At 40.4% G+C, this 63,305-nt stretch overlaps 2 protein-coding genes across 8 annotated transcripts in view; one reads left to right on the top strand and one right to left on the bottom strand.

Annotated features, from left to right (window-relative positions):
* Positions 1–2,962: 2,962 nt before the first annotated feature.
* Positions 2,963–36,733, bottom strand: LOC124116638 (CCR4-NOT transcription complex subunit 2-like). 7 transcript variants are annotated; one of them, XM_048380667.1, is made up of 19 exons: positions 36,614–36,733; positions 33,702–33,839; positions 33,025–33,060; positions 24,993–25,095; positions 24,393–24,470; positions 23,360–23,420; positions 22,132–22,261; positions 20,928–21,029; positions 20,112–20,170; positions 18,660–18,761; positions 17,589–17,672; positions 14,094–14,170; positions 12,528–12,621; positions 11,543–11,699; positions 10,492–10,500; positions 7,013–7,074; positions 5,291–5,340; positions 4,053–4,153; positions 2,963–3,442 (listed from the first exon to the last, which is right to left on the bottom strand). In XM_048380667.1, the coding sequence occupies exons 2-19, from the start codon at positions 33,803–33,805 to the stop codon at positions 3,205–3,207; spliced, it is 1,647 nt and encodes a 548-aa protein (XP_048236624.1). In that variant the 5' UTR covers positions 33,806–33,839; positions 36,614–36,733; the 3' UTR covers positions 2,963–3,204. The 7 variants fall into 7 exon arrangements, with proteins under 7 accessions (XP_048236624.1, XP_048236623.1, XP_048236625.1 ...); XM_048380666.1 differs by lacking the exon at positions 36,614–36,733 and adding an exon at positions 36,421–36,515; XM_048380668.1 differs by lacking the exon at positions 36,614–36,733 and adding an exon at positions 36,421–36,511 and having other exon boundaries at positions 24,399–24,470.
* Positions 36,734–56,708: 19,975 nt separating this feature from the next.
* LOC124126220 (putative uncharacterized protein DDB_G0291608) overlaps positions 56,709–63,305 on the top strand; it is a 7,250-nt gene continuing 653 nt past the window's right edge. Inside the window, exons 1-5 of the mRNA XM_048380647.1 lie at positions 56,709–57,080; positions 57,407–57,530; positions 57,973–58,238; positions 59,035–59,256; positions 61,254–61,317. Coding sequence (XP_048236604.1) covers positions 56,709–57,080; positions 57,407–57,530; positions 57,973–58,238; positions 59,035–59,256; positions 61,254–61,317 — 1,048 coding nt within the window. The remainder of the gene's footprint in view (positions 57,081–57,406; positions 57,531–57,972; positions 58,239–59,034; positions 59,257–61,253; positions 61,318–63,305) is intronic.

The raw sequence follows: 63,305 nt of genomic DNA, 5'->3' as shown, positions 1-63,305 counted from the left end.
ATGGGCAATAGCTGAAGTTCCAACCAGTCTATGAACACATCACCACCTATAATTTCCTGATTAAAATCACCAGTTTTCTTTTTTCGCCTTGTATACTAGCACCTATCTATCAATAAGGCCCGGATCACGGGTTGCGGCGTACAAAACAATGACACGATTACCTTTACCTGATGGTACCATGGGTGCATTTTGTCCATCTGCCGATAGCCACATGTGGTCAGTGGAATGATTCATTCATCAAAGTAAATTATCTGGAAGCCCTGATTGAGATGAATGGTTCGGAGATAATGTGACCTCATCGACAGGATGGAATATTTTCCCCCGAAAACTGCTTGGTCATCGCCACACGCAGTATATCGAAATCGGCAAAATTAAGTGTAGTCAGGGAAACATTAATAATATCTTAATTTCCTTCCGAATTTTACAAGTCGGGGATACCTTCTGCTCTTAAAACTTGCACATTATATCCTTTTACGTTCTGTTTTCGTTTTTGAGACCACCCTTAAATCTTCTTGTTGTTATTTGTCAGTCTGTAGACTTGATGGTATGAATTGAAAACCCTATAACTTGGGCAGTTCGCTAATTCTATCTAAACTAATAAATGGTTTCCCTCTCTTAAGTGTAAAACACTTTCCTTATACAGACTCAATGTCGTGTACCATAGCTATGTCTATGCAAACGTCAAGTAACATGCATCATGGGAGCCGTGTTGACAAAACAAACGCAGTATCTTTATTTTTTTTAGAAGATGCACATCTCGAATTTTCTCCATATGATTTCTTTTGTGTGCATTAGTTGTTTTATGAAGGCTACATTAGTATCATTATAACGGAGTCATGTGCGCATATTTCTATAGTCTGTTTTAGACTGCCATCACTGGACTTAGAATAAATGTGAACTTAATGTTTTCGTTCGAATTTTTCTCCTGTAAACTTGTCGAGAGGACTCCTTGAGACTGAACTACTTCCAACTACAGGTACGTCGATCGGTAGTTACTCGATATTACAATAGCAACAGTCTGTGAATTTTTTAATCCATTTTAAATGGGTAAAATGCATTTTTCTAGCTTTTCCGACAGTACTTTAGACTGATCTGTATGGCAAGTTTCATCGCGAACTATTCAACAGAAATGGAACACGGATAGATGAGACAAATATGCTGATTGCTATATGGCCCCGTTTTTAAAACAGGGGGATAACAAAAAGAAGTAATTTGAAATTATGACTTAATATCAAAAGAAGAAAATATGAAGAAATATCGAGCGGCTTACGAGTCATGCTACAGCAACAAACCCTACCCAATTTGTTCCAGTTCTGCCAAATTTTACAAAGAAACATTCCCGAATGAAATCTGATGGGTCAGATGGATGGGTCTCCTCGCCATATCTCTCATCATCAATCTAATCCTGTTGACATAATTCAAATTGATGAGTATTAGTGAAGTGGGTTGAAATTGGGTTTAACGTTGCATCCAAGATTATTGCACTTATTATAGTGTGTGTGTGTGTGTGTGCGTGTGTGTGTGTGTGTGTGTGTGCATGCGTGCGTGTTTGTGTGTGTTTTGTTTGTAGTAGTCAGGACTGGTGCCGATTTTTAGTGTTAGCTCACACTAAGATACCATGCCGCAGTTTAACATGAATACCCCACTCAGACACAGTATACTAACTCCAAGCCAACCAGTCCTTGTTTTAGTCCCTTAATGCCCAGCGCAAGACAGGGAAACAACAAGTACCATCTTTTAACGTCTTTTGGTATAAAGTGGCTGGGGATCAAACTCCGTGCGGATGCTCTACCACTAGACCATGGAAGTGGTCTATACTTGTAAATGATGGCATCGGGAAAGGTGAAATAGTTACTGTACCTGCTTTGATGGTGGTGTGAGGTGAAATGGGGTTTAACGTTGTATCCAAGATTATTGCACTTATATAGCGACGTGCGTGTGTGTGTGTGTGTGCGTGTGCGTGTGCGTGTGCGCGTGCACTAGATCGGACTCATGCCGATTTATAGTGCTAGCTCACTGGGATACCATGCCGCAGTTTAACAAGAATACCCCACTCAGACACAGTATACTGACTCCGAGCCGACCAGTCCTTGTGTGCCTTAATGCGGAGCACCTGACAGGCTAACAACAAGTACCATCTTTTAATGTCTTTTGGTATGACGCGGCCGGGGATTGAACTACGGACCTTCCGCTCTCCGGGCGGACGCACTACCACTAGACCACAGAGGCGGTCTGCTTTGATGGTATCACACTATAATGACATGAATTCATTTTACAATCATGTGTGAATTTCAAAGATTGTATCTGTGAAGATGAAGTTTGTTCTAAGCAGTGTTTTTTTTGCTGAAATAAGATTGCCATGCGTAGAGGTCGGGTTTCCTTCCACACCATCAGTCAGTAGCGTAGGTAATGGTAATATGGTTGTAGTAAATGTATGTTTGTAACAATTTTGTATAGAGTTACTAATCTATTGTGGCCTTTTGGAATTATCAATTTTATACTAGAATCATGTCTCTCTCAGTCTCTGGCTATCCCTGTATTGAAAGTTGAAAGTTGAAAATCTGTCTATCTATGTGTGCCCTTGTCACTGTTAGATGATATTCCCAAATCCAATTGTTTTGGCTCATAACATGTCTCCTTTCTCACGTTTCTTCAGCAAGAAAATAAAGTTCTGACCTGAGAAACATCTTTCATTCATGAATAAAGAGATTACCATTTTCCATAAGTCTGAGAACCAACCGTCCCAGCCCAAACTCATCAGCAAGACAAAACCACAAGAGTGAGTATGGTTGTATGCCACTTTTAGCAATATTCCATCAGTATCACGGCAGGGGCACCAGAAATGGGCTTCACACATTCTACCCATGTGGGGAATCGAACCTGGGTCTTCGGCATGAGGGGTGACCGCTTTAACCACTCGATTACCCCATCGCCCATCCAAAACACAAGAAAGACATGGATATACTAGATGACAGATGTTGTATTTACAATGAAATCAACACATTGTCTGGCGACCTGTCTCCCCAGGAGAATAGAAACAACACCGGTGGGTGTTCCAATTTACATAATTACAATAAAACAAATATTGATCCGTCTGCTGCATCAGGGCAAGGGGGGACAACTCTGGTGCAGAGTTGCATGTCTGACAGTTCACTGAGAGTGGCACAGCTGCTTCCCTGGTCACAACAGTCTGTTCACCCACTGCTAGTGAGCAACAATCGGCTGATTCGGGTTGTGATGGAGCGTGGGAGGTAAGCTGGGGCGCTCCTCCAACTTGTCATACTCCAGGTGAAACTCTTTCGCCACTTTCCGCCAGTTCTGTGCATCGAAGAAGTAGTATGTTCCCCTCTCATACGTGTTGGTTTTGACGATGGGATCCATACCCGGTGCCCGCGTCATCCACACCCTCTCCTCCTTGTGATACCTCCACTCTCGACTGTGACTGAAAACATTGCACGCAGGACGTAATAAATAACCGTTATAAACTTATCTAAACATGTTATGTTGTTTGTTTAAAGCCACTTTCAGCAACATTCAAGCTATATGATGGCAGCCTGTAAATAATTGCGTCGACCAGGTTACTGGGGACCAATTCTAACTCAGAATACCCACACACATCATAGAATGGTCTGTAGTTATGCTAGAGATCAGACCTCATATAACCCTTAAGGGTTAGGCAAAGAAGTGTTTCCTAGCATACGTGTATATATTAGCAACTCAAAGCTGAAACAATAACGCAACAAAATGTCATCCTTAGTTGATGCTGTCCAGATCATAATGCTGTGTCTTCAGAACAAGAGACTTCAGAGAGGAACTGCAACCTACAGCAGTTCTGCATCAACAGCTGGGCCAGATCCACGATAATGTGATCCCACATAAGCCATTCTCAGACATTTCAGTGACAGATGCTAGATGTATTAATTGGATGAATGTTAACATAATTCAGAAAACATAACATACCTATTTTCAGAACCGACTAATAACTGATTTCTATTTGGGAAATGTTCCAAAACAAATCTATTAGATAAGATTGGAGTTAGGATGTGACTCACAGTTCCGCTGCTGCCGCCAACTGCAACACGTCCCCACCGTTCATGTAGAACAAGAAGAACAGCAAGTCCTCCCCGTACCGGTTCAGCTTGATTGGAGCCAGCTGCACAACAACAACTCAGTTGTATCACAGGCACTTACAAGTCCCACGCTCATTAATCCCACCACTTGCCCAACCTTCCACATTCACGCTATTCCCAGACTACTAACTTGTGCTGAGGATATGCAAAAATCACTGATGGTAGTCCTCATTGACTAGTTGCAGTTGAGGGCTATAACTTGAACCAGCTCTCAATGATTCAAGTTTGCTACAAATTGGAACTGAATAAAACGGACCGAAAATACAAACAGGAAACATGACCACTTTCTAAATGGCATTGTGTATTCATAGCTTTCGGCCATGGGAGCCGTGCCAATTTACACTTGTCAGAGGAGTACTCAAAGTACGTGATCTAGACTACCAGTTGTCGGACTTTCATTTTTGTGGAAGCCTCGGTGGCTGAGTGGGTTAGATCGCCGACTTTGTGTGCTGGCGATTAGGTGCCTCACTCTGGCAAGTGTGGGTTGGAATCCCGGACGGGACTCAACTCAAAAAAGTATGAGAATCTGTACTTTACTAAGAAAGTGTTATCCCAAATATAACATTTGTTACAGGAAACATGACTACCGGTAGTAACTAAATCTGAGGACTGGTGAAATAAAGTTGACACTAGGATTATGATTAATTGAATCTGTAAGGCTGGCTCCCCATTATATTGTTATCATTGTACATTTATCATACCCTGTGTAAATATATCAACTCAATACTAACTCAGTATTCATCTGGTGAAGGGGCAAGAAAAAACCTTGAAACATCACTACAAACAATAATGAAGTTGTTACAATAAAACTTTCATGTTGTAATAGATAACTCCTTTCACAAAACTGTCACCATGGCAGGACTTCTGATCAGTATATTGTCAAGGACATGACTGATAGTCCAGAAAATGTCATAAATTGCTTATTCAAATTTGGTAATATGGAACAATGTCCCATCAAAAGATGATAAAAACCAAGAAAACGTCCTGTCATTTGCCTTAAGCATAATCTCTGCCATGGTTACAACACATTCTTGCAAACCTATTCCAAGTTAATGACAGTTCTTGTTCTTGGTCAGGCTGCCACTTCCCAGCAGTTCTTTGCTGTAGTGTACTGTTAACTGGAGGCTGTTTCAAATGCTAGGTAAAATCAGCCAACTCACCTTTTCCCTGATGAAAATGTTTGTGAGATATTCTGCAGGCACATGGAAGTCTGAAAGTAAACATCAAGTCCATGGATAACATCTGATGCTGTTTAGTCTGACATCTGGACAAATACTTTCCGCAAACTAACTCAAAATACAGAGGCCTCATTTAAATCCTATTTCACCTGACTTTGAACCTAATCTTCACAGCCAACTGTGCAACACGATTCTTGCTCAGTGTCTGAAATAGTATTTCTCCGAACAAGCCAGGCGGGCTGGTGAATTAAATGCAACTAAACCATCTTGATAATTATAGCATAATTATGCTATAGTAATCTTAATCGTAATCATTGTTCTCAGATTTTCTTTACTCTAAAATTGCAAGTGATCTCAAGGCATTTGATTGGCAAACCAAGAAATAATTTTTGCATTTGCATTATGTTTCCATAAAACAAGACAAAAGAGTAGCCCATGCCCACTGACCGACTAGAATTTATAGAATAGATCAATCAATAGCAAGTCAGGCAATTTTATGATATGCAGATCTACACAGTGTGCACACCAGTTTTCTACTTTCATACCTCCATGAACACAAAAGCAAAAAATGTATTAAGTCAATTCTTAAATGATTACAAATCTAACTCTTGCTCTCAAGTAAGTCCTTCACATAATCAATGTCTGATTCAAAATTGTCAGTGTATAAATTGACAGGAAGGAACAAACTTCACCTATCCCGACAAACTTTACCAACCACAGGTTAGCTGGCAGGCACGTACTTCGGACAATGTTCTTGCTTGTCCACTGACCCACACAAATTGTCGCCCTTCTTGGTTTTGTGACCAGGGCCTCATTTCACAAAGAGATACCAGAGCCAGGACTGTCGTTAGTCACTCTTTGAAGTACGGGACTCAGAAGTAGAGCTACGAACGCTTTGTGAAACAAACGGGGCCCAGAGTAACACAAACATGAGACTGTGAACATACTTGGTGTTCAGTGTTATCTCAAGGGTCAGGGTTCTGGATATCAGACACAGACTGGGGAGATTCTCATATCAATTATCCACCTCACCTGAGACAAGTGGTTTGTTTTGGAATACCTCAGTGCGACTCATATTGCGTTCATCTTACTGGCGTCTAATGCACCTTGTTTCAACTTTGTACAACAACTCATGGATATCTTATGTCTTGGGGATATCTTGTGCAACTCATGGATATCTTGAGGAAATTACGGCTATCTTGTCCAACTCACACATATCTCATGTAGCTTATGGATACCTTGTGTAACTTACAGATATACTGTGTAAATTACGGACATATTGTGAAACTTATGGATATTTTGTGAAACTCCTGAAAATAAAATTGAAACAAAACAAGAACTGAGTGAGTGAGTGAGGTCGGTTTAATGCCGCTTTTAACAGTATTCCTGTTATATCACAGCGTGTCAGCTTTCTGTGGGAGGAAAGCCCGAAGTGATGCAGGTCTTAGACGTTTACCACTTCGGTTCAGCTCACAAGCACGGGTATGGTGTTGACAAACCTAGAAACATAATCAGGGCGAACCGGGATTCAAACCCACAATCAGAGGTTTCTGGCTTGTCCAAGGGACACAACTCTGCACAGAAAATTGCGGCGCCATAGATGACTGGGCCACCCGTGCCCCCAAACAAGAACTGAAGCTCTGACATAGATGTGGTAGAAAGGAGATATAAACACTGGATTATTGAGGGATCCGTACAACTTACCGATATCTTGTGGCCGACAGGGTGCATCTGCCCAGGGGGACTGAAACGTACTGTAGAGGTTTCTGGAACAAAATCAGCGAAAGCTGTCACAGACAATTGATGACACGTTACAGCAACTTAGGGCCATTTTACTCAACACATCCACATTGAACACATATGACAGACATTGGTAAAAGTTTGAAGGCTTAATGGCTGAAGTTAATAAATCGTGCTCTTCAAGGGAATTTACACAAAAGTTATGCTTATATATAAATATACACAGTGAGTTGAAGCTGTTCCTGGAGTATATATCCCATGTAGTCATACAATATACTCATGCACATTACACCAACCACGTCCATCCATATGAAGGTTAACAAATATCCAACATGTCAAACAATGTAAACATAGGCAACTTGGTCATACAATGTTATCATTGCCAACATGGTTGTGCAATGTTATCATTGCCAACATGTTATCATTGCCAACATGGTCATACAATGTTATCATTGCCAACAGAGTCATATAATGTTATGATTGCCAACATGGTCATACAATGTTATAATTGCCAACATGGTCATATAATGTTATCATTGCCAACATAGTCATACAATGTTGTCATTGCCAATGCAGTATAAACTTGACAATATGTCCAGCAATGATAAAAAATAATGTCAAACAACCAACATGCGAAACATTGTCAAATAATGGTAACCGCTCTAGAAAATGTCAAATAATGTCAACAGTGTCAAATAAGGCCAACCATTCTGGACAATGCCAAACAATACCAACAATGTCAAACAAGGGCAACAATTCTAGACAATGCCAAACAAAACCAACAATGTCAAATAAGGGCAACCATTCTAGACAATGTCAAACAATGCCAACAATGTCAAACAAGGGCAACCATTCTGGACATTGCAAACAATGTCAAACAATGCCAACAATGTCAAACAATGCAAACAATGTCAAACAATGCCAAACAAGGGCAACCATTCTGGACATTGCAAACAATGTCAAACAATGCCAAAAAAGGGCAACCATTCTAGACAATGCCAAACAACATCACACAATGCTTGACAATGCCAACATTGTCAAATAACACCAACAATGAACATGTATGCAAATATAACAACCATCACAGTCAGTTTAGTAAGCTAATGGCCAGTGCTGCAGTACAGAATTTTGTTTTTCAAAAATATGATACCAATCAGCAGTTTCACATGGAATATTTATGTACGGTGACAGTGAGATGAAAACAACAAACATCCACAACACACATCAGAAAGTATTTGGGTAAATGTACACCTTCCACACACATACACACACACTCACTCACACATATACAAACACACTGACAAAGAGGACTAGCTACATAGATTAGGCACAACCAACACTGAAAAACAGACACTTCTCAAAACTCAAATGGATGATACCTGCAAAAGATGAATTTTCTATTCCATTCAAACCATTGAAGGGATCAGTCCTCATGCAAGGGAAGATGTTATTTCCCAAATGATAAGGAACAAACTACATATGCCTAATCCACAGATCTCCCCAAACCAGAAGGGGAACAACTCTTGACATCTAGTACATGTATTTTCATTGGTTGGGATATTCCGTGAGAAATGTTGGAGTAGATGAACACCTTTATAAAAGTGAACCAGTACATTAAGGAGGTCAGAGGATGATGATGATGATGATGATGATGATCCACCTGGCTCTCCGGGATTGACAGGACAAGAGGTGAAGGTCTATACCCAGATCCCACAATGTCATATGAGTCAGAGGTCACAGATCTCCGCTACCTCAATGAACACCACAAGCACTTCACTGAGATTATTGACAATTGAATATTTCACCAAGCATCTTAATCAGTTCACCAAGCATCCTGAATACTTCAGTGAGAGACATGAGTATTGAATACTCCACCAAACACCTTGAGTGCATCCCAAATAATGACCAAGTATTTCACTACACATCATGTGTTAACGGCCAACTAAAAATAACACTAATCCCATCCATGAAGACATGAGAGGTTTATGGATAACAACATCTTTAGTGTTTGTAACCACTTCTTGCCCTTCGTCATTCACCTGATGATGAAGGAACAAGAATCAGCCAAAAAACCTGAAATGTTTTACCGTATTCGACGTAATAAACGCCCAGGGCGCTCTCAAAATTAGAAATAGGGGGCTCTTATTAGAATATAAATTTGGTGAGATTAAAAACGAGGTTGAAAGATTGTAAATTTTGTGGTTTATGCTGACAGCCTGAAATGAAATAAAAGAAGAATCTGTGTGTATTATACACGATAGATATATTTTCGAGAATTTATTTGCCCATAATCAAGGGTGCATATAACAAACGAGTGCGTATTATACACGAATAAATAAGTCTTTTGTACGTTGATCAATCGGAAAGGGTGCTAACTGGGATTGTTCCCTAGCCAATATATTAGCAAATAACGCCGTGGGCGCTTATTAGAGCGGGGCGCTTATTACGTCGAATACGGTACTTAACAATAAAGAAATTGTTATCCACATGTGTTTCATGTCTTCATGGTCTTTCAACATTTAAATGCCCATCAAAGACATTTTCCACATTAGCACCTGAACATAAACACCACCAAACCTGACTAGGAACAATCTGTGATGATCTAGTCATACACTAAACACCAAGTACAAACATGAAGTTACACATGAATACTGCATCGACCAAAGTAACTTACACAACTGTGGAAGGAAAATCCCGGAAACAACATGGTCTATAGCTTCTGTTCCTGGCCTGCTCTACAGCCTGACTACATTAAGGGCTGCAGCAGGAAGCACAACAGAGACCTTACACTCTACTGTCGTCACCAGGTGGAATGGACAAGGATCTATGGCTTACGTCTACCCCGAAACCTGGCCTAACTTACTGTAGATAGTGTTAAATGTCATCACCAGATTTAACGGACACTGTTGCTTACAACTACCCACAAACCCATTGAGGTTGACTGCAGACAGTGTTAATGGCGTAAGATGTTAGTGCACGATAGAAAGATGGAGGAGAGGAGGACAACAGATGCGTAGAAATTAAATAAGCAAATTTACGGAACACTTGAGACAGCAAGATACCAAATTTCCAAAGGATTCAAGTTTATTTTTCTGATACACTCAGTAGAAAGTTACAAAGCACTTAGGGTCAGATATGGGAAATTTAGAAGTAGTTAATCCGTTTGTCAGTGTTATAACCTGGAGCTGCACACATTCCCTTCCACAGTGCTTACTGTTCCCAGCGGAGTCAATTAAGGGTCTGGTTGTATTTCATCCAGTAAATGTACTACGACAGACTGTGCTTTACTACTGGTGTTTTGCAAGGGGAATGGCACTGTGTTGTTGTTAAGCAGACAAGAAGAACAATTTGTTGTAGAGATGTTTCAGGAGACTGTAGTGAGCATTCCGGCAGAAACAACGGGTAAATGAAGAAGTTAGTTTGAGAATAATGGTCAGGCCTACCTCTTAGAGCTGCACAGAGAAAGAAGCATTGATCAGAACATGATTATCTTAATTATCTGAATCATCGACACATGGAACGTTTAACATTGCAGGGATCCTACTACCACTTCCCCGGACAGCCATGTTAACAGCAGTGAAGGGTGTGCTAGATCCGGCTCCATTGGAGTCCAGTATTTCATTGACAGACAGATGTGTTGTGTTACAAACAAGATAGTCATTGTGAGCGAAAACAGTCTCGCGGCTGCAGGATTTCATTCATGACCATGACATAGGAAAAACGTTGGTGAGATAGAAAATTATAGAAAATTATCATAACATGATGTAATGTTTACAAGAAAATAAGGAAATTGAAACAAAACGAGAACTGAAGCACTGGCCAATCAGCTTAAGTAAATGCATGATGACTGCAAACACGGACATGGAGCCAACCATGTGCACAACACATGCAGCCCCACCATACCAGCAAAACAAGACACCACCCCAGCCATACCTTCAAAGGGACCAACATTGGTACTCTACACACACTGTCAGCTACCCTTACAATAACTACTCAAACAATACAACCAAATCATGGACTGGTTCTAGTCACAGTCAAAATACCTTACTCATAAGTTAAGATTTGTCTTATCCCCTGTGATATATAATAGTGAATACAGTTCCTATTAACAAATCCTAACAATATGCCTAACCGATTTATAAAAGCTATATTTTGAACTGTTTGATTGGTATTCGAAGGTGAGTGTATATTTTTGGGTGAGCAATAATTTTGTTTTAGTTTCACACATTTTACGATCAATACAACAAAAATGTTGAAAAACAAGTATCGTGTTCTGAGTTATAACCATGTCAATAAAAAGGACTGTCTCATGTCTTTCTCGATTGAACATAGAATTAGTGACAACCTGTGACACAGCGGTTATTCGTAACATAATGACACCTCCAACAGGTGCCCCAATGCGAGTCAACAAGGAGATGCTGGCACAGCACACAGTTGCTTAAATTGAAAGGCCAGGGCAAGCTAGAGAGAGGTAGATGCTGGAAAGACACTTACTCAGGTGAGTTGAGATTGAGGCCCAATGTGGTGAGATCAATCCCAGGTGCTAATGCAACCAAGTTGGGGTCGTTCTCGGACGCTCTTATAAACGTGAGGAGACCCACAATGCCGAACTGATCTGTGACCATGCCCGGCGGGATGTTCGAGACTGTGCCTGCATTGGAGGAAGCACAAACAAAAATACATGGGTGTATTAAACATGAACACGACAACAGCTGCAAAATAAATATCTTTCAATTTGTTGGATAGACAGACCAGGGGCCCGTTTCACAAAGTGATCGTTTGGTTTTTTTTGTTTTTGTTTTTTTGTTTAACGCCGCACTCAGCATTATTCCAACTATATGATGGCGGTCTGTAAATAACTGAGTCCAGACAATCCGGTGATTGATATCATGAGCATCGATCCACGCAATTGGGATCGATGACATGTATCAACCAAGTCAGCGAGCCTGACCAGCCGATCCCGTTAGTCGCCTTTTACGACAAGCATAGTCGCCTTTTACGGCAAGTATGGGTTGCTGAAGGCCTATTCTACCCCGGAATCTTCACGGGTCTCACACAGCGATCGTAGGGCTACGACTGCCGTAAGTCCTATACTTTAACATAGACTTAGGACAGTCTTAGCGCTACGATCTCTTTGTGAAACGGGCCCCAGTAAGTCACTTTGTGCATAATATGCAGGATATATACTGCTCAAACAATTAATTAAGGACTGCCCGATTCACTTGTCCTCAGCGTTTGTAGCTTGTCCTGCTTGAACAAGAGAAAAACGTTTACTATGTTTACGTTTTACTGTCAGTAAATTTCAGTTCTAATCTGAAGCAAAACTGAAACATTGAGAACTGGTTAAAAATTATAGCCCTCACATTCTACTAGTCTGTGAGGACTCTAACTTGTCCTTAGCATAATTTAGTAGTTGCTGACTGGACTGAATTTCGAAGGCTACCCCACCCTCCCTACTATGAGTGAGTGAGTGACTCACCATCTGGGTGCGTCTGTATGCCTCTCTTTGGTTGTGATGATTTGTCGGAGGGTTTGTCCTTGCTGTTCACCGACTCGAAAGTTCCCGGTGCAGGCTGCAAGAATACACACACATGTAAGTGATGCCACCCTGAACAGGCCTATCACTAGTTCACAGTCACTAATACTTCAAGGTGAGGTGAGGCGAGCCTGACCTTCCAGTTAGTCGCCTGCACTTATATAGCGACGTGCATGCACATGTGTGTGTGGTTGCTTGAACTAGTCCCGACTGATGACGATTTATAGTGCAAGCTCACTGAGATACCATGCCGCAGTTTAACATGAATACCCCACCCAGACACAGAATACTGACTTCAACCCGACCAGCCCTTATTTTAGCCCCTTAATGCCGAGCGCCAGATAGCGTAACAACATTTACCATCTTTTAACGTCTTTTGGTATGACGCGGCTGGGGATCGAACCCCGGACCTTCCGCTCTCTGGGCGGATGTTCTACCACTAGACCACGGAGGCGGTCCTAATACTTATGGTTCAAGGCATATGCTGGGCCTGGCAACAGAAATATTTGGGGACCAAATGGATGATCATTTATATTTTCCTGCAATCACTCATGTTATTTGACAAGGAGGGACATTATCGCCTCTGTATTAAAATAAAGCCTGTTCCCTTAATTGGTCACCTTGGCAAAGCTACAACTGTATAAAAATTCAGAAACTTAAATTACAATTTGAGAATGTTGACCAACTTGTAAGACTGTCGTGGAGCTGAATATTTGCCTCTAAGTACACCTAAACCAATGCCTTTTACATACAAGCACTGGTAATGATAAATCGTAGATATCAGTTCCGTAACATCCAATCTGAAGCTGACCTCACTCTTGTTCCCTCATCTTCCACTGACAACTTAACGACAGCCACAGAATCACGAGTAAGTATGGTTTTACTTTTATCAATATTCCAGCAATATCACGGCGGGGTACACAGGAAAATGGGCTTCACACGTTGTACCCATGTGGAAAAATGTCTTCTTAACATACATACTTCTGTATGTGTTTCTAAGGTTCGAGTTTCTTTTGGCAGTGAGCATATATTTACAACGCAAGATTGTATATTTACCATGTCATATCTTTACCCATGCAAGTTTGTATATGTATCATTGTACATTTAAATACAAGTTTGTATATTTACCATTGTATATTTAAATGCAAGTTTATATATTTACCATGTCATATCTTTACCCATGCAAGTTTGTATATTCACCATGTCATATCTTTACCCATGCAAGTTTGTATATGTATCATTGTACATTTAAATACAAGTTTGTATATTTACCATTGTATATTTAAATGCAAGTTTGTATATTTACCATGTCATATTTTTACCCACGCAAGTTTGTATATTTATCATTGTATATTTAAATGCAACATTATATATTTACCATGTCATATCTTTACCCATGCAAGTTGGTATATTTACCATGTCATATTTTTACCCATGCAGGATTGTATATTTATCATTGTATATTTAAATGCAAGTTTGTATGTTTACCATGCAAGTTTGTATATTTACCATGTAAGGATTTGGAGGACCAAATAGAGCACTAACAGTTTTCCTTGTTGAGTCGTTTGCCGACGACGCTGGGGGATCTGGAATAAAACAACAATGTTGCTACAGTGAGGGAGTAAATGTAACTTCAATGCAGTGAGCAATATTTCAGCTGTATCTAACAATGTTTTCAAACAATTTTGGATACACCCAATCTTCAGACCTTAGGGTCATGTTTTAAGTATTGCATTCTTGCATTACTATCAAAGTATTGTCCAGCGCTGTAGCATTGTATATAACCTACATGTTTTGTTTGCATTTTAACGCCATACAAAGAAATATTCCAGTTACAAGATGGCGGACTGAAAATATTCAAATCCGGACCAGACAATCCAGTGTTTGATATTATGAGCAATGCCAAACACCGTCGGGTATGAGACATGCAACCCACCAGGTCACCGAGCCTGACCACCCTGTCCAAGAAATCACCTCTTATGACCAGCACAGGTTGAAGCGGACATTCTCAGCAGGAAGCTCCACATGGTCGTGTAGCACTGTGTATTTACTTGAAGAACAATCATGTAGCACAGTTTACTTACTTGAACAATCATGTAGCACAGTGTACTTACTTGAAGAACAATCATGTAGCACAGTGTACTTACTTGAAGAACAATCAAGTAGCACAGTGTACTTACTTGAACAATCATGTAGCACAGTGTACTTACTTGAACAATCATGTAGCACAGTGTACTTACTTGAAGAACAATCATGTAGCACAGTGTACTTCCTTGAAGAACAATCATGTAGCACAGTGTACTTACTTGAACAATCATGTAGCACAGTGTACTTACTTGAATGATCGTGTAGTACAGTGTATTTACTTGAAGAACAATCATGTAGCACAGTGTGCTTACTTGAAGAACAATCATGTAGCACAGTGTACTTACTTGAAGAACAATCATGTAAGCCAGTGTACTTACTTGAAGAACAATCATGTGCACAGTGTACTTACTTGAACAATCATGTAGCACAGTGTACTTACTTGAAGAACAATCATTTAGCACAGTGTACTTACTTGAAGAACAATCATGTAGCACAGTGTACTCACTTGAACAATCATGTAGCACAGTGTACTTACTTTAAGAACAATCATTTAGCACAGTGTACTTACTTGAACAATCATGTAGCACAGTGTACTTACTTGAACAATCATGTAGCACAGTGTACTTACTTGAAGAACAATCATGTAGCACAATGTACTTACTTTAAGAACAATCATGTAGCACAGTGTACTCACTTGAACAATCATGTAGCACAGTGTACTTACTTGAACAATCATGTAGCACAGTGTACTTACTTTAAGAACAATCATTTAGCACAGTGTACTTACTTGAAGAACAATCATGTAGCACAGTGTACTTACTTGAACAATCATGTAGCACAGTGTACTTACTTGAAGAACAATCATGTAGCACAGTGTACTTACTTGAAGAACAATCATGTAGCACAGTGTACTTACTTGAAGAACAATCATGTAGCACAGTGTACTTACTTGAACAATCATGTAGCACAGTGTACTTACTTGAACAATCAGGTAGCACAGTGTACTTACTTGAAGAACAATCATGTAGCACAGTGTACTTACTTGAACAATCAGGTAGCACAGTGTACTTACTTGAAGAACAATCATGTAGCACAGTGTACTTACTTGAAGAACAATCATGTAGCACAGTGTACTTACTTGAACAATCATGTAGCACAGTGTACTTACTTGAACAATCATGTAGCACAGTGTACTTACTTTAAGAACAATCATTTAGCACAGTGTACTTACTTTAAGAACAATCATGTAGCACAGTGTACTTACTTGAAGAACAATCATGTAAGCCAGTGTACTTACTTGAAGAACAATCATGTGCACAGTGTACTTACTTGAACAATCATGTAGCACAGTGTACTTACTTGAAGAACAATCATTTAGCACAGTGTACTTACTTTAAGAACAATCATGTAGCACAGTGTACTCACTTGAACAATCATGTAGCACAGTGTACTTACTTTAAGAACAATCATTTAGCACAGTGTACTTACTTGAACAATCATGTAGCACAGTGTACTTACTTTAAGAACAATCATTTAGCACAGTGTACTTACTTGAACAATCATGTAGCACAGTGTACTTACTTGAACAATCATGTAGCACAGTGTACTTACTTGAAGAACAATCATGTAGCACAGTGTACTTACTTTAAGAACAATCATGTAGCACAGTGTACTCACTTGAACAATCATGTAGCACAGTGTACTTACTTGAACAATCATGTAGCACAGTGTACTTACTTTAAGAACAATCATTTAGCACAGTGTACTTACTTGAAGAACAATCATGTAGCACAGTGTACTTACTTGAACAATCATGTAGCACAGTGTACTTACTTGAAGAACAATCATGTAGCACAGTGTACTTACTTGAAGAACAATCATGTAGCACAGTGTACTTACTTGAAGAACAATCATGTAGCACAGTGTACTTACTTGAACAATCATGTAGCACAGTGTACTTACTTGAACAATCAGGTAGCACAGTGTACTTACTTGAAGAACAATCATGTAGCACAGTGTACTTACTTGAACAATCAGGTAGCACAGTGTACTTACTTGAAGAACAATCATGTAGCACAGTGTACTTACTTGAAGAACAATCATGTAGCACAGTGTACTTACTTGAACAATCATGTAGCACAGTGTACTTACTTGAACAATCATGTAGCACAGTGTACTTACTTTAAGAACAATCATTTAGCACAGTGTACTTACTTTAAGAACAATCATGTAGCACAGTGTACTCACTTGAACAATCATGTAGCACAGTGTACTTACTTGAAGAACAATCATGTAGCACAGTGTACTTACTTGAACAATCATGTAGCACAGTGTACTTACTTGAATGATCGTGTAGTACAGTGTATTTACTTGAAGAACAATCATGTAGCACAGTGTGCTTACTTGAAGAACAATCATGTAGCACAGTGTACTTACTTGAAGAACAATCATGTAAGCCAGTGTACTTACTTGAACAATCATGTAGCACAGTGTACTTACTTGAAGAACAATCATGTAGCACAGTGTACTTACTTGAACAATCATGTAGCACAGTGTACTTACTTGAAGAACAATCATGTGGCACAGTTTACTTACTTGAAGAACAATCATGTAGCACAGTGTACTTACTTGAAGAACAATCATGTAGCACAGTGTACTTACTTGAACAATCATGTAGCACAGTGTACTTACTTGAACAATCAGGTAGCACAGTGTACTTACTTGAAGAACAATCATGTAGCACAGTGTACTTACTTGAACAATCGTGTAGCACAGTGTACTTACTTGAAGAACAATCATGTAGCACAGCGTGCTTACTTGAAGAACAATCATGTAGCACAGTGTACTAACTTGAAGAACAGTCATGTAGCACAGTGTACTTACTTGAAGAACAATCATGTAGCACAGTGTACTTACTTGAAGAACCTGGCAGCGCAGGGAACTCCTCCTGGGTGATATTGAACTCGGGGGTGGGGTCCGGAACAGCTTTGCTGACCATACCTACTGTAGGCAAACAAATACCCTCTTTAGTCACCGCGGGCTTTTTTATACACACTGGAGACTGACACCATTAACATTTGCATCATGCAAACTTAATTGACTACAGAACACTGATCAGATGATTGCATAGAAAAGCTACAAGAAAATATTACTGATAGTTATCAATACTTGTTATTTCAAAATTGATGTGTCATTATTAACTTTGTATCATACAAGGGTAATCTATGTTTTGTTAAGTGTACATTACAATCAGAATATAGAACAATTACAAACAATTAATCAGAAATATGTAATTAATTCCATATGTTAAATTCAAACAAAAAGTGTAATAAACACAGCATTTGAGAAGTGTTTATTATGGCTGAAGAAAGATGAACATTGTGACAGCAGTGACCCATCACCATTTCACTCCTGAATAGACAGTGAAAAAGTCTTTAGCCAATGACGAGGCAGTTAATTTATACAGAAGACAGGGAGGCTACAAGATGATTTGAGGCAAAGAGTTCTGAGGGAGATAGATGGAGGAAGCATGGCAATAGTGCAAAGTAACTCCGCAGAAAACTAGGTAAGTTTGCCATGGTTTTATTCTTCCCAAGACCATGGAACAGAATTTATTCTGAATGATTTCTATTAATAAAAATAAACGAGCACGTTTATGATAAAATGACAAGACCTTTCAGCGTAATTTTTACCAACTGTAACAGACCATGTTGATAAACGGTTTTCAAGCTGGTCATAATGATTGTTTCTAATAATTTGTGGCTGTCAAAACTGAATCATTTATTTTTATAGATACATGATTCACATCTCTCCTAAATTGCCAGAGAGCATGCTCTTCCTTCTCAATATCTGCATTAATACCAAGACAAGGTGGTCTATCATGTGAAATGATTCAAAATAATCACCTAATTTAAATGTGGAACCAGACAGCTGATATTTCATCTAGTTCATGTCAAAAACGAACTTGATCCATTGGCTAGATCTTACCATAGTTTCGAGCGGTTGGCATGGGATTGGGAGGGATGTTAGATCTGTTGCTTAATGATGGAAATTCCGACAAATCCAGCGCTGGATGGTTGTTCTCGTTACCTGCCAAATATACAGAGGTTGAGAACTCTTAGAGAATTCCTGTATATGCACAACAAGCAAAGGCTAAAACAAATAATAGTTTTGGTTCTCAGGCACCACCCGCATCATCATAAAGTCTGCAGCACATTTTGTTTTTATTTTCATTTTCAAAAAAATATAAAAATCCTAATACTTTAACACAATGCACCAAACAAATTGAAAAATCGAAACAAAAACGAAACGTGCAATGAACTTTATGAGGATGTGGGCAGTGCCTGAGAACCAAGGCTATTATTTTTTTTAGCCTAACATTGTTCTTGTATCGGCCAAATGTACAAGATTGAAAAGAATTAATACATATACATATAAACACACTGTTCTGAAATAGCACACAGCAATAACTACAGTTTTGTTTCTAGATCATACCACATACTTTATTATTATTTGTTATCTCACTACAAACTTCCTCTGTCATATTAAGTATTGCAGCATAATGTAGACAAATGATTCCTAAGTTGGTCTTAGATTTTGTATGATTCATAATATAAAGATCACAATCTTTACAAACTTAAAAAGAACAAACTCAAAAAAAGACACAATTTCAACCAATAACCATTTGGCTACAGATTTGATGCCAGCAAAGAGATTCAAGGCAAAATACGGAGAATATCACCTGAGTGTCTTCCAGTGTCAAATAAATGAACACGGGTTATAAATGTTACAAATATCCAAGGCTTGCCAAGGATATTTTTACTTTCATCAACAAGTCTTGAAATATTTCAGCTTGGAAGAAATTATATTTATCATCCAAAATGACTCTTCCAACATTATGTGTTTGTAAACTGTAATAAGCAGTTTGATTAGTACAGCTTCAGTGGCAGAGAGATAAGTGATGTCATTTGATTGTGATGCCATGTTGTTCGTTTGTTTGTTTTGTTTGTTGTTTAACGCCGCAATCAGCAATATTTCAGCTATATGACAGCGGTCTGTAAGTAATCGAACAGACAATCCAGTGATTGACATCATGAGCATCGGTCCTAAAAGTTGGGATATAATGACAGCCTGACCACCCCGATCCCATTAGTCGCCTCTTGCGACAAGCATGGGTTGCTGAAAACCTATTCTACCCCAGATCTTCACGGGTCTTGTGACGCCATAACCGATGACATCACAACAGTCTGCAAAGCATAGTGATGCAATTTCATTGTAGCGATATTACCTAGGAGATATCACTTGCTCTCTCAAGTGATATCTCCTAAAGAAGCAAGTTTTGGATGATAAATCAGTTTCTTCAATCTAAGCAAAAGATCTGAAATCTTAAATTCACAACAACTCATGAGGAAATTAATTTAGAGTTAAAAGATTGCATACCTTGCCTGCTCCCCGAAAACCCGAAGCTGTTCGTGATACTAGTGATTGGTCCGGCGGCACTGGAACACATAGGACACAGACACAGTGTAGTAGGAGCGCTTCAGTGTGCACACAGCACACGTCACCATGGCAACAACAGATCGAAACATTGTCGACAATTCCGCTGTTTCACACAGTTGAGAAACAATGGGTAATAGTTGGAACAAACCACATGGAGGAATGTATCACATATCACTTCACTATATCGTGTATATGTATAGGGTAATATGCTCGTAATACATAGGGTAATAGATACTAGAAATATTTGGGTAAAATAAACTTATTATATATTAATATATTTCGGGAAATATACACTTGTAATATGTAGCCAAATTAATATATACATGTACTTTGCCATTAATGATAATGATAATGATAATGATAATAATAATAATAATAATAATATATATAAAAAAATATAAAAAATAATTAATTCCATGTATGGTTCAGTCTAAACTCTCAGGGTTTGATAATCATGAAAATCAGAAGAATAAATATCAGTTAGCAGCTTCAGCAAATTGTCCACTTCTGCTAGTAAAATGTATTTCTGTCTAGTAAGCAAAGCCTGTATACAGGACCATAATTCTAAAACAAGTTGCTGCTCAGGCAGTGAAAATTCATTAAACAGAAACAAAATTATCTGCTATGGCATGTTCAGTCCTTTCACAGCCTGACAAAGTTCAGTACAAGCCATCTCCTGTGGCTTCCTGAGTGATCCCCCAGACACTGAGAGACTGATGTATCAGTTGGTGTTAAATGTGGTGAGGGCACTGTTACCTTCCGAATGCTGAGGATAGAGTTGTCCGCTTCTGGAGATTATTGAGAGGCTGAGAGGACTGGTTCTGACCTAGCACACTGCGAGGTCCGATCACTGACAGGCTGCAAGCACCAACAAACTCACTTGCACATCATGGGGAACACAAGTGGGCAATACAGTGTACATCAATGTAGTTTTTTGTTTAACACTATCCTCTACAGTATTCCAGTCGCATGGTACTAACCCGTAAATCAAATGTTGGGAAACATAAGGGAAAGTGACTGCTTTTACGCCGCTTTTACCAATATTCCAGCAATATCACAGAGGGGGAAACCAGAAATGGGCTTCACACATTGTACCCATGTCAGGAATCGAACCTGGGATTTCGGCGTCACAAGCGAACACTTTAACCACTAGGCTACCCGACCACCACCCATAAGGGAAAGAGAAAGGGCAGTAACTCATATTACATAGAAGCCAAAGCCACCACCAGTGTTAATGGACATTAAGACATCCTTTCCATCAAAGAGAATCTTGAGGGCTTTCTTTTGTGCTTTTGTGATTCTTGCAAACTCGATCATAATCAATGGGACTGGCCAACCCAACATTGAGGCCGGTTTGTAACTCGTATTCTGATCGGTACATTAGACCTAGCAGCGTAGCCAATGAAATTGCCAAACGGATATCAATGGACGGTAATTTGAGATTGCTAGAACGACGGGAATGGATCCAGGGGTTAGTGTAGGTTACTAAAATGCTAGCCCTGGAGATATAGAGGATGCTATTGGCGACACCGTACCTGTTGGGCAAGTGTTGAGGCTGCTGTGTATGGGGAAGCTGGGTGTTGACAGTTAGTCTGCATGTAACTATTGGCGACACAGTACCTGTTGGGTGAATGTTGAGGCTGCTGTATATGGGGAAGCTGGGTGTTGACAGTTAGTCTGCATGTAACTATTGGCGACACAGTACCTGTTGGGTGAGTGTTGAGGCTGCTGTATATGGGGAAGCTGGGTGTTGACAGTTAGTCTGCATGTAACTATTGGCGACACAGTACCTGTTGGGTGAGTGTTGAGGCTGCTGTATATGGGGAAGCTGGGTGTTGACAGTAAGTCTGCATATAACTATTGGCATCACAGTACCTGTTGGGTGAATGTTGAGGCTGCTGTATATGGGGAAGCTGGGTGTTGACAGTTAGTCTGCATGTAACTATTGACGACACAGTACCTGTTGGGTGAGTGTTGAGGTTGCTGTATACTGATGGGAAAGCTGGGGTTCATGCTCGTCGGCGTGATGTGACCGCCACTGCTGTTGCGTCCGGTGAACTGACTGTTTCCAATACTTCTTTGGGGCAGACCTGGAAACAGGGAACACAGCTGACTGTCTACAGCTCCATCCACCCCAGCATTCACAGCATCTTCATTTTGTGAGTCAACATTTACCTTTGGCTGTCTTGATTTTACAACTAGTTTTAAAATATTACATGAATGTAAGGATAACAAGTATTTGTCACAGAGTGACGAAATATCCCCCGCCATATACACCATAGTACCAAATATGAAGACAATCCAGCGATTAGTTCTTGAGATATTGTGGCAACACCGTTTTCCAACTCCAAAAACAGATTTGCCTGCTGTGACCTTGAAAATGGGGTCAAGGTCACCAAATCTGACAGGTGTATGCGGTGTCTGTATATACACTATAGTTACAAATATGAAGACAATCCAGCGATTAGTTCTTGAGATATCGCGGCAACACCGTTTTCCAACTCCAAAAGCAGATTTGCCTGCTGTGACCTTGAAAATGGGATCAAGGTCACCAAAACCGACTGGTGTCTGCGGAGTCTGTATATACACGATAGTTCCAAATATGAAGACAATCCAGTGTTTAGTTCTTGAGATATCGCGGCAACACCGTTTTCCAACTCCAAAAGCAGATTTGCCTGCTGTGACCTTGAAAATGGGGTCAAGGTCACCAAAACCGACTGGTGTCTGCGGTGTCTGTATATACACCATAGTTCCAAATATGAAGACAATCCAGTGTTTAGTTCTTGAGATATCGCGGCAACAAACAGGTGGGACGGATGTACGGACGGACGTACGGACGGTCGTGAATACTATATCCCCCGCTTCGCGCTTTCGCGCGGCGGGGGATAAAAAAAAATAATAGTGTTGGTTCTCAGGTACTGCCCACATAATCATAAAGTTCTGTTTCCATTTTCATTTTTTTGTGTGCATTGTGTTTAAGTATTTTATATTTTTTTCGAAAATGGAAATAAAACCGAAACGTGTGGCAGAGTTGATGATGATACAGGTGGTGCCTGGGAACCAGGACTATTTTTTTCTTTTAGCCTAACAAAGAAAGGGATATGCTTTCTAGAAAGTAGTTGGGAGAGATACACAGGCTGAAAAGGTAGCCAAAATGGTATGTTTGAGCGCGGTACAATCTGACTCACCCTGGCTGTAGAAGTTGTTTCCAAACCCGGATGACAGCTGAGACGGGGATTGGGATGTCATCTGTCACAGAAAACATTGATACCAAAAACATAGTCTGTCCATTAAACACCATCAATTAGCTAGGAGAGATCATTTTGACGTCATATTGGTGCCAAACTACAGATAACAACATATATATTTGATAATCCCTCAGTAGTCAGTCAAAACAGGTTTCACTGTATGTGGTTTACAGAGTTTTGCACAATACATTAAGCAGATCGAAAGAAAAACAAGAATAAATTCTTGTATCTACATGATGTTGTGCGTGTGGGACAGCTTAAATCTGTTGTTCCACAGGTCCTATACCATGAAATGCTACTGTCTTTCTGAAGCAAGGCATGAACAACATCTATATATTCAATTTGGGAATTATCTACAATTCCAAGCTAAGTGCCCTCGGCAGGAAATTTGAGAAAAAAAATTTGGTCCAAATTTGGATAGTTTTAAAGTGCATATTTTTCTAAATTCAGAGGTATCTTAACATTAAATCTTAAAAATACATTCACTGCAATAATGTTAAACTAAGCATTTAATCTTCCTAAACTTCCTCTATATTGGTTGTTATCAGTGAAATACAAGACACATTTCTTCTACCTATAACAGTATGAACTGGAAATGTCTAAAGCCAGTCTGGGAATTCTTAGTGACATATGCTGCAGACCTCTAAGCAGGTCGGGATAAATCCCTGTATTCAGTCTATTACATCTCTTTACATAATATCATCAGGTCTGAACACTATCAGCACATAAATGTTTGCTTGCTGTTTTGATGGCAGCCTGTATGTAAATAATTAAGCCTGGGCCAGTCAATCCAGTGATTAACATTATGAGCAACTATCAAGGTCAGGAATGTCTTTGACATCAACCAAGTCACCGCGCCTGACTAAACAATCTATTAAGTCGTCCCTTATGGCCAGCATCAGTTGCTGGGGGCTATTCTAAACTGCAGTCCCCACAGGGTACACACTAATGAGCAGTAAATAGTGTCACTGACCCGCACCTCCTTGTCCGGGCGGAACACAGACTGACTGAAGTACAAGCTGGGATCATCCTCGTCTGTCTCGAACATGCCCTATACACAAAACACAACATTGTAAACTTCATAAAAATTAACGTCTCATACAGATAAAACATGAATTGATCATAAAATTATTCTGAAACACATCTTACAGCCCTATTCCTCAAAGCAGTCTTGTAACTGCCACTGGCTAATTCGTTTGTTCGTTTGTTGTTTAATGTCACACTCAGCAATGTTCCAGCTACATGATGGTAGCCTGTAAATAACCTAGTCTGGACCTGACAAGCCAGTGATTGATATTGTCAGCAACGATCCACGCCGTCAGGCAATGATGACACGTAGTCAACCAAGTCGCTGAACCTGACACCTAGATCCATTTGATTGCCTCATACGACCAGCACAGGCTGGTGGGGACCTCTTGTAACCCGGAATACCCACATGGACCTCTGTCTCATAGTGAGTCAGGACAAGCCTAGTGTTGAGGATGGGGCTCTGATCAGATACTTTCCAGTATTATCTGCTTGATATTTTGGGTAACATGAATAAATTCAATCTTTTAGAAGGACTTCAACTCACATGCTTTCTTGTTTGAGTTTTTGCTTGTGGCATACCAATCATTCCGAAGTTTCTGCGTGGACCCGGGGATGGATCGGTAACGTTTTTCTTGTTCATGCTGAATCTGAAAAATAAATATGCATAAATGATGTGTGTTGCACTATACAACATACTTAATATCTACTTTAAACCCTACAATCTATGTAACAGTAATAAACAGCCATGCACTTCATATCTTTGTGACACCCTGACATCTATGTGACAAACTTACATGTGTGACACCCTGACATGTATCATCTATGTGACATCCTGATGTGTGACATCTTTGTGACACCCTGACATCTATGTGACACCCTGATGTGTGTGACACCCTGATGTGTGACATCTTTGTGACACCCTGACATGAGTGACACTCTGACATGTATGACAACAATGTGACACCCTGACATGTAACATTTATGTGACACCCTGACATCTGTGACACCCTGACATTGACATCTATCTGACACCCTGACATTGACATTTATGTGACACCAAGGCATGTGTGACATCTATGTGACACCCTGACATGTAACATCTATGTGACATCCTGACACGTGATATCTTTGTGACACTCTGACATGTGACATTTATGTGACACCCTGACATCTGTGACACCCTGACATTGACATCTATCTTACATCCTGACATTGACATCTATCTGACACCAAGGCATGTGTGACATCTATGTGACACCCTGACATGTAACATCTATGTGACATCCTGACACGTGACATCTTTGTGACACTCTGACATGTGATATTTATGTGACACCAAGACATCTGTGACACCCTGACATTGACATCTATCTGACACCCTGACATTGACATCTATCTGACACCAGGATATTGGCATTATGTGACACCAAGGCATGAGTGACATCTATGTGACACCAAGACATGTGTTACATCTATGTGACATCCTGACATGTGTGCCATCTATGTGACACCAAGACATGTGACATCTATGTGACACCAAGACATGTGACATCTATCTGACACCAAGACATGTGACATCTATGTGACACCAAGACATGTGACATCTATGTGACACCAAGACATGTGACATCTATGTGACACCAAGACATGTGACATCTATGTGACATCCTGACTTGTATGACATCTATCTGACACCAAGACATGTGACATCTATGTGACACCCTGACATGTGTGACATCTATCTGACACCAAGACATGTGACATCTATGTGACACCGTGACATGTGTGACATCTATCTGACACCAAGACATGTGACATCTATGTGACACCAAGACATGTGACATCTATGTGACACCGTGACATGTATGACATCTATCTGACACCAAGACATGTGACATCTATGTGACACCAAGACATGTGACATCTATGTGACACCCTCACATGTGTGACATCTATGTGACACCAAGACATGTGACATCTATGTGACACCCTGAAATGTATGACATCTATCTGACACCAAGACATGTGACATCTATGTGACACCAAGACATGTGTGACATCTATGTGACACCAAGACATGTGACATCTATGTGACACCCTGACATGTGTGACATCTATCTGACACCAAGACATGTGACATCTATGTGACACCCTGAAATGTATGACATCTATCTGACACCAAGACATGTGACATCTATCTGACACCAAGACATGTGTGACATCTATCTGACACCAAGACATGTGACATCTATGTGACACCCTGACATGTATGATATCTATCTGACACCAAGACATGTGACATCTATGTGACACCCTGACATGTATGACATCTATCTGACACCCTGACATGTGACATCTATGTGACACCCTGACATGTGTGACGTGTGTGGCACCCTGAAATGTACCTAGTATAAAAGTGGCACCCTGAATCAGGTAGTAATAAAATCCTTCTTTAAGCAATATTTGATATTGATATCATTTGGACATGTGGCACCCAAAAATGTACTATCTTTGGGATATCTTACTACACGAATATACATGCAGGCCTTAATTCTAAAGATAGTCATAATGATCATTGCATTACGCTGCAGTTTTACAAGTTTTAGGCTGCTTTTAGCAATATTCCAGCAACATCATGGCGGGGAACACCACAAATGGACTTCAAATATTGTATCCACGTGATATTCGAACCCAGGCCTTCGGTGTCACGAGTAAACGCCTTAACCACTGTGTAATAACAGGACCAATCAGTACACATTTGCTTATTTCATTGTCTGTGTAGAAATAAAGTAGTTAAAAATTGCCAAAATCACACCCTCAATTTACAGAATCAACTTGCAGTACCAGAACTTTGAAGTATTTGGTATATAGAGATCTTTTCTGAAACCATTCACTCTTGTTGAAATCACTGATAAAAATTATGATAATGATGCATCTTCATGTTACTATTGTTAACAATCTTTTTTCCATTTTATTCTGTTGTACATCAGCAATCATGACCATGTTTATGGATTATAGCAGTAAAAACTAACAGTTTTGGTCTACTAGTCCTTATAACGATAACATATAGCAAAACCCTTAAAAATGCCTAATTTCTACTAGTCCGTATGATGACTTAACTATTGAGTAGTTTGGCAAGGACTACAGGACAATTTCTAATCATGCTAATGCTGGATTATATATGAAATAATGAATTACAATACCAATTTCATCAATCACAAATATATTACATGAATATTCATGAATTAAGTACCAATGACTGTTTCAAATAATCTAGCTTTAAACATGATAAACTTTACATAAAATGGTCCACTATCTTACATTGACTATGTCAGACAATTACAGAAGTAGCCCTGGAAAAGACATGAATATGTTAGCTGAGTTTCAATGAACTACAGGTTAAAGCAACAAGCTCAGTTGAACCCAGTGAATATTTAATGACACCCAAGCTTCAAGACAAAACGATACGAAAGCCTGGTAGTGTAAGTGTGCATGACCAATAGCTAGGAGCTTGGTACAAAGACAGCATATATGTGAGTGACTGAACACAACCACAATTGCTGCTGCCAAAATTATTAAATGAGCTCTAGAAACTACTACTACAGTTAGTAATGGCTCAGACAGAAGCACTCTCTACTCTTCAACATGACTACAGCCAGTATCATTCCATAATGTCTACAGAGAGCCACAACCTCCTGCCATAACTACAGCCAGTAGGTTACTAACTAGTAACACCATGACTACAGCCAGTAACAAGTAACACCATGACTACAGCCAGTAACAAGTAACACCATAACAGTCAGTAGGTTACTAAGTAGTAACACCATGACTACAGCCAGTAACAAGTAACACCATGACTACAACCAGTAACAAGTAACACCATGACTACAGCCAGTAATGATTAACACCATGACTACAGCCAGTAACAAGTAACACCATGACTACAGCCAGTAACAAGTAACACCATGACTACAGCCAGTAACAAGTAACACCATGACTACAGCCAGTAATGAGTAACACCATGACTACAGCCAATAATGAGTAACACCATGCCTTCAGACACTAACAAGTAACACCATGACTACAGCCAGTAATGAGTAACACCATGACTACAGCCAGTAACAAGAAACACCATGACTTCAACCAGTAAGTTACTAACTAGTATCACCATGACTACAGCAAGTAACAAGTAACACCATGACTACAGCCAGTAGGTTACTAACCAGGATAACCATGACTACAGCCAGTAACAAGTAACACCATGACTACAGCCAGTAACAAGTAACACCATAACAACAGCCAGTAGGTTACAAACCAGTATCACCATGACTACAGCCAGTAACAAGTAACACCATGACTACAGCCAGTAACAAGTAGCACCATGACTACAGCCAGTAACAAGTAACACCATGCCTACAGCCAGTAATGAGTAACACCATGACTACAGCCAGTAACAAGTATCACCATGACTACAGCCAGTAATGAGTAACACCATGCCTACAGACACTAACAAGTATCACCATGACTACAGCCAGTAACAAGTAACACCATGACTACAGCCAGTAACAAATAGCACCATGACTACAGCCAGTAACAAGTAACACCATGCCTACAGACAGTAACAAGTAACACCATGACTACAGCCAGTAACAAGTAGCACCATGACTACAGCCAGTAACAAGTAACACCATGCCTACAGACACTAACAAGTAACACCATGACTACAGCCAGTAACAAGTAACACCATGACTACAGCCAGTAACAAGTAACACCATGACTACAGCCAGTAATGATTAACACCATGACTACAGACACTAACAAGTAACACCATGACTACAGCCAGTAACAAGTAGCACCATGACTACAGCCAGTAACAAGTAACACCATGACTACAACCAGTAATGAGTAACACCATGACTACAGCCAGTAATGAGTAACACCATGACTACAGCCAGTAATGAGTAACACCATGACTACAGCCAGTAACAAGTAACACCATGCCTACAGCCAGTAACAAGTAACACCATGACTACAGCCAGTAACAAGTAACACCATGACTACAGCCAGTAACAAGTAACACCATGCCTACAGCCAGTAACAAGTAACACCATGACTACAGCCAGTAACAAGTAACACCATGCCTACAGCCAGTAACAAGTAACACCATGACTACAGCCAGTAACAAGTAACACCATGCCTACAGCCAGTAACAAGTAACACCATGACTACAGCCAGTAATGAGTAACACCATGACTACAGCCAGTAATGAGTAACACCATGACTACAGCCAGTAATGAGTAACACCATGACTACAGCCAGTAATGAGTAACACCATGACTACAGACACTAACAAGTAACACCATGACTACAGCCAGTAACAAGTACCACCATGACTACAGCCAGTAATGAGTAACACCATGACTACAGCCAGTAACAAGTAACACCATGACTACAGCCAGTAACAAGTAACACCATGCCTACAGCCAGTAACAAGTAGCACCATGACTACAGCTAGTAATGAGTAACACCATGCCTACAGCCAGTAATGAGTAACACCATGACTACAGCCAGTAACAAGTAACACCATGACTACAGCCAGTAACAAGTAACACCATGACTACACCCAGTAACAAGTAACACCATGACTACAGCCAGTAATGAGTAACACCATGACTACAGCCAGTAATGAGTAACACCATGCCTACAGACACTAACAAGTAACACCATGACTACAGCCAGTAACAAGTAACACCATGACTACAGCCAGTAACAAGTAACACCATGACTACAGCCAGTAACAAGTAACACCATGACTACAGCCAGTAACAAGTAACACCATGACTACAGCCAGTAACAAGTAACACCATGACTACAGCCAGTAACAAGTAACACCATGACTACAGCCAGTAATGAGTAACACCATGACTACAGCCAGTAATGAGTAACACCATGCCTACAGACACTAACAAGTAACACCATGACTACAGCCAGTAATGAGTAACACCATGACTACAGCCAGTAACAAGTAACACCATGACTACAGCCAGTAATGAGTAAAACCATGACTACAGCCAGTAACAAGTAACACCATGACTACAGCCAGTAATGAGTAACACCATGACTACAGCCAGTAATGAGTAACACCATGCCTACAGCCAGCCCCAACACGCTGTTGTGTTATGTCATGTGATATGTAGAGCAGTTCAGGTAGACCAATATGTCGGTCATCCATGTCATCTGTAAAACCTTCTTCATTGGCATATGTTGAATGTCAAATAATTTGGCTTTTGTTTGTTTTTCTTGTTGTTTAACGCCACACTCAGCAATATTCCAGCTATATGACAGTGGTCTGTAAATAATCTGGACCAGACAATCCAGTGAATGACATTATGAGTATCAATCCACACAATTGGAACACGATGACATGCATCAACCAAGTCAGCGAGCCTGACCACCCGATCCCATTAGTCGCTTCTTACAACAAGCATAGTCGCCTTTTACGGCAAGTATGGGTTGCTGAAACAGCTTTAACATTGTTGAATATGGCAAAAAACAACAACAAACATTATCCCTGTGTGAATGGAGTTTTACACCATAGTAGTTAGTGAGTGAGTATGGTTTCACACCGCTTTTAGCAATATTCCAGCAATATCACGCCGGGGGACACCAGAAATGGGCTTCACACATTGTACCCATGTGGGGAATCGAACCCGGGTCTTCAGTGTGACGAGCGAACGCTTAAACCACTAGGCTACCCGACCGCCCCTTACAACATAGTAATAATACCAACCTACTGTCTACCCCATATAAGACATACAATCAGTAAAACAACCACTGAGGACTGACCTTTCCTTGTGGTCACTAACCTGTATACTATACAAGCAACATGACAACCTGATCCCAATCAAAGACAAAATAAAAATGTACTTTTGACTCATTCCACTAATCCAAGAGATGCTAGTGTTAGTGACAAGTGATTATGGCCAAGGGGAGATAACCGGAGATACCGGATGTGATAATGAAGGTGAACACTCTCAGTGAGGTAGGGAAATCCTAACATTGCTATGTAACTGGTAAGTAACGGTAAGAAATCAAATGTTTGGTACAGCTGCTGAGATATCTGGTTAGGTTGTGAGGATGTTATGGAGACTGTAGAGATGGCAGTTTAGTCTGGATCTTGAACAAACAAGTCGTATTGTACGTGTAGTTTTACAAGCCTTCCCTGTGTTAATATTCTTATCATTGCATCATCATTTCATTTACATCATGTACAAAATTATCTCATGGGTTTCTTCTTCACAAACTTAGTACATTTTTATTCAATAATAAAGTAATGTATTACAAGGGTGGTAATGGTTATAATGAGGGGAGGGATAGGCTGAAATCATGATAAACTAACTGAAGGACGACACATCAGTCTATCATCTCTATACACCAAGCACTACTAATCATTGTTATAGTCTATGAAGAGTGATTGTTTGTTTGTTTGTTTGTTGTTTTACGCTGCACTCAGCAATATTCCAGCTATATGTTGCGGTCTGTAAATAATCGAGTCTGACCAAACAATTCAGTGATTGACATCATGAGCATGATGAGCATCGATCTATGCAATTGGGATACAATAACATGCATTAACCAAGTCAGCGAGTCTGACCACCCGATCATGTTAGTCGCCTCTTGCGACAAGCATAGTCGCCTTTACGGCAAGCATGGGTTGCTGAAGACCTATTCAAACCCTGATCTTCCCAAGTCTGAAGAGTGAGTGAGTAGGGTTTAAGGCCTCTTTTAACAGTGTTATAGTCATATCACTGCATGTCAGTTTATTGTGGGCGGAAAGCCCAAAGTGATGCAGGCTTTACCACTTTGGTGAAACCCACAAGCACGGGTATGGTGCTGACCAACCTAGAAACATAATCAGGGTGAACCGGGATTCAAACCCACGATCATAGGTTTATAGTGTGTCTAAGGGACACAACTCTGCACAGGGAATTGCAGATGCTTAGACGACTGGGCCACTCATGTCCATTCTACGAAGAATGAACAAATATTGTCTTACCTTGCATCAATAATATTACAACTATTAGCGGCAAGCCCCTATGAAGGCTAGTGCATTAGATAATAAATTTGATGAGATGAGAATGTCCCCACCTTAGAAATAAGACTCACTGAAATTATTGTCAAAATTACATTATTAATGTAAATGTATGGAAGGTTCTCTCTAATATTATACTTTGATGTCAGGTTAATCCACATTCATGGTCGATAGGGCAGGAGATGACATGAGAGATTGGAAACTTTCAACTAACTGGTAACACAACTGTGAACATGAACAGTTACAAACACCAAACAAATGGTCCTGTTAGAATATCATGCATTTACAAATACCATGCACTGAAACAGATTCAAGTTTAACACATTGTCACAGATAAGGTGTTGCGAAACACTTCTTAGATCGTACTTCCTGGAACAGTTCCATTCAGTTACATCTAAACAAGCTAAAGGATGGAACACTCGTGCTGGTTGGAAACAGTTACGGTCAACAGGGGTTAGCACCAACCGAAGGACTGGCTACTTACTGGGCATTCCAAGACAACGGATCAGCCCCAAACCTTCTGTCACCAACAAAAGATTGGAGGCATTGTATTAGTCACAATTAATTCTCATGTTGTAATGATTTTATACACAAACGATTTCTTCACAAATGTTCAAGTATGTGCCTCGATAATCTATTTTTTTTAATATCACACAGAAATATTACCAGTTGATTTCTAGACTCCTACTAGTTTGCCTATTTTCTTTTTTAAAACGTAAGTTCATAATAACTTATTTGCAGCTGTCAATAAGCAGAATTCCTCAAAATTAAATAACAGTGTTATATTATCACAAATATTACAAAAAAAACATGTTAAAGGTTCTAGAACTACAAGAATCTACCTACTTCTAAAGAATGGTATACTAATTCAGAGCTCATGCCATCTTCACAGATTCTGCAATTTGTTGAATTAATTACAATAGTCACCTATTATTTTTCACAATTAAATTTCGATCACAATGAAAACATTTATAAATAAATGCTACCACTATACAATAAAATGCATATTTTGACATGACATTTAATAAACCACACTACCACAATGGTTTCCAAATGGTCCAGGAGGCAAAATACAATCGCTTGGATTCTTGATCACTGATGGCATGAACACTGAACTGTCTAACTATCTACAGTGCTAAAAGGAAAATCAAGTATACTGACTGTGAACCTGGTGCTCCTCCCCCTCCACTGCTGCCTCCACCACCCCCAGTGCCACCCCCTCCCCCAAGGCCTGTCATACTGTCTAGCTGGTTCCGAAAGGCCATGACTTACGTCTCTTGGAATCAAGTAGCTAGTGGCCTGTCAACATACAGTAATAATGCAAAATTAGTTCCACACATCATTCATAAAATTACAAAGTAAATCAAACCTTGAACACATTGTAATCAAAATCATTACATTGATATGTTCATAACAAAACAACACAATAGTTTGTGACTGTAGGTGCAAGTCCAACTCCAAATATAAAATATTCCATATATACATGTATATATAACACCAAAAATCTACCAAAAATTATAAAGTGTGATAGCATGAAAAGGTGTGGTAAAAATGTTCACCTCTTAAAGGGAAACAAAATTCCTACTTTCAGTCGTCTAGCCGACACCATCTTTATTAGCCAGCGTAATTACCAGAAACCAATCAGTGCCAGCGGCCCAACAAACTGGGCTTCTGACCCGCGAGGGGCCAACTGGAAAACCTTGTTGACAGCGAGGGGGAATCCCCCTCAATCCTTGCATTTAAGTGGATGATGCTTACTAAAACCTTTCACCTTGCCAGTTCATCTGTGTGTGTAAATGTGCATGTACATTAATGTAGTTTGATATACTGAAAATACATGTCAGCATTAGTATTGTTACAATGAAATTCAGTTCATATACTCAACAGCAACAACCCTTATTTTTTTTGGCAAATTGCATATAATACAACAATTACTACTCCCTTCTTGTCATCCATGTTTCATGGTTTAACCCTCCACAGGTGTTTTTGTCATCATTCACTTGATGCTCAGTTAATGATAATAACATTGATCAAAGGGTTAACCGATAATATGTTGACTGATTAATCACTGTTCGATTGAGCGGAGGTTAGCTTGTGCCCTGTCACATGACAATCATTGAATCGGAAAAAGCGTGTTGCTTTTTGTTTCAAAGCGGAATAGAATGGATTTATTCTGACTCTCAGAAATACACGTGAAAGATCATGTGGACCAATCAGATCCCATCATTCTGACATGGCGGAAAGATAAGTTTCTTTGTTCAGCTTCAGATGTATGGGATATTGTTCCTTTATCTGCGGATATATTCCTCGAACATGGTAACTGCCTGATATTATACGTGTAACTTTTGTCAGTTGTGATTACGATATTTGCATTTTGTCTTCATTCATCCTCAACAGTGACTGACCAAATTGTTCCACACGTAAAACATATCCGGCATTAGCAAACAGCTGTTCCAAAGTGCTACACTTATGGTTATTATTATTTTTTTATATATAGTAAAAACTGCAACTAAAATAACTTGATGTTGGAATATTTTATATCTGATAAAATAATAGTTTCAGACACTATTCATCTGATCATTGCCTCAAAATTCTTTGAAGTTACATTTATTGTGTAAGTTTTAACTGAATCACCGGTAGATTGGTAGAAAATGTGCAGACAGCTGATCATGCTGATTGATATTTCTGGCTTAGTTTACAAGAAAATACACTCCGTATTCTTTATTTCTGTACATAAAACAATGCCAAGCAGAACAGACAATACAATTTAAAAGTTCATCATGATTTGTCATAATTTATCTGAATTTAACATTTTTTATTGATCAAGTTTGTTATCACCTGTTCGTTTACCTGAATTCTCTGAAGGGATACTATGTATTTCTTAATTGTACATAACATGATGTTGACCGATAGTTTGACCCTTTCAAGTCATACATGTATTAATCAAGAACAAAACACATGTCAGTTTGGCTGCAGCTCTTTAATGTACACATTTGTTATGCTATACGGCTTCTCATTCTTTGCTAGATGTCGCTTTGCAGAGTGCAGCAAGAATAGCGTCGACCACAAGTCAAACAAGTCGAAATTATAGTCCATAATAAGCAAATTTTGAATCTGCGAAGAAAAAGCCGATCCATATTTCAATACTTTCAAGTTTTGGAGTGTTGTTTCCCGTTAAAAAACTTGAGACATGCAATCAGTGGCTGACTCCATCCCATTCGACAACTGTCTGACATGATGTGCCAGCAACATGTCCATAAAGGTATAATATTTTTCTAAATAACTCTTTGTGATAATTTGAGAGGTTGAATCATCAATCAGTGAACATGGTGAACAATATGACATTCTTCACTGAAATTTTTATGCTACATGATAATAGTAGCACCATGCGACAGTATACATCCATGACTACCAATTAACACAGAAGACAAAAAGAAATATTTGTTTACAACCACAAATAAACATTTGAATGAATCAGCACTTGATTAGTGAAATAATCAACAGCATAAACTATCATACAAGATTAATTACATCATAAACATCTTTTGAGCATCACTATGAATAGGTCTATTCCATCCACAAATAAATGATAGCCTGATTTAGAAGTGAATATGCAACTGTCTGACTCAGCGTGTTGTTATGCATTTTATGGCGTTATCAAGACCCCTCGAGAACCATAATGGACATATGCAAGCATGATTAAATAATAATTTGGCTTTGTTGAATGTGACAGTAGTAACAGCTTGTCTTTTCAGGTGCAATTTGGGGACGAGTTATTGTCACTCTTCACAAACGCTGTGCCGCTTTTTTTCATAACATTAACCGCAGTTTGAAATATATATGACTAAAACAACAAAGACGAACACATATATTTACATACCTTTCGTAAAACTGGTAAATTTTATAATTTTTATCCCAAGATGGCATGAAGACATTGTGCGAAATTGGGCATACTAAATCGACCTTGACCTTCCATTTTGTAATTTTGATTTAGGAAAGAGTAACATCAAGAGTGGCGTTTGTGATAGTCTAAAAACAAAGTTAGGGCTCCCAATTAACCATATATGGATTACCTGGAGACAAATGTAGTTTATCTTTTTTATAAATCCTCCGATTTCATGATTCAGCTAGTTAAAACCTCTTCTGATGTGAAAACCATGATTGTTAATTCTATACTAGCGCCATCTACCGATGCAGGAAGAAAAGCCAGTTACCTCCCTTACATTGACCCGACTCCATCAAAACTTCTGGTTTCATCTACTATGCTATGAGCAATCACTACCCGCAAATGGACCTTTGTTGTCTTATTGTTTTAATCTTTCAACGCTTTTTTTAATCACACCCAGCCTCATCACTCTACTTTCATTGGACTTAATTGTCTTATCTGCCATTTATCCCATAGGCTTCCTCGTCATATTGTTATCGTAATAATCCTAACTTGTTCAGACATATCGTTACGAACAATAAATAAGTTACTGTCAATCAAAGTTTCACGTCTTCGTATTCTTCAAACTTCGAAATGCCTATCGAAGACTACTGGGGTACCAGTAAACGATATTTGTGTTTCGGTGTCTCGCTAAACGGTATTGAAGTCCGCTTGTCATAGTCTTGCTTCAACAACGTCAATGATATCAACGGTAAATGCAAGCTATGTTATACGTTTAATCAAATACTTACCCTATTGCTGATGGGAGTTATAATAGTATATGTACTGACATTCTGTTCTCACATAATATGGCTGTTTGGGGTCTTTGTAATCCCATAATCGCAAGAGTGAGTGAGTTTAGTCTAACGCCGCGTCGCTTTAGACGACTTGCATGTTCATAACAGTTGCAGGTAAAAGAGGTAACACTCCTAGAACACAATCCTAATTAATGATGCCATCCACACGCTTTATAAGAGATAACTGGAATGCCCGGCAAATTGAACTTCATGTGTGGGAAATAACAAAAACAGTTTTTGTACACTTGTTCTTGCCTTGTGTCGTGATGCTATAAATAAACGGTTAGTTCCGAGTTTGCTCGACCCGTGACGATTCCGGGGTAGAATAGGTGTCCAGCAACCCATGCTTGCCGTAAAAGGTGACTATGCTTGTCGTAAAAGGCGACTAACGGGATCGGGTGGTCAGGCTCTCTGACTTGGTTGATGCATGTCATCGATCCCAATTGCTTGGATCGATGCTCATGATATTAATCACTGGATTGTCTGGTTCAGACTCGATTATTTACAGACCGCCGTCATATAGCTGGAATATTGCTGAGTGCGGCGTTTAACAACAAACCAACCAAACCAAACCGAGTTTGCTGAAAAAAAACACATTTGAGCTCGAGTGAGTGAGTGAGTTAATATTTTAAGTCACAGCGGCAATATTTCAGCCATATGGTGACTAAATCAAGTTATATATTAATACATAGAGACATTAAAATCTGTCGACAAAGGACAGTAAAAACACTAGACTATCACAGATTTAAAACTAGCATATCATGATAAAATTAAGAACAATTCAGAACAGTACACAATAAAAATGGGCTATAGATCACCAATAACCAAAGGTAGGTCACCATACTAGGTACCATGGGGACTTACGATACTTCTGCTACCTACATGGTAACCCAGCAGGATTTACACCATCCCTCTGGCTACTGGTGATTGTCGGCAAGTTTAAGCCAAAACATTTAAAAACAACAAGAATTCTACGATTAAAAACATGGAAAATGAAAAATACTTTGAATGAAATGGGACTTACATACCTTCTCAGGGGGACAATTATTTTACGTTACTTCAACCCCCTTTGAAGGTACAGCCACTAACAATCTCAGTTATTACGTCATTCTACCAAATTAAAATCACATACTTTTTACAGTACATGTACATATCAAAATTTATCAAGCAATTCTATTTCTTTTAAAAAACCAAGAATTAAATGAGAATTAATCTGATTAAAAAGATCCTTTAACGATGAAACTTTGAAATACTTATCCCTTGTGATGGAAAAATCAATACAGTCAAGCAGGACATGCTTGACCGTGGTTCTCTCATCACAAGGGATACAAAACGGAGGATCTTCACCTTTTAACAAATATTCATGTGTGTATCGCGAGTGGCCAATACGACATCGTCGTACAATGACCTCTTCAAATCTGGACTGACAACCCAAGTAGGTGTAACCGATGGTTGGTTTTACAGCATGTAATTTATTAATACCTACTTGGGTGTCCCACTTCTGCTGCATTATATCTCTGATGTAGTTTCTTATTACAGGTTTATAATCGCTGTATGGAAGCAGAAGTGGTGTCACAGATTTGTTGAGTGCTGCTTTAGCTGCAGCATCGGCCATTGTATTACCAGTGATTCCAACATGGCTTGGTAACCAACAGAAAATGATGTCGCATTGTCCAGTAGCAAGCTCATTAAACAATTCAACAATTTCCATTAAAAGTGGATGCGTGGAAGACATGTTTTTAATAGCTTGAATGCAAGAAAGAGAGTCTGAAAAAATAATGAACTGTTTATGTTTAGTTTGGCTGTTGATGTATTTTAGAGCCGTTAAAATAGCATGTGCTTCTGCTGTGAAGATAGAACAGTTATCTGGTAATCTGGTTGAGATAGTTCTGGATCCAATGACGGTGGCGCTGGCAACAGCATCACCATCCTTGGATCCATCTGTAAATATAGATTTATGAGTATCATACGTGCTTCGTAATTCATTATATTGCTGTTGATAAATTAATTGATTTGTGTCGGATTTCTTTAGTTTACTTAATGTTAGGTCTACCTCGGGCTTCACTAACTGCCATGGTGGAGAAGTGAACAGCCGAGTGGGGGCTATGGTTTCAAGATTGATTTGGGCAGCAGAAACAACAGATTGTATCCTTATTCCAAGGGGTGGAATAAGAGATGGCTTCTTATTGTATAGATTAATGTACAGAGGATTAAAAACACAGTCATATGCTGGATTGTATTCAGTAGAACGTAATTTAGATATATACTGTAAAGATAATTTAATGCGTCGGTGTTGAAGGGATGGCTTATCAGCCTCCACATACAAACTGTGAAGAGGTGAAGTACGGAAAGCTCCAAGACAAAGTCTCAGGCCTTGGTGATGAATGGTGTCTAATACTTTTAAATTGCTCTTACAAGCCCCACCATAGATGAGGGAGCCGTAATCAAGTTTTGAGCGTACAAGAGCTCTGTATAGTTGGAGGAGGGTTTTCTGATCCCCTCCCCACTTGGAATTAGAGACAACTTTTAACAAATCTAGGGCTTTCAGACATTTATTCTTTAAGTATTTGATATGTGGTAAAAAGGTTAAATGATGATCGAAAATTATACCCAAAAATTTCGCTTCTTTTACAACTTTAATGGGGTTGTTATCTAATATTAGTTCCGGGTCTTTGTGAGGTTTATATTTTCTGCAAAAATGAATACAGTTAGTTTTAGATTTGGAAAATTTAAAGCCATTTTCTAGACACCATTTTTGAATTTTATTTAAACACAGTTGCATTTGCCTCTCAATCGTATGCATGTTCTTACCACGGCAAGAAACATTAAAATCATCCACAAACAACGATCCATCAATTGAATCGTTTAAAACCTTTGCTAAACTGTTGATTTTAATACTAAACAAAGTGACAGACAAAATACTGCCTTGTGGGACACCCTGATCCTGATTATAATGATCAGACAGGGTAGAACCCACGCGGACTTGAAATTGTCTGTCAGATAAAAACTTGGACATAAATTGAGGCAAACGGCCTCGCAATCCAAAGTCATGTAAGTCTTTTAAAATACCATGCTTCCATGTAGTGTCATATGCTTTTTCTAGATCGAAAAAGATAGACACTGCATGTTGCTTATTTACAATGGCATTCTTAACGAATGACTCCAGTCGAACTAAATGGTCAATGGTACTGCGATTTTTACGGAAACCACATTGAATGTTGGTAATTAAGTCATTTGATTCTAAGTACCATGTTAATCTATTATTGACCATGCGTTCCATGGTTTTGCAAACGCAGCTTGTTAATGAAATGGGTCTATAATTTGAAGGATCAGTATGATCACGTCCAGGTTTGGGTATGGGAACAATTATAGCATCACGCCATGAAGAAGGAAATTCTCCTGATGTCCAGATTTTATCAAAAATCATCAAAAGGGTTTCTAAACAGGGTTGCGGTAAATGTTTTAAGAGTTGATAATGTATATTATCAGACCCCGCAGCAGTGTCATGAGCTTGCCCGAGGGCAGTATTGAGCTCATGAATGGAAAATATTTCATTGTAATCCTCCCCATTGTCTGAATTAAAATTTATTGGTTTCTTTTCTTGCTGCTTTTGATATTTTTGGAATTTAGGGGCATAGTTCGAGGAGGAAGAATGTTGAGCCAGAGTTTCACCAAGTTTATTAGCAATATCAGAAGTATTTGTTAATAAGTCATTCCCACTTTTAAGGTGGTGAACACTAGATTTAGAACCCTTACCTTTAATTTTCTTAATCATGTTCCATACCTTCGATATCGGCGTACGTGAATTTATCTTGGAGACATAAGTTTGCCAAGACTGACGCTTGTTTTGTTTAAAAGTACGCCGTGCCTTAGCGTTTAATATTTTTAATTTATTTAAATTGTGGACCATAGGATGGCGACGGAAATATTGTTCAGCTTTTTTCCTTGCCTTCCTAGCTAGTTTGCAATCATTGCTGAACCATGGCTTACGTATGTGAGGATTTGAAGAGGACTTCGGAATACATTCATCAGCTATTTGATTTAGTGAATCGGAAAAAAGTTTTATGGGATCAGAAACATCAATAAAACCATCAGGTTTTAGATGATTAGAGCAAAGGGTTGCATATAAAGCCCAGTTCGCCTTAGTAAAATTCCATCGTGATGACGGAGAAACATCAGATGGTGTCACAGATTGTAAAATGGTAGGAAAATGGTCGCTTCCACAGAGGTCATTGTGGACTGACCATTCAAATTCATCAAGTAAATTAGAGTCTACAACGGACAGGTCTAAACAAGAGTAAGTGCCAGTTGCAGGATGTAGATACGTGTGAGTACCATCATTGAAAATACACAAATCATTATTCAAGAGAAAATCCTCAAGTATCTTTCCTTTATTATTTGTGTCATTACTACCCCAAAGAGGGTTATGGCCATTCAAATCTCCCATGATAACACAAGGCCTAGGGAGTTGGTCATACAGTGCTTGAATATCAGACTGTCGAAGAGAGTACGACGGTGGTACATACAATGAACATAATGTAAAAACAATATTTAATGTTACACGTACCGCAACAGCCTGAAGAGGGGTATTGAGAGGAACAGGACTGTGAATGACGCCCTGCCTCACCATAACAGAAGACCCTCCAGTTGCTTTATCCCCTGGAGGGGAAAAGCAATGGTAGGAGTCGTACATTCGTAAATCAAATTTATCTGTTGCTTTCAGGAAAGTTTCCTGTAAACATAATGCTGATGGTTTTAAATCTTGAATGAGTAGCTGAAGGTCATTAAAATTATTCCGAAGTCCTCGACAATTCCATTGTATTAGGTTAGCCGAGCAACTCATGGTGGTTCGACTGGAGATCGTGAACGGGAGGAAGACCCTCTCCGTTGAATTGGCGGAGATGGGGTGACTTCCATATCTAGAGGTTCAAAGGGGTTATGAACCTCCAGAGGGACTGTCAATGGTAAAGGCACCACAATGTTTTTCAGGGCCTTAGAATCTTTTTTCTTTTGTCGTTTTCTTTCTTCTTTGGACATAGACACATTTTTCATTTCAGGGATAGGTTCAGGTGCAGGAGCAGATTCTGGCAGAGGTTCTGTAGAAAGTACAGTTTGTGAAGCTGTTGAAGATGAAACGGTTGTCTTGACAGTATTAACTGGAAACAAAAGGGTCTGCTCGTCTGAGACCCAGTTAATAGCTGTTTGGCATGCAGCATCAACTTTGAGTGGAGACGAGGAGACCGCAGCAGAGTAGGTCAACATGCTAGAGGAATTGGGTGACTCTTGGTTTAATAAATTCTTAGCAGCTGTGAATGAAATGTCGTTAGTGTGTTTTATTTTTAGAATTTTTGTTTGTCTCACAAAACAGGGGCAAGATTTAAAGGAAGACATGTGATCGCCGCTGCAGTTTGCACATTTGATGGTATCTGTGCAGTCTGTGCTATCATGGGACTTACTGCAGCGGGAGCAAACAGGCGAGTTACGGCAAGATTTCGCACCATGTCCAAACTGTTGACATTTGAAACAACGGAGTGGATTTGGTATATATACATCCACTCCGATGTTAAAATACCCTGCTTTAATAGATGTTGGAATCTTCGTGAGAGCAAACGTGAAGAGATAAGTATTTGTTTTTTATGAAATTCTCACCATCTTTCCTTGAGAATCTTTTCACAGAGGTCACGCCTTGATTCTTCAGCTCTGTTGCGATCTCCTCCTCAGACATATCAGAAAGACATTTCGCACGGTCCCGTACAATGCCACGACATGAATTCAGAGTCTTGTGCACTGAGACAACAATCTCAGTATTTGCGAAATGATGTGCCTGGAGCAGATTTAGAGATTGCTGTCTCCGAGCACATTCCACAAGCAAGGAACCGGACCGGAGACGAGTAACATTTGAAACATTTCCACAGATGCCTTCAATTGATTTGGAAATTACAAAGGGGTTGAGTTTCAGGGGCTGACCATCAACTCCTTCTACAACAAGAAATCGTGGCCAAGAATCGATATTTGGTACAGTATCTTCATCAGAAGATATTGCAATATCTGTGTCTACATGCCTCCTTTTAGTTTTAGATCTAGAACCAGAGTGAAGTGGGGTAGCCATGATGAAAGAAAGATGTCCACACCCCTGCTCCCCACCCTCCATGGAGTGACAACAAGGACAGTGATGTAGTGGAAACCGACTACAAACACCAGGGCTACAGGGGTGCTATACTCCAGCAAAAAGGACACAGGTAGCTATTTTAGTCAAACAGGGTTAAAAGTCAGACTGGTTCCGCCCAAGACAGTTATCTGATGACAAATAGAACCCGGAGGTCATTGATGCCAGATTGGCCCATGAGCCACCGCCTTCTGGCGTAAGACTCTAGGCAATGTATTCAATCCAAAATTGTTAATTCATACAAGTTATGAATGGCCAAGACCAATATATACATTAAATACAACACAGGTGTGTATATACAATGTTACGCACAGGGCCTGGCATGACCAGCCGATTGATAAGACCGGGCCCATCTTACCACCCGTCTGGGCGAAGTAAGGGTCGAAGTAGTGTGTTGGGCAAAGGAACACAGTTCCAGGAACCAGTGCCCTCAACTACCAGACTCCCGTCCTCCGCCGACACAGGGACGCAACCCACGGCAAACGGGCTGCCCACTTTGGTCGCCTCTTACGACCAGCAATGGGGTGCTGTGGAAATATTCTACCCCGGTTCCACACGGGGGAAGAGCTATTAGCGCTACCCAGCACTCACCACGAGGAGGTATTTGAGCTCGAATGCAGTCAGTTGTAACACAGGTGTTAATTGGCTAAACAATGGGGGATTATAGTATTGTCTTTTCCACCTCATGACCATTGCAGGCACCAGCCAGTTTGCATGAAACAATAAAACGATTTTATATTTATGTATAGATTTATTTAATTTGTGTGCACAATTTATAATAATTTCCAGATAAATAAATACACATGACACTTATAGAACACTCGGGTACATATATTAAATATACATATACATGTACATTGCAGACTTGACGGAATGGAACTGGGGGATTCTGTTAGGGTATTCTCGTGTTGCCGGGGCACTGGTGGCCCAGTCGTCTAAGGCGCCGCGATTCGCTGTGCAGAGTTGCTTCCCTTGGACACACCAGAAACCTATGATTGCGGGTTCGATTCCCGGTTCGCCCCGATTATGTTTCTAGGTTTGTCAGCACCCATGCTTCGTGGGTTTCACTGAAGTGGTAACGTCTGAGACCTGCATCAGTTCGGGCTTTCCTCCCATATTAAGCTGACACGCCGCGATATAACTGTAATACTGTTAAAAGCGGCGTTAAACCTAGCTCACTCACTCACTCACTCGTGTTGCCTCAGTCCCTCTTCGTTCCGCAAACCAGCAACTTCATGCGTAGACAATAACAAAAACAGTTTTTGTACATTTGTTCTTGCCTTGTGTAGTGATGCTGCAATTAAACTCATACCGTTTATGAAAAGGAAGCTTTTTCACGATACAACACTGAAAAAGATATTTTTTCCAAGACAGGGGATCAGCAGAAATCTTTGGATGCTGTATCATATGCTTTTGAAAATGAGGAGTATTGTTAGAGTGAATGTGTGGTTAAGAAGTGTTATTTTCTGAAAAAAATCTAAGATGTACTGATAAGTTATGAAATATTCTTTCGTGTGATAGGCTTTCCCTGGGCGGAAGTCTCGTTTGTGTAATAGGTACTTTTTTATGAACAACAAAAGAGGAAACAACTGTTACCGCTTTATCTCTACTACAGGTAGTGACACTAATTCACAACTGAATAGGGGCGGTCGGGTAGCTTAGTGGTTAAAGCGTTCGCTCGTCACGCCGAAAACCCGGGTTCGATTCCCGACATGGGTACAATGTGTAAAGCCCATTTCTGGTGTCCCCCGCCGTGATATTGCTGGAATATTGCTAAAAGCGGCGTAAAACCATACTCACTCACTCACAATTGACTACAAAAGTGTTTTCCTTCCAGTGGTGGCTTTAAACATGCGCTTATACAATTATCAGTTCATTAATGTTTAAACACATACATTTCGTATGGTGGCAACAATGAGCATTGATTTAAGTCGCATTCATGCATACTAAGCAGTGCGGTTGAGTTACCGCTTTATTCTCGTATCTGCTAATTTGTATACCAATGACAATATGGTGAACGATTTTGATATAATAATATTCATGTAAAACTTCATGAACGAATATTTTTGCGTGAACGAAGTGGGTCATAATTGTTTCAGGAATTAGCCACAAATAAGTAGGTCATATATTCAGACAAAGGCAACATGATAGTAATTTGGATATGGAGGAAGCAGGTTTGACGTATTGCTATGTGTAAGATTGTTTCAGCCATTCAATTACAGGGGAAGAAACGATACAATAGTGGTTTAATATATAGAATCGCTGTTTGGGCTGGTGCCGTGTGTGCCGACTGGGTGTTGGTGGGTGAAATGTAGTATCTGTAGTGGTAGTAGTGGTAGCAGTGGTAGTAGTGGTGGTAGTAGTAGTGGGAATAGTAGTGGTAGTAGTAGAAGTAGTAGTAGTAGTAGTAGTGGTAGTAGTAGTAGTGGTAGTAGTAGTAGTGGTAGTAGTAGTACTAGTGGTTGTAGTAGTGGTAGTAGTAGTGGTGGTGGCAGTAGTAGTGGTAGTAGTAGTAGTAGAACTAGTGGTGGTAGTAGTAGTGGTAGTAGTAGAAGTAGTAGTAGTGGTGGTAGTAATAGTGGTAGTAGTGGTAGTAGTAGTAGTAGTGGTTGTAGTAGTGGTAGTAGTAGTAGTGGTGGTAGTAATAGTGGTAGTAGTAGTAGTAGTAGTGGTGGTGGTGGTGGTGGTGGTAGTAGTATAAGTAGTAGTGGTGGTAGTAATAGTGGTAGAAGTCGTAGTAGTAGTAAGAGGAAAGGTTCTTTCGAAAAAAATATTTTTATTATTTTAAAGACATGTTTTCGTTGACTAAGTGTTAGTCTACAGTAGTGGTAGTAGCAGCAGTAGTAGAAATAGTAGCAGTAATAATAGTAGTAGCAGTAGCAACAGTAGTAGCTGTAGTAGTAGAAGCAGCAGTAGTAGTATTTGTAGCAATAGTAGTCGTAGCTGTTGTAGTAATGTGGCAGTGTTGTATATATGCATATTTTCTGTATTTTATATATTTGTATACATATGTTTTATAATGAAATGGTGTTTTAACCTTTTATTATGTTGAATCAAATTAAATAAACCTGTAAGGCTGCTGTATTCTACAGCTCTGCATAACGACTTGTTCTCAGCGTGGAGTTTTCTTTTCTTTTAACTTCTACTGGTTGTGGGATAGAGTAGGTAGCTTGGGTCGGTCCTTTGTTTAGTACAGCTTGCGCCTGATTGGCCTTGTTTCAAATACTAACACCCAACATTTAACCAGCATACCAGCCACTACACCTTGACCATGCGGACAACAAATATCTGCTCTGTGTAGTATTTTCATCTGAGGCCGTCCAAATAGATGCAGGCACCATAAGTCCTGTCAGTTGTGTTGGTGAACGCAGTTCACGCCCCAGTGTACAAGGGCGTTTGTTCTGATAATAAATCCTCACGACAAATAACGATCTGTGTTATTCATGAACACCCCCGGTTACAGTAATAGTGGTAGTAGTGTAGTAGTAGTCGTAGTAGTAGTAGTAGTGAAGTAGTGGTGGTGGCAGTAGTTGTAGTAGTAGTAGTGGTGGTGGTAGTGTTTGCAGTTGTAGAGGTAGTCGTGGCGGCGGTGGTGGTGGTAGTCGTAGTCGCAGTGGATAGGGGCAGTGTTAGTTTCGCATGCACATCTACGAGGACATGCACCATCAAAGATTCACACTGACATATCTGATACGATAAACAGCATCGATTGAATGCTACATACATTTTGTTTGACCCTGTAATAGTTTACAGCTTCACATCGCCCAATGTACTGAGTATACATTTGTTATTGCAGACAGAGAATATAAAAAGTACTTAGTCTAAACTCTGTACCGAGACAGACAACTAAGTGGTTGATATGAGCAGCCCTCATAACGGCCCTCCGCGCCTGATTTGTAGACGCCATGTAAGACGGCAGATCGAGTGCTTGGGGTCTTTATCTAAAACGACCGCCTCCGTGGTCTAGTGGTAGAGCGTCCGCCCGGAGAGCGGAAGGTCCAGGGTTCGATCCCGGGCCGCGTCATACAAAAAGACGTTAAAAGATTGTACTTGTTGTTACCCTCTCTGGCGCTCGGCATTAAGGGGCTAAAACAAGGACTGGTCGGCTCGGAGTCAGTATACTGTGTCTGAGTGGGGTATTCATGTTAAACTGCGGCATGGTATCTCAGTGAGCTAGCACTATAAATCGGCATCAGTCCGGACTAGTACAAGCAGCCACACACACACATACACGTGCATGCACGTCGCTTTATAAGTGCAATAATCTTGGACGCGACGTTAAACCCCATTTCACCTCACCTCACCTTTATCTAAAACCCGCAGCCAGCCCAGGTAGTGTCATGTCAGTGCATTTACAACATCGGGTCGGGCACTTTTAAAATAACTTATACTGTTATTGTGTGTTTGTTGTTTAACGCCGTATTCACAAATAGCCAATAATATGACGACGGTCTGTAAATAATCGAGACTGCACCAGATAATCCAGTGATTGATCTACGCATTTAGGATACTATGACATGCATCAACCATGTCAGCGTGTCCGACCACACGCTCCCGTTAGTCGCCCTTGACGACAAGCATGGTTGGTGAAAAAAATTCTGACCCGGATCTTCAATGGGTACTGTTCGTAGTTAGTACATGCCTATACAATGTATAGGGAACATACAGACATTTAGCATTCTCACAAGAACCAAGCAATGGTGTCATAAATGTGTGAAAATCATATGAACTGTTTTTGGCTCGATCTTTTGACATGTGATTGATAAAAAATGAGTTGAGAGAGTGACTGAGTGATTGAGATAAACACCGCTTTAAACAGTAGTTTAGTTACTACGGTATATCACGGGTTTGTCAGTTTGATGTAGGTATGAGACGGTTTAGTTAAGTTACAACAGTATATCACGGGTTTGTCAGTTTGATGTAGGTATGAGACGGTTTAGTTAAGTTACAACAGTATATCACAGGTTTGTCAGTTGTAGTAGATATGAGACGGTTTCCACTTTGATGAAACCCACGAGCACAGGTATGGTGCTGAAAAACCTAAATACAAATCAGGCTGAACCGAGATTCGAACCCATGATCACAGGTTTCTGGCACACCTAAGGGACGCAACTCTGCACATTGAATTGTGACGCCCTAGATGATTGGAGTATATATGGCCCCGTGACCATTTTCAGTGTCAGGGTTGGTTATCCAAATAATTAATATCAAGCAGCTGCCATAGGACTACTGTTAGGTATAGTTGGAACAAGAGTGAGTGAGTGAGTTGGGTTTAACGCCGCTTTGATCAGTATTTCGGTAACATAGCTTAATGTGGAAGGAAAAAGGTGCGTTTACCATTGATGTGATACCCATTGCCACATTGTTACCATACATGTATAGTAATGACGAATCAGGCTTCTTAACAACGGCGAATCCGGAGTTTGAACACTGGATCATAGGATCCTGCCAAATCTAAGGGACGTAACTCTACACATCGAAATGCGCCGCCTTGGACACCTTGCATTTACAGTTTATTGAAGGCGGGACAATTCCATAGACCATCTATTGATGTGATGTACTGTGTTTTCTCTTTAGTTCCTTTTTACAAATACGAAGTGAAAATTCTGCTGGATAAATCCTGTCTCTGAAACGCATCCTTTCCCACTCACAGCTGTTGTATGATAGTCCTTGTTCGCCCTGATTATGTTTCTAGGTTTGTCAGCACCATACCTGTGCTCGTGGGTTTCACCGAAGTGGTAAACGTCTGAGACCTGCATTACTTCGGGCTTTCCTCCCACATCAAGCTGATACGCCGCGATATAACTGGAATACTGTTAAAAGCGGCGTTAAACCCAACTCACTCTCACTCACTCATATCAGAATATATTATTAATTAAAATTATTGAATATAAAATATTTGTATACCACCTGTTCACGAATGGTGATGCTTGGAAAAAGAAACAGGTTCAAGAGTACACCTTATCTCATTTGTTCTAACATTAAATGCTTGTTAATATTGACACAGCAATGTCACGCCATCGTATCTTACAATGACTGGGAATTGATATTTCAGTCAAAGCGCAAATTGTGAGGTTGATCCCAACGTGAACAATATATTTTCGTGTTTGTAAATACAGTGTAATGGGCATTTGTTTATTATCTTAATGCTGTGAAAGGACTCGAAGGAAATTATACACCCATGTTTGATGGTGGCAAAACATGAAAAAAAAGAAGAAGAAATGGTTATTGGATGGTGATGTATATTTGATACGGGTATCATCAGCGATATAACATGCATCATATCGACCCGTGAAGATCCGGGGTAGAATTGGTCTTCAGCAACCCATGCTTGCCTAAAAGGCGACTATGCTTGCCATAAAAGGCGACTAACGGGATCGGGTGGTCAGGCTAGCATGTCATCGATCCCAATTTCGTGGATCGATGCTCATGATGTCAATCACAGGATTGTCTGGTCCAGACTCGATTATTTACAGACCGCCGTCATATAGCTGGAATATTTCTTAGTGCGGCGTTAAAAAACAACCAAACAAATAAACATGCAATATATCAATTAGTATCTCACAACAGGCGACTGTTTTCAGACTAGAAGCGTTTGTATTTTTTATCCAATTTTCAATTAAATACGTTCTTTTGCCCTCAGTTTATATTGTACCTGCATGATGAGAGTGATAATGTTGTGAAATATATCTTTTGAGTTCTTCCCTTCAGAGAAAATATAAGTGACTGTGTTGAAGCAGTGCCTGAAAACAACTTCTGTTGATCTATTCTCGAGATCTATTCTCCAAATACATATTTGGGGATTATAGTGCCATACAGCCTGATCACCTGCTATATTGCCTACTGCAAATAGAACAGAAATGTTTTAGTTTTACCGTCGAGTTATGACTTATATTTATAAATGACGAGGTGATTTCGAATTTGTTACCATGGTAACAAATTCAACTTGTGTCGTTGGCTGTGACAACTGAGTTATTTCTGGAAAATGAATTAGCACAATTGATGTTCTTAAAAGAAGCTAATATCATATAACGCTAAAACTGATATTTCCAGGTATTTGAATTATGGATTTGCTCTATAAACGTTTTTTTAAGGACATATGACATTTTGAGACAAAAATTGTTTGAATCGAAATTCATATGTTCTTGTCCTTTAACAAAACGAAACACCCAGAAATATTACAAATCAGTATACAACTCAGATACTGTGATATTTATTCATGTACTATAGTGTCTGAAAAATATTGCTTCATTTCAGCAGAAAGAGTAGGTAACACTTCCCCTCAGCTTCAACAAAATACGCAGGGGCTGTTTTAAGTTTACATGTATATTGAAAAGAAGAAGAATGCAAAATCTGTTTTACTGCGTGTTCCTAATTAAATAGATGTGTAAATTTGATACAGGCTGTCGTAAACCCAAAAGTGCTTTAAGGATGCGTAATTTTATATCGCACTGGGAAACGAGTTCATTCATCATGGTGATCTTGGAGTACTGCATATGGAGACGCAGCCAAACAAGGGGAGACAACTCTGTTCAGACTGTTCAGTCAATGCGTGATGTCCTTGTTTTTGCGCACGATGGCTTGGACCTATTGTAACACCGTCCACAGGATCAGTAGGCTGGGCGGAGGCTGTCACATTGATGGCACAGACGGTTATCTATAGTCGTTAAGACCTCTCGCAACAATAACAACAACGTGTCCTTCAATAAGACCATATATCAAAATGACAAGCATCTGGACTATTTAGAGAATAAGATTATGATGAAACAATATATACAGATATGAACACGCCTGATTGATGACCGGCATGCACAATGTACATGGTATAAGCTTTACCTCAGAACATGATATTATTGAACGTTAAACACTGACAAGCTTTATAACGAAAAAATACTGTTTGTCGGGCATTTGAAAACAGCTTACAGCATTCTGTACTTTACCAAGTTTATAGTGGTTCTGAAAAAGCATGCTTTGCCATTTATGTTGTTAACTGTGTACTTTGAAAAGTTTTATATACAGTATGTAACACACTCTCTGAGGGGGGCGGTTGGGTAGCCTAGTGGTTAAAGCGTTCGCTCGTCACGCCGAAGACCCGGGTTCGATTCCCGATATGGGTACAATGTGTAAAGCCCATTTCTGGCCGTGATATTGCTGGAATATTGCTAAAAACGGAGTAAAACCATATTCACTCACTCTATAGTAACATCAGCATTGTAGTATTCGACATTATAATATACATATATAGATATAGATATAGACATGGATAGATATATAAAAGTTCTAGCTGTACCAAGACCCGGACATAATGTCATTAAGGTGGTTCCGTGTCACCGACCTTGGCTTACAATGTGCACAAACAGGCGACGCTCTGGAACAAGAAAAGCAACAAAAGGTTCAATATAACTGTCGACATGACGTTCAAACGACATAATAGATTAAGCCCCCTTTACTAGTTGCAATATTCTGCCATTAATACTCACATTGATACTCTTCGAACCATGTTTACATTAGCCGATGGCTTGAAAATATTTCACTTTCACTCTTAGTGTCATCGAACAGACAACAAACACATATGATTTGTAGAGGTTTGTGGGTGACCTTGACGTTCGCCCACCATGCTTTCACGTTGGGAAGGAGATTCGCTAAAGTTCTCGGAAACCTTAATGCAAAAAAGTATGGGATGATCACTCGGACATTTTGAAACCTAGTGGGTCTGTAGGGCAATTTACAGTAATTTGTTTGAGGTTGTAAACGAATATTGAACATGATGTTTTCAGTCTGATTCATTAACCAAAGGATATCTGCGGAAGTGTGATTGGTATAACTGCGCTGAAGACACACAGACAGATGACACATATTATCTGTCATCACAATGAAGTGGTGCGGCAGAAATGTATAGGCTCAACATCAAATAAGGTGTTATACATGAAACAAAAAAATAAATAATTCCCTTCATGACGCCGGTGGGGCAGGATATGCTTACCTTTTGAAATACACATCGCAATTTGATAAGCATATAGTTATGATACAATTGTACAATGGGCTTCTTTGGAAAGGGTTTTGTTGCTTTTTTAGCAAAAGTGAATGGCAGTAGTGCTCAAACAACGTAACCTAAGTGTCCAGGCTCGCTGACTTGGTTGATGTACGGCATCGTATCTCAATTGCGCGAATCGATGCTTTTGATGTCTATCACCGGATTGTCTCTTCCAGACTCTATTATTTACAGACCGCCGTCATAAAGCTGGAATATTCCTGAGTGCGGCGCCAAACAACAAACAAACAAAAAACTCTTACCTTAATTTTAGTTAGATCTGGTGACAAAGGCACCACACCCGAATAATACTAATGGAATAATACTAATACTGCTGTCCGCTCGAAGGATAGATCGGATCTGTTACCAGAGATCCAGCTTGACACGTTTATATCGCAGGGCTCAAACCCCTACCTGGGTCACGTGACATGAATGTATTCAAAGTGAGTAAATATTCCTTATACAATTTTACATTTGACGTGTATGAATCCGAGTTGATTTCACTTCAATGAACAAGTTTCCCGAGTTTCCGTAACTTGTTAAACATTTTGGCAGTACAAAGACTTGTATGTATATGTCAAAGGTATGTCAGTTTTCATATCACATGATCATCCATTATCAGCCCGAGGGGTATGATAATTATGAAAACTGCCGTATAATAACCTTTTTATCATACACCGTAATATGAAAATGTGAATTGTATCTATTCACAAGAGAGTGCAATACATTTTCACCCTGTTTGAAAGACGTTGTCACAGGAAGGCTAGCCGAGCAGACGACGCACTAAGGGAAGCAACTCCAGTAGCTTAACGCGGCTGACAAAAATGAAAATACAAGTGATAGGACCGTCTCTTTGTTGCCTCGTATGGACAGGTATATAACCACGTATACCACAGATGTCAATACACGAATATTGCCACACCCTGCATTCCGATACACGGAAATCTACATATACCCAGATCACGTACAAACGTACTCTTGTCCGCCTGTCATGCTTGTCTGAATCTCCGCTGATAAACTATATCCAATGTATCACATTTCATTGATGAATATGCACCAATGTATCATATCAGGGTATGAAACTCCCAAAAATTTCAGCCAGACCACAGGACTGGCTAGCTGAAATACTTGCCAGCCCTGACCAAAACCTGCCTGCCCACTATAATCATATGTTTCTCAGGATAAGCTAACGGGGTTTCTTTTTGGTTACATTTTATCATTCATCTTTACATGTGAATTAATGCTTATCATCGGGAAATATTTTGAATATTTTCACATATGAAATATAACCCGACCGTCGGGCAGGGGGATTTGAAAATCTGGCAGCCCGAGTTGAAATCAACCCGTCTCGGACGGTCGGGCAGGCAGGTATTTCGAACACTGATCATATCTAACAGGAATAAAACGAAAATTAATGAATGTGTATAACATCCCAACAGCTGACCGGCAGACTACGGCCAATACATATAATAATTTGCACCAATATTGCTAATTAAACTATTGAACTCGGACCTACGAAACCCAACGTGCTTAGTGCTAACGGAATAGATCTATACAAAAATAACTTACAGTTTACTCGTGGTATGTAAAACAGTTGCAGTTCTCTAACACTGCTTTGCAAACGTGTAACTGAAGGGCAGAATCTCAGTCGCGAGTTAGATAAACTGCCAACATTTATTATGACAATCCAGTGATTGACATCATGAGCATCGATCCACGCAATTGGGATACGATGACAAGCATCAACCAAGTCAGCGAGCTTGACCACCCGATTCCTTAGTCGCCTCTAACGACAAGCATAGTCGCCATTTACGACAAGCATTGATTACTGAAGACCTATTCTACCCTGGATCTTCACAGGTGGGTAGTAGAGGTAGATTATGATGGTTGGTTGGTTTGTTGTTTTACGCCGCACTCAGCAATATTCCAACTATATGACGGCGGTCTGTAGATAATCGTGTCTGGACCAGACAATCCAGTGCTTGACATCATGAGTATCGATCCACGCAATTGGGATCGATGACATGCTTCAACCAAGTCAGCGAGCCTGACCACCAGAACTTATTAGTCGCCTCTTACGACAAGCATAGTCGCCATTTACGCCATTGCATGGTTACTGAAGACCTATTATACTCCGGATCTTCACGGGTGGGAAGTAGAGGTAGATGATGTAGTAGTAGTGATGGTTCTGGTTGTAGTAGTAGTGATAGTTGCAGTAGAAGTAATAATGGTGGCGGTGGTGGTTGTCGTGGTGACGGTTGTGTAGTGGTAGTGGTGGCGGTGGTGTTGGTGTTGGTGGTAGCGTTAGTCGTAGTAACAGTGGTGTAGTTGTAGTGGTGGTAGCGACGGTAGCGGTACATCATTCTATCAGCAACTGGTTTGACTGTTCATTAACGCTATTCTCTCAAAACAACACAAATTTACATTTAAAACCAATGTCTGTAACATTTGATTGTTAACAGTTTATGTTGACATCCACGCGGTATATCTCTCAATATATCTCACAAGATCAGGCTTTATGCTCAAAAAACGATATTTTAAAAAGTTATTGTATTAAAAATAATCAAATAAAGAGGAGATGAGGTGAAATGGGGTTTAACGTCGCGTTCAAGATTATTGCACTCATAAAGCGACGTGCTTGCACGTGTGTGTGTGTGTGTGTGTGTGTGTGTGTGTGTGTGTGTGTGTGTGTGTGTGTGTGTGTGTGTGTGTGTGTGTTCGTGTGTGTGTGGCTGTTTGTACTAGTCCGAACTATAGTGCTAGCCCACTGTTTTAGTCCCTTAATGCCGAGCGCCATGGTAACAACAAGTACCATCTTTTAACGTCTTTTGGTATGACGCCGCCGGGGATCGAAACCACAACCTTTCCCTCCCCGGACAGACGTTTTACTACAAGACTGACCCGTGAAGATCCAGGGTAGAACATATGTTGGTCTTCAGCAACCCATGCTTGCCGTAAAAGGCGACTATGCTTGTCGTGAGAGGCGGCTAACGGGATCGGGTGTTCAGGCTCGCTGACTTGGTTGATGCATGTCATCGATCCCAATTGCGTGGATCCATGCTCATTATGTCAATCACTGGATTGTCTGGTTCAGACTCGATTATTTACAGACCGCCGTCATATAGCTGGAATATTGCTGAGTGCGGCGTTAAACAACAAACCAACCAACCAACCACTAGACCGCAGAGGTGATCCATCAATATGGGGAATCGAACCGGTCTTCGGCTTGCCGAGCGAAAGCTTTATCCCTTAGGCTACCCCTTCGTCCCCCTGCAAGTTAAAGTACTTTCTTGTAGGCATCCCCGTCAAACTAAGTAAAAAAGTTTGTATCAATCAGGTTTTTTTTCTGAAAATGTGCTTTAGTTAAATCCGTAACACTGATAATGAAATTAACTAATATGATATGCACGCCAGTTAGGAAAATCATGAAAAGTACAGGTATTCTAACAATACTGACTGAATTTTACAGCGATAGCTTGTGGACAGTGGACGTTGAAACATTGATAATGATCAAGAACGATCAACTGCAAATGATGTCATTAGTAAAACAGTGTGTGTGTGCGATGTTTTTACACGATGTTGATATCCATTGTCTGGCTGATGTTTCACGAAAGGTGCAAGGCTTGTTCCTAGAGTAGAGCATGAAAGGTGCAAGGCTTGTTCCTAGAGTAGAGCATGAAAGGTGCAAGGCTTGTTCCTAGAGTAGAGCACGTTCTACATGTCCACCCAGAACGTCGTTGCATAACATTGTCAGATAGGCCGGGAGGTTGGTGACGTCTCCCCATTGTTTCAAGGCGCTGGTGACTTGGCTGTATGCTTGAACTTCACGAGACTAAATAAATGTACACACTTTCAGTTGCTTGTTACTGAACACCCTAATAGTCCCCGTGCACGTGCTTGCTGGTTTGACTGGGACTAAGGGAGCAACCATCTTATTTTTTTTAGGGGGGGAGGGGTAGCGATATTTTCTAAAATAAGACTACAAGCCCTGTTTTACTGAAAACAATTATGTGCCTTTTTCTTACAGAAAGTGGACTTTGTATTATCGAAGAGTCAAATGTCTGTGTAAAGTGATCTAAGCTCAAACTGAAATCAAGCTCACAACCCCCGACCCCGACCCCCACCCCCTTGACATCAAATGGTTGCTCCCGAAGGTTGGACTATAAAACATGGTTACTTCTACAGTCGCATCACGCATGCGTATTATTTCTAGCGATTATTTCCAATTTCCAATTTCCAATTTCCAGCGATGTACAGGTTCCTGCAATCACTTGGTTTGGCCCAGCAGGCCCCTCAGGCCGGACCCCAGGCAACAGCTCAGGCAACAGCTCAGGCAACAGCTCAGGCATCCCAAGCAACACCCCAGGCAACAGCTCAGGCACCCCTGGCACCCCAGGCAACAGCTCAGGCACCCCAGGCAACAGCTCAGGCACCCCAGGCAACAGCTCAGGCAACCGCTCAGGCATCCCAGGTGACCCGGCAGCAGGCAGCGGACCAGACACCGTCAACGTCAAGGTCTTCTTCTTCTTCCTCGACGCCCTTTGCCACCCCGATGACGACCACACCGGCACCAACGAGGCGGACAGCAGTGGCACGTCATCGGGGGGCGGCGCCATTGAATGTGAGTAAACACAATAGTTTTATTTTAATTAACTGCTTCAACCCGTTCTATTAGATCTATACACGTCTACTAGTTCTGTGTACATGCCTACTCTGTCTTACTCCCATGTGTCGCGTGTTCTGTTTATTTCAATATTGTGTGGCTGAGAAGGGCTTTAAGCCAATGTCCGCGCGGCGGGCAAAATATATGAATGTGTATAGTAGAACATCAATCAGCGTATTAGGCGGACACCTTGCTGCCTATTGATTCAGTACATGTACATAAACCTTGACTATGTGAAGCATTATAACTGCAATAGGCTGACATCTTACATTTGTTTTGGGCAGCTTGTCGAGGCTGAACTCCTCCAGCTCCGCGAGGAGAACAGGCGAGTCCTTGAGGAAAACCGACGACTCAACGAGGAGAATCGTCTACTGAAGGAGGAAAACAGGCGATTGAAAGCAAATGTAAGTCAGATACAGAATGATTTTTTTTTTACACCAATGTGAACAGCATAAGTCTTGTGGTAGCACGACATCTTGATGTTGACACAGGCTACCAGTACAGTGTTGGTCATACGTCTTCCGTCTGCACAATGACGTAATCGAGCCTCTGAACCGCGAGATATTCTCTTCGACTATTTATATAACTACTAGATACTAGGAACAGGTCCTTAGGAAATGGGCTAAGGCAATATAAAGAGTTTGACATTCAGTTCATAACATTGATGAGTAAGCGTTGTTTTATTGTCAGGGTTATAGCTAGTTATTGTAGTCATAAATTATTAAATATAAATATCCCTGAAGAGACCAGGTATGTTGTTTGTCCAGGCACGCTTCACAATATGCATAACGAACACGTGTACTGTCTGTGTTTACACCTTCATAATGTCAACTCTTACATTTCTTCTTAGGGTGTCCCGTCGACAGCAACGTCAGCAGCAACGGTAACGGCGACAGCACCGACGACAACAGCGACAGCAACGACGACATCAGCGGCAACAACGTCGACGTCAGCGGCAGCGTCGACGTCAGCGGCAGCGTCGACGTCAGCGACCCCGTCGACGTCAGCGGCACCGTCAACATCAGGGGCACCGTTGACGGCAGTGACTCTCGGCACTTTGGCAACACAGACGGTTCCAATTGTGAGTATACTATGTGGTTAATTCTCATTGACAGTGTAAGATTCATCTATTTTGAATAACTCCTTTGCCATTTAGCTTAAGATGCCTGAATTAGTCGTCCTTGACATTGTCAAAGTGAGCTTATTTTAGGGTTTGCCTTCACCATCGGTGTTTCTTCCTCCCCTCAGCATTTCAATTAAACCACGTATTCAACATTCCTGTGCATACCGAACTGTTCCACAAAAACATTTCTTTGTGATTCCGGGATACAATGGCTCACAGCAACATATGCTGGTCGTAAGGTCACACTCGGCAGCCACATGAGACGCTCGCATGGCGATCTACCTTCACTTGTTGGCGATGTATAGCCCTTTTTTATATTGTATTGTTACATATATTGATATCTTTTTATGGTTCCATGCTAGTTTAATATATTACTGTGATATTCAAGTTATCATACTGTCCATCGATGTCAGGTTTTTATATAGTATGATTATATGTATTAATAATGTATTACTTCTCATCACGATATGGCTGAGATCTTGCCGATGTGACGTTGAATATTAAGCCACTCACTAACTCCAGCCACATGACGGTCTGTAAATAATCGAAAGGCGACTGACGGGATCGGTGAATCAGCCTCGCTGACTTGGTTGATGCATGTCCTCGTATCCCAATCGCGTAGATCGATGCTCATGATGTCCATCACTGCACTGTCAATCCTCTATTATTTACAGATCGCCGTTACATAGTTGCAATATATAGTACAGACAGTTTATATATGTGTATATTTATGTGTATAATTACAAACAGTTATTATATTATATTATCAATGGGTATTTTTTCTCTCAGAATCAGGTCGTCAATAACAGGATGCGCGACCAGAGACATAGGCAGAGGACCGTCACCATGGTTAGACAACAGCAACAGCAACAGCAACAACAAAGGCAACAACAAAGGCGAGAGGAACAGCTGAGGATGGCTCGCGAACATCAACGGCAACAGCAACAGCAGCAGCAGCAACAACCATACCAGACCCTGATGCGTATATTAGATGAGGCGCAGAGGACTTCGGTGAGATGTCGTTACTTCTCTTATTAACTGAGATATTATGAGACTGACTTCTATACCCAACGATTGTAGAAGTACTGGTTGTCAAGCACCGACTTGCATTTTGCCGTACCTTCTTAATGCTACTACAACGAACACTCCTAATGCGCTGTCATCAGTTCATGAAAGAATCCGACAGAGGACAATAAATAATGCGTTAGGGTGTTTCATTGTCCCATTCGGGGGCATGGTTGGCCCAGTCATCTAAGCTGCCGCAATTGGCTGTGCAGAGTTCCCTTATCATGCCAGAAACCTATGAACGTGGGTTCGAATCCCAGCTCGAATGTGTGATTGCACTCACGTTGATCAGTCTACCATCCCATCGACCACTGTTCGCTTGTCAGTAAATATTAGCTGTAATATTGCTGCCTGCGGCGTTATGCACATTCACCCCTTCACCTGTCCACATGCAACGGTGACTCTACCCCCACTGACCTCCCTGATACGTACGATTTCGTGTTCGAATCCCGGTTCGCACCGATTATTTCTGATTCTCAGCGCCATGCTCGTGTCTTCCACCAATGTGGTAAACGTCTGAGGCCTGCATTACCTCGGGTGTTCATCCTACATTAAGCTGACATGCCATGAATTAACTAGACTACTGTTCCAAGCTGTGGTAAAACCAACACTCATGTATTGCCATATACAGTGTTAGTCGAGCTGATTGGCGAAGCTAGCTTCCACGAGACGCTTGTCCCACATTAAATTGATTCCTCACCGTCATAACCGATACATTCATTCAGTAAATGTCTGTCCCAAAACACATGCAAAAAGCATTGGTATTTCTTGTTTTATTAACATTGATATAGACGGACGTTGTAATAGCAATGCTATTACGCTGTATGATAGAAATAATAGTTTCAATTGTATGACATTAACATTTTCTTACAATGAACTTGATCCTCCATTCAGAGTAGGAGTCCGGCACAGAATCTGTACAACAGCAAACAAACCTTTAATCTTGCATGACATACACTATCTTTCATTGTAAATGGTATTTCAATAGCTGCTAGTCTCAACAGCAAGCTTGAAAGTGCGACATCTAAATCAAGAACTATGTTCTCAAATGTTGTAGGGGGCACGGGTGGCCCAGTCGTCTAAGGCGCCGCGATTCCCTGTGAAGAGTTGCGTCCCTTGGGCACGCCAGAAACCTATGATTGTGTGTTCAAATCCCGGTTCGCCCCGATTATGTTTCTAGATTTGTCAGCACCATACCCGTGCTTGTGGGTTTCACCGAAGTGGTAAACGTCTAAGACCTGCATCACTTCGGGCTTTCCTCCCACATTAAGCTGACACGCCGTGATATAACTGGAATACTGTTAAAAGCGGCGTTAAACCCAACTCACTCTCACTCAAATGTTGTATTAATATACTTGAACAATACACCCCAACTCACTCACTTTCTACAATAGGAACCCCATCGATACATGATTAGTATCGTTATTATAACTATGTTAAGTGTAACGGTGATTGTTCCCTTTTAAACTAAAACCTGGTCTCACTTTAAGCCGATAGTTCACTATAACACTGATATACTCCGACAATAAACCCAAACTCACTGTCCACAAACCCGTGAACATCTATTATAGGGTAGGTCTTCAGCAACCCATGCTTGCCATAAAAGGCGACTGTGCTTGTCGTGAGAGGCGAATAACGGGATCGGGTGGTCGGGCTTGCTGACTTGGTTGATGCATGTCATCGTATCCCAATTGCGTGGATCGATGCTCATGATATCAATCACTTGATTGTCTGTTCCAGACTCGATTATTTACAGACCGCCGTCATATAGCTAGAACATTGCTGAGCGCGGCGTTATATTACAAACCGACAGACACCCTCCACAATAGGAACATGATTTATGATTTATATCGTTTATATATATATATATATATATTCCTGGTTAGTAGGACCGTGTACTCAGTCGCTGAGTAAGGCTCTAAGTATTGTTTTTTCCATTACAGAGACGAGGACGCGTCCGAAAACCTGCTGGTGTTGTCCAGATGTCCTTGGGAGGAGGCATGACAAGTGAGTTGACCCGATGTGTCGATGTATCGTTTACAAAGGGAGGTAATCAACACATTGACCAATTATACGTGGGTTTTAGTGTCTAGACCGCTGGCTTGTCACACACACCAAACTTACGTTATGTTATCCCTTGTGTTTAGCCCATTCTTGTTATCCGCCCTGATATTGGTGGAATAATGATATACAGGCACGCACTCACTCACTCACCCACGATTAGCCCCGTGAAGATCAGGGTCCGACGTGGCCTTCAGCAACCCATACTTGTTACAGGCATCTAACGGGATCGGGTAGTCAGGCTCGTGATTGGTTGATGCATGTCATTGTATTCAAATAGCGCAGATTGATGGTCATGTCAGTCACTGGATGGCCTCGTCCACACTCAATTATTTACAGACCGACACCATAAAGCTGGAATATTGCTGATTATGGCGTTTACCAACAGACAAACAATTCGCCTTCAATCGCTACTGCTGCTACCACTACCACTACCACTACCACTACCACTACCACTACCACCACTACTACTTCTACTTCTATATGTTCTCCGGGTGACCCTGGACAGAACAGATCACCCAGTACCTGATTCCTGTTCTCGAGTACATGTATGGACAGGTCACAATGTGTGATTGTACGTTGATCAGTCTACCATCCCATCGACCACTGTTCGCTTGACAGTAAATATTAGCCATAATATTGCTTCCTGCGGCGTTATGCAACATTCACCCCCTCACCTTTCCACATGCAATGGTGACTCGACCTCCGACAGACATCCCTGATACGTATGATTTCGTGTTCGAATCTTCGACATGATTGTTTCTAGGTTTATCAGTACCAAAGTGGATAAGTCTGAGACCTTCATCAATGCTGGCTTTCCTCCAACATCAAGCTGTTGTGTCCACTAGGAATATACCTCGACATATGTTTACATGAATTACCTTAAGTACTGTTCGGCACTGAGGCGGTCGGGTAGCCTAGTGGTTAAACCGTTCGCTCGTCACGCCGAAGACCCGGGTTCGAATCCCGACATGGGTACAATGCGTGAAGCCCATTTCTGGTATCCCCCGCCGTGATATTCCTGGATTATTGCTAAAAGCGGCGTAAAATCAAACTCACTCACTCTGCACTGAGGCAACCTCTCTTTAAATTTTGAGGATTTACAGATAAGATTGATCTGTTTCGGAAATTGGTTTTGGTACATGCTTGTGCAAGTTGATTAGTGTGTATCTTGGTAAAAGAATAGGAGTTTCCATCCTGGTGTTTAAATGGTATATTTCTACATATTTTCACGAAAATCTCCTTTCCACTTCAGAAATAGTTCCAGACGACCAAGCTGCATTTATCAGGAAAAGACGGCAATAGGCAACCAGCATCGTAGGACACGAGCTGCAACTGGCGCCCAGGTTAATCTGGTGTTACATCCCCAAAGGCGGTAAGTAAAACTATGGTTATGAACGAATAAGTTATTCTCCAGGAATTAATTCTTTAGAGCAAACATTTTCCCCTCATTTTGGGAACGGACATTGCATTTAGCGAGCATTGGCCTCATTCAAACACCAACATTTGACAAGGTTCTTATGTTCTCTATGCTCTCCGGGTGACCCTGGGCAGAATAGGGAACCAAGCACAATATGGTTGTTGAATACAATTAGTGCCAGTCACAGGTGTACTTGTACATCTGTTCGCTTGTCAGTAAATATTAAATATTACATTGCTGCATGCGGCGTTATGCAACATTCACCCCCTCACCTTTCCACATGCAATAGTGACTCTACCTACCACAGACATCCCAGATACCTATGATCTCGTGTTCAAATCCTGATTTGACATGTCATCGATCCCAATTCCGCGGATCTATGCTCATCATATTTATCACTGGATTGTCTGGTCCAGACTCGATTATTTATAGATCGCCACCATATAGCTGGAATATTGCCGAGTGTGGCGTTAAACAACAAACCAACCAACCGGATTTGACATGATTGTTTCTA

The sequence above is a fragment of the Haliotis rufescens genome, unplaced genomic scaffold (genome assembly GCF_023055435.1).
Source record: "Haliotis rufescens isolate VD_foot unplaced genomic scaffold, xgHalRufe1.0.p SCAF_32, whole genome shotgun sequence".
In the NCBI taxonomy this organism is placed as follows: domain Eukaryota; kingdom Metazoa; phylum Mollusca; class Gastropoda; order Lepetellida; family Haliotidae; genus Haliotis; species Haliotis rufescens.
Note: the sequence above shows the minus strand (reverse complement) of the source record. Positions and strands in the feature narration are given on the sequence as shown.

Coding starts and splice junctions, on each gene's coding strand:
- LOC124116638 (XM_048380667.1), bottom strand. CDS start 33,805: ATGGCCTTTCGGAACCAGCTAGACAGTATGACAGGCCTTGGGGGAGGG. Junction 14,171..17,588: donor TGCGCTGCCAGGTTCTTCAA/GTAAGTACACTG, acceptor GTTTTATTCCAG/ATCCCCCAGCGTCGTCGGCA. Junction 11,700..12,527: donor CATACAGACGCACCCAGATG/GTGAGTCACTCA, acceptor CCTCCAATGCAG/GCACAGTCTCGAACATCCCG.